This window comes from Nuphar pumila, chromosome 3 (genome assembly GCF_984573655.1).
Source record: "Nuphar pumila chromosome 3, dmNupPumi1.hap1.1, whole genome shotgun sequence".
Classification (NCBI taxonomy): Eukaryota; Viridiplantae; Streptophyta; class Magnoliopsida; order Nymphaeales; family Nymphaeaceae; genus Nuphar; species Nuphar pumila.
Genome location: NC_143251.1, coordinates 120,752,356 through 120,824,444, shown reverse-complemented (window position 1 = coordinate 120,824,444; position 72,089 = coordinate 120,752,356). Strand labels below are relative to the sequence as shown.

The following is a 72,089-nucleotide window of genomic DNA, read 5'->3' as shown; positions in this document are numbered from 1 at the left end:
CACATTGGTATATTCAAAATTAATTTCGGATCCGAATCCAGGATTTTAAATCCATATTTCCTCAAAAACCGGATCCAAACCCATTTCTGAAGAAATTTTCTCAAAATGGCTTTAAAATTTTCAGAAAAATTCTCTTTTGTAAATATTTTTGCAAAAACACCAAAAATTAGTTTTGACCTTTGGTTTCTCGTAAAACTCTAGGATTTCTTTTAAAAAATACAAAAAAATGGAAAATTTCAAAAAAAAAAAAATGAATAAGTTTAAGCTTTTTAAAATCGATTTTGCTAAAAAAAAAAACAGTTTTAAACCATGTTTATGAATTTTTTTTTTTTAGGGAGCCTCTTTTTGGAATAAACCAAAATTTTTTTTACAAAACAAACCCTAATCGCCCCCCTCTCTTTCACTCTTGCCTCTCTCCCCTTCTCGGTTTCCATCTCCAAACCCTCCATCGCACGAACCCTTCCTTCCTCCGCTCATCTCCAACGACCTTCTTCTCGAATCCTCTTCCCTTCCCTTAAAAGAGCACGCAAGGCTCTCTCTCCGGGGCCCGTTTTTTCACCTCCTCATCGTGTTCTTCTCAATTCCCTCTTCTCCATCTGTCTTATGCTTCCTCTCTTTGGCGTTTCCCCTCTCTACTGAAGAGATCCCCTTTCAATCCTCTAGCAAAATCATGCGAAAACAAAGTAAGCTGAAGAAAGTCGGCCTCCCTTGCAAGAATCTCAAGCGATTAATCTACAGTTGAGCTTACCTCCCAGGTAATCGTGAAATATCCCCTGGCTTTCCCCTGGACAGCTGAAGGAAGCCGACGAATCCCACAGCAAAGCCACGGTAAGGATTTCTGGCCGCTTCCCTCTTTCTTTCTGTTTTACGAATTTCTGAGTTTTTTTTTTTTTTTTGCATTACGGGTGGGATCGACCTGCATATAGCAGAATCGACCCCTCATTGCTATAGCAAATGGAATCCCCTATTCCGACATCTTACCTTTTTTTATTCGTGATTTGCCTCGATTTTTATAGCTTTTCTTTTTATGTATGTTTACTGCTCAATTTTCTGTATTTTCATTCCCATTGTTGATTCATGGTTATGCATAGCCCTATAGTTAGGTCGATGGCGTATATCTCTCCATCTTCATGATTTACGTGACCCTCTGTTTTATCTTTATTTTTTTCTTTTTCTTTTTTTTTCTTTTCTGCCTTCATTTTTATTTTATCGCATTTATCTCCTTCATCGTACTCGTCGGTATGCCTATCGTATTTTATTCATTTTTTTTATCACATGTGATTATCTCACGGTATGCATTTCTTAATGTTTCATAACAACACATATCTACATGCCCTTGCATCAGCGGTGGCTTTATGTGGCACCCATCAACTTTTTTTTTTGCATCTTTGATTCAGCACAACAGCATCCAACATAGTTATTTGTCATTTATCACAGTCATGGCTCACTGCATTTGTAAGGTTTTTATCTTAAATGCATTACACATTTTGCTTATTATCCTACACTTTAAGCTTTTCAGTTCAACGTGTTTATCCCTTTGATTCTCATGTTAACCAAGGGGGTTACACATTTTATCAGAACATCAGATGGCACCAGGTATGGCATGCTAATCCTAGTTTCCTGTTTTATGTGTGGAATCCAATTTATACATGTCTCCTACAGTGTTGTAAATGTTGTTACATGCTTTATGTTCCAGCTGATATTTGGTTTTTTTTTAATATCACCTGTATTTTATGCTCCTGCATGTGCTATTTGATTGGTTCTTTCTAAAAAAAATTTGGCTAGTGACAAGAATATTGAGTTAATGCTCATCCGTTCATTATGTGATGTTGTAGTTGGCAATAGAGGTGTAGTTAGTTTTCTTTTAGAATAAAGGTTAAATGTTGCTCACCTTCCAAATCTAAGTGAAGAAGAAAGGAAAGTTATTTTTCATTTTATTGTTGGTGGAGGTCTCACTGGGGTGGAGTTTGCTGCAAAATTGTATGACTTTGTCTGTGAGGATTTGGTGAAGTTATACCCTGTTATCCAAAACTTGGTTAAAATAACAGTTGTCCAGTCTGGAGATCGTAGTTTGAACATGTTTGACAAAAGAGTCAGCACATTTGCGGAGCAAAAGTGCCAGAGAGATGGTATTGATGTGAAAATAGGGTATCGAGTTGTTGAAGTAACTGACAAGTCCATCAATATGAAGAGTAAGGGCAAGAAAGAGTTATCATCAATTCCATATGAGAAGATAATCTGGTCTACAGGTATTGGAGCCTGTCCTGTCATAATGAGATTTCATGGATCAAATTGGTCAGCATGATAGATGGGTTTTTGCTATAAATCCATGGCTGAAAGTCGAGGGATGTGACTATGTATGTGCAATTGGGGACTGTGCTACAGCACGTCAATATAAAATCATGGAAGATATTTCAAATATCTTCAAGGTTGCAGATACAGATGACTCTGGCACTTTGAGTGTTGAGAAATTTCAAGAAGAGCCATGTGAAAGATATCTTCAATTAGAGAGCTATATGAAGAGAAAGCATATCCGAAATATTTATAGATCTATTACTGGGTGACAAAGAAAGCAGTGAGGACCAATCCCAAGCATTGAGGATTCTCTTCGCCAGTTTCTGCAACCTCTTGTTGGTGTTCTGTATTTTTCTTTCCTGTTTTACATTTAGTTGTAATTTTCATGGCTATGACTTCCGCTGAGTCACCACATATCATTTCAGTTTTGCAATATAACATCTATGTTTGGTATTCCGCTGTATAATATTCATGTTCTACTGTTAGCATAGAACATTTGACAGGTTCTTGTCTATGGTATGTGATTTGATCTGATTGTTTACCTAAGCATCATCCACTTTATGTACAAATCTGATGTGTTATAGATATGAGATTTCAAAATTTTTTAATCTGGACCTGTTTAAACCTCCTGTAGCATCATAACAGCTATTCCATATTGCTTTATTGCATTTTTTTTCTATTTTTTTTATTTCTTTTTTTTGCTTATTGAACCTCAGCAAGTCCAATGTCTAACTTGACAATCGGTTGTTCATCTAAGCCTCATTAGGCCCAGGCCGACTCAATGGAAATTTTAGTTGCCTCCATCTGTCAAAAATTTTTCTTTCATTGGAAGGCTACTTGTCACTGCGAAGAGGAGAAACCATCTGGAGTTTGGAGGATTAGCTGATCAAGTCTTTTATATGAACCAAACCTCTCAATATCTCCTTTTAGATATCATAAACCATTTCAAGTGGAGGTATAACTGTTCCTTTCTCCTGATGTGAGGAAAATTGCAAGTATATCAAATGGTAGTAAATTGGAAAGTTTTCTTTTTCTCATCTTACAGTATATGTCATTAGTATCAATTCCCCTACATTCATTGTATTAATGCAGCCATCATACATTGTCACGATGCCGTTGATGGTCGATTTGTTGCTGCTGAAGGAGGCTCGCCAGGAGAATATGTTGTGATAAATTGATTCGGCAATTCGAGTTATCCACCCGCTGAATTTGATTTATCAATTTATTTGATGGTTCGTTTATTAACATTTGCATCAGGTTAGGCACTCCTGTGTTGGTCATTCAAATATCCATCTGTCTCTCACTATATTCCATACATGCCCACCTCATCGACCACCTTAAACTTTCTCCACTTCACTGCTCGACTTATACAGCAGTTGGGCCGTGGTACCTGCACTTCCACGTACTACTGTTACCTTTGCCAACATGATTTGCAGCCTCCCTGCTACACAGAATTTCTGTGCATCTACATTAGCCCTATTCTTAACCCATCATCAGCATTCTTCCACCAGCTGCTGTCACCAGCTGAAATGAACACCTTCACTGCTGCACCTAGAAATTCACATTTTTCCGACATCATGTACCTCACTTTTTTTGTTATTTATCACAAACTGCCTTCATTACTGAAAGGGGTTGCTTGCAGCAACCTGGACATAATCTGTCCCTCAGCACATCTCTCCATTGAATATATCTCTATATGTATATATATGTATATATGCCTATACATTGATATATATATTTATGTGAATATACCTATATATATGTATGTATATATATGCATGTAAGTATATAGATATCTTTTCCATCCTTTTATCATTTCCATCATTTAATTTTCATATATATATGATTTTCCCTTTTACTAACCTGGTTATTTTACAGGAAATATGGAAAAGATATCATCACTTAGGGTTGTACATTTGATTTTATCCATTGTAATAGTTAGATTGGAATAAAAATTTACATTTCCTGCCTTAGGTAGAATGAATGAGCATTGTAAAATCATGATTTGCTTGTTTTCATGCATTTTTTCTTCACTTCTCAAATTCCCACAATGGTGAAACACGAATGGCACGTGCACCATCTCATAAAAGGTAAGTTAATTCTAAGTTGATGATTTACACCAACGGCCATAGTCGGGGTGTAAACAAGACTTAGTATTCTTATCTTTTATGAAATAATACTAGATCCACACTGGATCCTCTTTCAAAAATCATCATATTCTTCAAATATTTCACCTTTTATCAGAGCTTAACTTAGAATTAATTCAATATATATACCAATGGCCATAGTCAGGGTATGTTGAGAGTTAATTCCATTTTAAACTCTATAAAAGCACAAAATATGTTTCATTCTTCACCTGAGTTTTAATATAGATTATTATATGATACATTCAATGACCATAGTCAAGGATGTATTATATCTTCAATCTTATTTCAATTCATGTAAAGAATGAAATACAATTTTCAAAATCTAATTTCAAAATTTAAATTCATTCATCATTTAGGGTAGAACTGCATCATATTTTCAAAACTTCCTTTTTAAAATTCAAAGTGTTTCTTCTTCTTCATCAGATCTTATCCAATTCTATAAAGATTCAAGAATTCAATTTCAAAGACCAATTTGACTTTGAAATTTCAAAATCATTTCATATTCAAAACTTCAGCTCAAATCAAAATCCAAATTCAAAGTTCAATTTAAATTATCTCCTGATTTCAAAAACCAAGTTCATCCCCTTATCTTCAATCAAGGTTTGGATTCGAATCTCAAGTTTAAATTTGGGTTTCTAAAACCCAGATCCGTCTTTAAAGGTCCTATTTGGACTTTTCATAAACCAAATCCAAAATCCATCCAAATCCTTATTACACTTTTGGATCTCCGATTATAGGTCCAAATTTCTTTTAGGATCCAGATCCTCATTCTACCATTGGATCTCAGATTCAGATCCAAATTCCAATTCTTAGGATCCAGAAACCTATTCTACCATTGGATCTCAGATTCAGGTCCCAATTCCAATTCTTAGGATCCAGAATCCAACCCTGCTTTGGATCTCAGACTTCAGATCCAAAATCCATTCTTTAGGATCTAGAACCCAATTCACCTCGGACCTCGGATTTCAGATCCAAGTCCAGTTTATGATCCAGAATCCAATTCTACTTTGGATCTCAAACTTCAGATCCAATTCCATCTTAGGATCCAAAGTCCAATCTTATCTCGGATCTCAGATTTCAGATCCAAATACCTTCTTGGATTCCACATCTTGAATCTAATTCCATTCAAAATTCCAAGTCCAAATTCCACTTTGAATTCCAATTCTCAAAGCCAGTCCCATTTTTCATTCAAACCAAAGTTCCTATTTCAGATCCTAAATCCAAAAAAATCAACTCAAAACTCTATTCAGAATCCAGAATTCGGATTCGGATTTCATCTTGAAATTCCAACTGTTCCAAGTCCCATTCCTCAATTCCTTTAGATCCCCCACATTTCCTTCTAACTTCAAAAAAACTTCAAAGTTAGAATTCAATTTCATTCCAAATATTCATCCAAGTTCAAACTTCCAAATTCAAAGTCCATTTATGACTTTGAAATTTTCTTTCTTTCAGTTTTAAGATCATTCCTCTCAAAGATCCAAATTCATTTTCCTAGGCTCTGATTATTCTAAAAACTTAGAACTTCAAATCTTAAGTTCTAAGTTAGAAAACATTTCTTCACTTTATCTGATTCACTTGGAAATTCTTCAAAATATTTTCAAAAAGAGCATACATCTTTGCATTTGCACAAGCATGATTCATTGTACATTTTAGACTTAGGATAAATACTTAGAAAAAAATCATTGCAAAGCAAAAGGCATTAATTCGACCCTTGGTTCGATTACCCCTGGTAAAGGTGCCAGGAACGGTCGAATCTCGTACCGACGAGCGGATCCCTTCTCCCAGTTTTCCCGCAAATATTTCAAAAACGGAGGCGAGTTATTTCAAAATATTTTCAAAATTAAGGTCAAGTGAGACCCGCAAAAGAGCTCCTCTTCTCTTCTTTCTTTTCTCTTCTCTCTTTCTTTCCGTCTTTTATCCTTCTCCCTTCAAAAAGGAGGAAAATAAGAGGTTAGAAAGGAAAAGAGAGGGAAGAGAGAGAATATTACAAGAGGAAAATTTTTGCGATGATCACAGTTTTGGCGACCGTGATGGGACGCGTCTACCGTCCGGTTGAATTATGCCTTTTCTTTTGCTTTGACATTATCTAAGTCTTTATCCTTCATATGTCAGCTTCATTTCCATGCAAACCTTAGGAGCCTAGATCTTGTCCTAAGCTGACATCATTGCATATAGGATTTAAGTATGGTTTGATAGGACCATATTGAGGAGATTATTCCATGCTCACATTAGACTTAGGTCTTGAATACAACTCTCCTCAATTTTAGGGATTGAATGCAAAACGATGTATGCAAGTGTATGCTTCTCTTCATTTTAATCTATCTCTTTAGGACTTGCATTAGAACCTTCTGATTTCTTGCATGTTGAGCATATTTTGAAAACCTCCTTACCTATATTGTCCCGGTCTTCACATTGCTGGGCTGTCTCACTGAACCATAGTTCGGGAGAGAGCCTCACAACTGGACCACTTATTTGGGTTCGCGCCCCCCTACCACGTACCTAAGGGCCATAGTCCGAGGTATATCGGTAGGTGCTCAAGGATGTTGGGAAGCCATTATCTTAGAACCGGAGAAATATTTCTATACCACGTACTTCAAGCTTCGGCTTGGGTATATCGGCATATCTTGATTGGAATCAGATGATTTGAACCTTAGAGTTAGGAGTAAGGTCCTACAAGCCATTTCAAATTTATTACATTTTAGGGTCAGCCTCTAGGGAGTGCTGTTTGTGCATCCTTGTTTGTATATCTACGATTGTATGATATTTTACATTTCCCTATATTTTCTAAAACCCTGGGTATATATTATTCAAAATTTTCTCCTTAAAACCCAGGTGTATTTTCCTTTTCTTCTTTTTGATTTCTTCTAATTCTTCTTGATCCTGTCTGCAATTCTTCAAAATCTTTCTCTTTTATATTCTATTCCTCAATAAAACATCTTTTTGTCAGGATATGTCCTTTTCAAAAATTATCTTTATTCACATTTTTTTACTTGTCTATCCTTTTTCAAAACAGTGCGGTTGTTGCAAATTTTGGTGACAACCCGATCCCTCGTAATGGGATGTTTTCATTATGATTTCCTCCTTTATTAAAATTTCTTCCTAGATCTTTTCTAAAGAAGACCCATTTATGCTCTACAGAGAGCATCGGCATTATCAGTTGAGTCAGGCAAAGCTCAGAGACTACACTGCTCTAACATCCCAGTTACAAGCAGAGAGAGTAAGGAATGGATTCTCGAAAGTCTGTCAGAGAGGGAGTTCAGGACAGCAAAAGTGAGATCGATCCTGCGATATATCAATTATTCAAAAAGATAATGCTGGAGATATTATCCGAGCAAGCTGAAGCCAGTTGTGGAAAAGCTCCCACAGAAGGAAAGGCACCTGTCACTTTCCCCATGAATAAGCTCAGCAATATCAGTATAGGAAATTCCAAAGCCAGCAGGGGCAGCAATCAAGGCAACCAGGACAGCAACTTGAGAAAGTGTAAAGGCCAGATTGGGAAATATTGTGAAAAACATGATAGACTTCCTCAATACAATCCTCAGCAAAAGGACAAGAAGCAGGAAGAACCAAAGCGTAAGGATTGGAGCAAGGATCGAGATTTCACTCCTTTAGATCAACCGCTCGACACAATCCTCGAATACATGATGGCAAACGAATTACTCAGGCTCCCAAAAGCCGCCAGCCCTTCTACAGTCATGGGAAAATATATAGACCAGTTCTGCAGATACCATCAAGTAACAGGGCATGACACTGAGCATTGCTTCATCTTCAAGAATATCGTTCAGGATTGCCTCGATAAGAATCTCTTTGTCAAAAACGAAGAAGAAAGGCATCCAGATCTCCTAAAACATGCTCAGTCCAGCTATCAGGCAGGGGTCAGCACTCAGTGGAAGTCAAGCAAGCCTAAGAAAGCAAAGCATGAGGGTTGGGGTTATGATCGTCAGCTTACCCCTCTAGGTCAGCCAATCGAAGAAGTTCTCCAATACCTGCTCGAGAAAGAAATGATCAAACTCCCAAAGCAGGATGATCCCTCTGTCACCAAGGGGAAATGGAAAGATCGCTTCTGCAAGTTTCATCGAGCAAGGGGGCATGACACGGAGCGCTGCTTCGTCCTCAAAAACATTGTGCAGGACTACATTGATAAAGAGCTTCTGGTACCAGAGGAAGGAGGAGAGCAGACTGCAGTTCCGCCCGAACCATTTCCATACTACTCAGAGAATTGAGAATGCCAAGAGTTTTTCGCTTTCATCCCTTTCTGTCAGTCGCTTTGTAGGGGCAAGTCAGCCCAGTCTTTGTGACTTCTTTCTAGTTAAAATACTTGTAAATATTCAGTTCTGTCATCAACTTTTGCTTATCAATGAAATGTCGATTTTCTTTATATCTTTGATATTCAATACTTTCTTCCTTTTGCTATATTGGGGCATTAAAATTTCTTTTTTTTTTTTCGGGACAATCCTGACATCATTCATGAGAGAAATGATATTACCTATGAGGGTCTTTTCAAACCCCATGAAAATCTTAGTTCAAATATTTTATTATCACCTTTTTCAAAGATCAACCCTTGTGTTGATCCTATTTTTCTACAAATTTATTTTGAATCATGGCATTTCAAAGATCAACCCTTGTGTTGATCATATTGATTTCGAAGTTATTGCATTTCAAAGATCGACCTTTGTGTTGATCATATTTTCTAAAGATTTGGTTTTCAAAACATTACATTTCCAAAAGATCAATCCCTTGTGTTGATCTCACTTCCTAAAAATCTGATTTCATTTCATTCAAAGATCAATCCCTTGTGTTGATCTCATTTTCCAAAAATTTGATTTTATTTCATTCAAAGATCAATCCCTTGTGTTGATCTCATTTTCCAAAATTTGATTTCATTACATTTAAAAAAAATCAACCCTTGTGCTGATCTCATTTTCCAAAAATTTGATTTTTATTGCATTCAAAAGATCAATCCTGGTGTTGATTATGTTTTCCAAAAATTGATCTCAAATCATTACATTCAAAGATCAACCCCCATGTTGATCATATTTTCTAAAAAATTGATTTCAAATCATTACATTCAAAGATCAACCCCCGTGTTGATCATATTTTCTAAAAAAAAATTGATTTCAAATCATTACATTCAAAGATCAACCCCCGTGTTGATCATATTTTCTAAAAAAAAAATTTGATTTTGAATCATTGCATTCCAAATATCGACCCTCGGGTTGATCATATTTTTCTACAAATTGATTTTCAAATCATTGCTTCAAACAATTTAACCCTCATGATGATCTCTCATGAATGATCCCCTTTCAAAAATTAGCTCTCGTGGTTAATCCTTTCTTCCAAAATGATTTTCTCATCATCTTCTCTCATTTTAAAAGATCCCACATGCAGGCAGGATCAAATTCTTTGCTCAAACCTTTTGTTTATCCATTTTTTTATCAGTTTTATCAATTTTTATTCATTTTTTATCCATTTTTCTCCTTAATTCTTATTTTCAAAAATACCCTTTCAGGTTAAGGGATAAACCTGATGCCTCTTTTCCCATGAGGTATTTCTTTTTTCTTCTTTCTTTATCCCCCCTTTAGGTTAAGGGATAAACCGAAAAACCTCATCCTACGAGGTCTTTCTTTCCTCAGGATAAGGGATAGTCCTGAATGTCTTTCTCTTTTAAAGTTTCATTAATCTCCGCTAAATCTTTTTCTTTATTCAATTTTATCAATTTTAATTCTTCCAATTCTTTATCAAAGCCTTTTTATCAGCTTTTGCTTAAATTTTATTTTCTTCCCATTCAGGATAAGGGATAATCCTGAAACCCCTCATAGGAGCGACAATGCTACCCGTGAGAATTCTTTTACAAAGATGATTCCCATAAAATCTCCTTGATTCTTCTCCTTTGTCAAATCTCCCATCAATTTCTATCTCTTCTCATTTGTTTTTTTTGTTATTTTCTCTCCAATCAAGATAAAGGGGCAATCAGATCATTCAGTCCCCTAAATGGTCATTCTCAATCCCAGGTCCGGTCCTCGCACTCGCAAATTTCCAAAACTCAATCTCTTGTCAAAAACCCGAGTTTTCACTCGGGCTTCTCCCTTTATTCTTTCGTTCGAAGTTCCGAGTTCCGACTCGGACCTCCTTTTGAATCCAATCCTCGCATTGGAAATCTTTCATCCCTTTGGAAATCCGCATTCCAGCTCGGGTTTTCCTTCTATTATTTTCAATCGAAGTTCTGAGTTCCGACCAGGACATCCTTTTGAATCCAATCATTGTATTGGAAATCCATCATTTCTTTGAAAATCCGAGTTCCAGCTCGGGTTTTTTTTTTTCTATTATTTTCGGTCGAAGTTCCGAGTTCCGACTCGGACTTCCTTTTGAATCCAATCCTCGTATTGGAAATCCTTCATCCCTTTGGAAATCCGAGTTCCAGCTCGGGTTTTCCTTCTATTATTTTCAATCGAAGTTCTGAGTTCCGACCAAGACTTCCTTTTGAATCCAATCATTGTATTGGAAATCCATCATTTCTTTGAAAATTCGAGTTCCAGCTCGGGTTTTTCTTCTATTATTTTCGGTTGAAGTTCCGAGTTCCGACTCGGACTTCCTTTTGAATCCAATCCTCGCATTGGAAATCCACCATTTCTTTTTCCCCTTCAGGATAAGGGATAAACCTGATGCCTCCTGCTAACGAGGTATTTCTTTCCTTCTTTCCCAATTCAGGATACGTGGATAAATCTTGAAAACAGACCACATGCAGTTAGGATGTGATGGTCCATTGAATCCAGAATTTCTCATATTTTACTCATCTTTACAACCCAGTCCTCGCACTAGGGTATTTCCCAAAATCTTCAATCATATGTTGAGCTCATTTGGAAAATCCGGTTCTCGCGCCGGTAACCTTCTAAATTCAGTGCTCTGATCAAATTCTTTCCTTTTACAAAAATTTAAGATCTGACTTAAATCTGATGTATTTCCAAAAGATCCAGCATCTCACTGGTCATGTATTTCCAAAAGATCCAACTTTCGTTGGTCATGTATTTCCAAAAGATCCAGCTTTTGCTGGTCATGTATTTCAAACGTTCCAGCTTTCTGCTGGTCATGTATTTCAAACGCTCCAGCTTCTGCTGGTCATGTATTTCAAAGGTTCCAGCTTTTGCTGGTCATGTATTTCCAAAATCAAGAAATTGCGACTCAAGGTCTCATCAAAATCTATATTGAGTGATTATTTCACAAAGAATTCATGAAAACTTTGCCAATTTGCTAAAAGCATTTGTTGATTCTAAATATTCTTGCTACACGAAAAGAATTTTCTCAGATTACCTCCTGTATTTCCTTTCAAAAGGTGAAACTTTTTGCGAAAAGAGGTAAAATTCAAATCTTTTCCTGTTGATCAACCAAAAGGATGTAAGAAATATCCTCGATATGATCAATAAAAGAAATCTTCAATGATGTTGAAAAGCCAGAAGCGAATTGATATTGATCTTGGCTATGGCGCGTGTTTTAAAATGACTTTCTGGCAATCAGGCAGTGGAAATATCTTGAGCTATAAAAAGAATTCACTCAACCCATCTCTTCTCATTTTCGTTTAAAAGTTGCAATCAAATATCCGCAAAAGGGATCTCTCAATTGTCGTCAAGATGAAGGCGAATTAAGCGAGTAGATCCCCGGGGCCAAAAAAGATTTGAAACATCTCCAAGATGACGGAGTTTGTGACGGATCCTTCCAGGGAAAGTTCGGATCACTGTCGAGATGAAGGCAGATGTGATGAGCCTACCGACAAACCCTAAAAGATATTTGATTTCTGCTAAAGACCTTTTTGAGCCAATGTCATCAATAGAATCCCTGAGATAAAAGAAGGATCGGAACATCTCCAAGATGAAGGAGTTTGTGACGTACCCTTCCCTGAAAAAAGAGAGAAAAGTCAGGACATCCAAATGAAGGATGATGTGAAAGACCGAGAAAGCCCAATGACTCAAAAAGAGTGCAAAAAGATCATCGTAGAGAAAACACCCAGATATCAAACTGCCAAAGTTGCCAGAAGTCATCTTTTCTCATGCAAAATTCTTTTATCAATATCTCTTCATTTCTTGCTTTTATGAAGTTAAGAATATTTCTTTTATTCTCATATCAGGGAAATGGATAGCTTCCTTGAAGAAAATCATCAGCGCTAAATTTTGAATTTGACTCTTAGAACCGAGAAGCTAACCTCATTAGAGGAAATACTCTAAGTAAAAGAGGGAATATCTTTGCACATACATGCACATTTAGAAGCATCTGAATCTACTATGATTTTATCTTATTGGCAAAACTTTCTAGCTATTCCAAGAATTAAATAAACATTCAATATTCACTTTGATGCAACCTAGCGTTGTTTGTATTTCCCAAAAAGAGTTGCCTCAGAAGAAGTATCTCCTCCTGTCCCATCACGGTTTTCTCATTAACGAATTTCGTATGGATGACCCACTCAGGATAAGGGTCAAAAACCTAAAATTTCTTGCGAAAGATTCTTTGATTTCAAAAGCTATTTCAGTCTCAGCAATGAGATACCCAATTTCTTCCCCTTTTCAAAGCTTTAGGGACTCTATATTTCCTCCTTTCGCAAAAACCCCTCTCGGATTTGTTCGTCCAAATTCCGAAGGTCCCATTATGGTTTTCTCCATTTTTGAGAAACCTGTATGGTAGATTTCCCCCACTCAGGATAAGGGTTAAACCTGAACCATTTTGCGAAAGATTCTTTGATTTCAAAAGCTATTTCAGTCTCAGCAATGAGACGCCCAATTTCTTCCCCTTTTCAAAGCTTTAGGGACTCTATATTTCCTTCTTTCGCGAAAACCCCTCTCGGATTTGTTCGTCCAAATTCCGAAGGTCCCATTATGGTTTTCTCCATTTTTGAGAAACCTGTATGGTAGATTTCCCCCACTCAGGATAAGGGTTAAACCTGAACCATTTTTGCGAAAGATTCTTTGATTTCAAAAGCTATTTCAGTCTCAGCAATGAGACGCCCAATTTCTTCCCCTTTTCAAAGCTTTAGGGACTCTATATTTCCTCCTTTCGCGAAAACCCCTCTCGGATTTGTTCGTCCAAATTCCGAAGGTCCCATTATGGTTTTCTCCATTTTTGAGAAACCTGTATGGTAGATTCCCCCCACTCAGGATAAGGGTTAAACCTGAACCATTTGCGAAAGATCATTTAATTTCAAAAGCTATTTCAGTCTCAGCAATGAGACGCACCATTTCTTCCCATTTTTCAAAGCTTCAGGGACCCTATATTTCCTCCTTTCACAAAAACCCCTCTCGGATTTGTTCGTCCAAATTCTGAAGGTCCCATCGTGCTTTCTCCATTTTTGAGAAACCCGTATGGTAGATTTCCTATCCAGATTAAGAGTTAACCCGGAACCTCGCTTCGCGAGGTATCTTCCTTGCAGGTTTGGGTTAAACCTGAGTCACATTCCAATGAGATTCCTCGTTTTTGACAAGATGTTTTCTTCCAGTTCCATCATGGTTCTTCCCGTCAAGGAACCCATGCTCTGTATATCCATCCAAGATAGGACTTCACTCAAGCTTCAATTCACGAGGCATTTCTCAAAATGTCCCATCAAGGTCCTCATGTATTCCTTTCCTCATTTCCAAATTCATTTTTGATATATCTTCGTCCCATCCAGGTTAAGGGCTAAACCTGAATCATTCCAAAAAGAGTATCTTGTCTCACCCATGAGACCTGATCAAAATTTTCATTTCCCACCATTTCGGAATTTTCATCCAAAGTCTCATCACGATTTCCTCATTCTCTACTCAATCATATCATCTTCGAGGATTTCGTCTCCCCAAAACCATTCAGGATATGGTTTCAAAGCCTGAAAAAAAAAACCATATTTTCAAAATAATTCTTCCACATCCAGTTCAGACCTGCTGACTGGGGCATTTTCAAAATTTGGAGTGTTGTCTTTGCCACTAAGCTCGGCTCTCAACCGGCTTAGTAGCAAAGAGGGGCATCTGTGAACACCCCAAATTTTTCAAAATTTTGTAAAAAAATGACCCTTTTGCCCCGACTCTATTTTCTGAGAAAATCAAAGCAGTTTCAAAGCTCATTCTTTAGTCTTTCTGAATTAAATTCCACATTGGTATATTCAAAATTAATTTCGGATCCGAATCCAGGATTTTAAATCCATATTTCCTCAAAAACCGGATCCAAACCCATTTCTGAAGAAATTTTCTCAAAATGGCTTTAAAATTTTCAGAAAAATTCTCTTTTGTAAATATTTTTGCAAAAACACCAAAAATTAGTTTTGACCTTTGGTTTCTCGTAAAACTCTAGGATTTCTTTTAAAAAATACAAAAAAATGGAAAATTTCAAAAAAAAAAAATGAATAAGTTTAAGCTTTTTAAAATCGATTTTGCTAAAAAAAAAACAGTTTTAAACCATGTTTATGAATTTTTTTTTTTAGGGAGCCTCTTTTTGGAATAAACCAAATTTTTTTTTACAAAACAAACCCTAATCGCCCCCCTCTCTTTCACTCTTGCCTCTCTCCCCTTCTCGGTTTCCATCTCCAAACCCTCCATCGCACGAACCCTTCCTTCCTCCGCTCATCTCCAACGACCTTCTTCTCGAATCCTCTTCCCTTCCCTTAAAAGAGCACGCAAGGCTCTCTCTCCGGGGCCCGTTTTTTCACCTCCTCATCGTGTTCTTCTCAATTCCCTCTTCTCCATCTGTCTTATGCTTCCTCTCTTTAGCGTTTCCCCTCTCTACTGAAGAGATCCCCTTTCAATCCTCTAGCAAAATCATGCGAAAACAAAGTAAGCTGAAGAAAGTCGGCCTCCCTTGCAAGAATCTCAAGCGATTAATCTACAGTTGAGCTTACCTCCCAGGTAATCGTGAAATATCCCCTGGCTTTCCCCTGAACAGCTGAAGGAAGCCGACGAATCCCACAGCAAAGCCACGGTAAGGATTTCTGGCCGCTTCCCTCTTTCTTTCTGTTTTACGAATTTCTGAGTTTTTTTTTTTTTTTGCATTACGGGTGGGATCGACCTGCATATAGCAGAATCGACCCCTCATTGCTATAGCAAATGGAATCCCCTATTCCGACATCTTACCTTTTTTTATTCGTGATTTGCCTCGATTTTTATAGCTTTTCTTTTTATGTATGTTTACTGCTCAATTTTCTGTATTTTCATTCCCATTGTTGATTCATGGTTATGCATAGCCCTATAGTTAGGTCGATGGCGTATATCTCTCCATCTTCATGATTTACGTGACCCTCTGTTTTATCTTTATTTTTTTCTTTTTCTTTTTTTTTCTTTTCTGCCTTCATTTTTATTTTATCGCATTTATCTCCTTCATCGTACTCGTCGGTATGCCTATCGTATTTTATTCATTTTTTTTATCACATGTGATTATCTCACGGTATGCATTTCTTAATGTTTCATAACAACACATATCTACATGCCCTTGCATCAGCGGTGGCTTTATGTGGCACCCATCAACTTTTTTTTTTGCATCTTTGATTCAGCACAACAGCATCCAACATAGTTATTTGTCATTTATCACAGTCATGGCTCACTGCATTTGTAAGGTTTTTATCTTAAATGCATTACACATTTTGCTTATTATCCTACACTTTAAGCTTTTCAGTTCAACGTGTTTATCCCTTTGATTCTCATGTTAACCAAGGGGGTTACACATTTTATCAGAACATCAGATGGCACCAGGTATGGCATGCTAATCCTAGTTTCCTGTTTTATGTGTGGAATCCAATTTATACATGTCTCCTACAGTGTTGTAAATGTTGTTACATGCTTTATGTTCCAGCTGATATTTGGTTTTTTTTTAATATCACCTGTATTTTATGCTCCTGCATGTGCTATTTGATTGGTTCTTTCTAAAAAAAATTTGGCTAGTGACAAGAATATTGAGTTAATGCTCATCCGTTCATTATGTGATGTTGTAGTTGGCAATAGAGGTGTAGTTAGTTTTCTTTTAGAATAAAGGTTAAATGTTGCTCACCTTCCAAATCTAAGTGAAGAAGAAAGGAAAGTTATTTTTCATTTTATTGTTGGTGGAGGTCTCACTGGGGTGGAGTTTGCTGCAAAATTGTATGACTTTGTCTGTGAGGATTTGGTGAAGTTATACCCTGTTATCCAAAACTTGGTTAAAATAACAGTTGTCCAGTCTGGAGATCGTAGTTTGAACATGTTTGACAAAAGAGTCAGCACATTTGCGGAGCAAAAGTGCCAGAGAGATGGTATTGATGTGAAAATAGGGTATCGAGTTGTTGAAGTAACTGACAAGTCCATCAATATGAAGAGTAAGGGCAAGAAAGAGTTATCATCAATTCCATATGAGAAGATAATCTGGTCTACAGGTATTGGAGCCTGTCCTGTCATAATGAGATTTCATGGATCAAATTGGTCAGCATGATAGATGGGTTTTTGCTATAAATCCATGGCTGAAAGTCGAGGGATGTGACTATGTATGTGCAATTGGGGACTGTGCTACAGCACGTCAATATAAAATCATGGAAGATATTTCAAATATCTTCAAGGTTGCAGATACAGATGACTCTGGCACTTTGAGTGTTGAGAAATTTCAAGAAGAGCCATGTGAAAGATATCTTCAATTAGAGAGCTATATGAAGAGAAAGCATATCCGAAATATTTATAGATCTATTACTGGGTGACAAAGAAAGCAGTGAGGACCAATCCCAAGCATTGAGGATTCTCTTCGCCAGTTTCTGCAACCTCTTGTTGGTGTTCTGTATTTTTCTTTCCTGTTTTACATTTAGTTGTAATTTTCATGGCTATGACTTCCGCTGAGTCACCACATATCATTTCAGTTTTGCAATATAACATCTATGTTTGGTATTCCGCTGTATAATATTCATGTTCTACTGTTAGCATAGAACATTTGACAGGTTCTTGTCTATGGTATGTGATTTGATCTGATTGTTTACCTAAGCATCATCCACTTTATGTACAAATCTGATGTGTTATAGATATGAGATTTCAAAATTTTTTAATCTGGACCTGTTTAAACCTCCTGTAGCATCATAACAGCTATTCCATATTGCTTTATTGCATTTTTTTTCTATTTTTTTTATTTCTTTTTTTTGCTTATTGAACCTCAGCAAGTCCAATGTCTAACTTGACAATCGATTGTTCATCTAAGCCTCATTAGGCCCAGGCCGACTCAATGGAAATTTTAGTTGCCTCCATCTGTCAAAAATTTTTCTTTCATTGGAAGGCTACTTGTCACTGCGAAGAGGAGAAACCATCTGGAGTTTGGAGGATTAGCTGATCAAGTCTTTTATATGAACCAAACCTCTCAATATCTCCTTTTAGATATCATAAACCATTTCAAGTGGAGGTATAACTGTTCCTTTCTCCTGATGTGAGGAAAATTGCAAGTATATCAAATGGTAGTAAATTGGAAAGTTTTCTTTTTCTCATCTTACAGTATATGTCATTAGTATCAATTCCCCTACATTCATTGTATTAATGCAGCCATCATACATTGTCACGATGCCGTTGATGGTCGATTTGTTGCTGCTGAAGGAGGCTCGCCAGGAGAATATGTTGTGATAAATTGATTCGGCAATTCGAGTTATCCACCCGCTGAATTTGATTTATCAATTTATTTGATGGTTCGTTTATTAACATTTGCATCAGGTTAGGCACTCCTGTGTTGGTCATTCAAATATCCATCTGTCTCTCACTATATTCCATACATGCCCACCTCATCGACCACCTTAAACTTTCTCCACTTCACTGCTCGACTTATACAGCAGTTGGGCCGTGGTACCTGCACTTCCACGTACTACTGTTACCTTTGCCAACATGATTTGCAGCCTCCCTGCTACACAGAATTTCTGTGCATCTACATTAGCCCTATTCTTAACCCATCATCAGCATTCTTCCACCAGCTGCTGTCACCAGCTGAAATGAACACCTTCACTGCTGCACCTAGAAATTCACATTTTTCCGACATCATGTACCTCACTTTTTTTGTTATTTATCACAAACTGCCTTCATTACTGAAAGGGGTTGCTTGCAGCAACCTGGACATAATCTGTCCCTCAGCACATCTCTCCATTGAATATATCTCTATATGTATATATATGTATATATGCCTATACATTGATATATATATTTATGTGAATATACCTATATATATGTATGTATATATATGCATGTAAGTATATAAATATCTTTTCCATCCTTTTATCATTTCCATCATTTAATTTTCATATATATATGATTTTCCCTTTTACTAACCTGGTTATTTTACAGGAAATATGGAAAAGATATCATCACTTAGGGTTGTACATTTGATTTTATCCATTGTAATAGTTAGATTGGAATAAAAATTTACATTTCCTGCCTTAGGTAGAATGAATGAGCATTGTAAAATCATGATTTGCTTGTTTTCATGCATTTTTTCTTCACTTCTCAAATTCCCACAATGGTGAAACACGAATGGCACGTGCACCATCTCATAAAAGGTAAGTTAATTCTAAGTTGATGATTTACACCAACGGCCATAGTCGGGGTGTAAACAAGACTTAGTATTCTTATCTTTTATGAAATAATACTAGATCCACACTGGATCCTCTTTCAAAAATCATCATATTCTTCAAATATTTCACCTTTTATCAGAGCTTAACTTAGAATTAATTCAATATATATACCAATGGCCATAGTCAGGGTATGTTGAGAGTTAATTCCATTTTAAACTCTATAAAAGCACAAAATATGTTTCATTCTTCACCTGAGTTTTAATATAGATTATTATATGATACATTCAATGACCATAGTCAAGGATGTATTATATCTTCAATCTTATTTCAATTCATGTAAAGAATGAAATACAATTTTCAAAATCTAATTTCAAAATTTAAATTCATTCATCATTTAGGGTAGAACTGCATCATATTTTCAAAACTTCCTTTTTAAAATTCAAAGTGTTTCTTCTTCTTCATCAGATCTTATCCAATTCTATAAAGATTCAAGAATTCAATTTCAAAGACCAATTTGACTTTGAAATTTCAAAATCATTTCATATTCAAAACTTCAGCTCAAATCAAAATCCAAATTCAAAGTTCAATTTAAATTATCTCCTGATTTCAAAAACCAAGTTCATCCCCTTATCTTCAATCAAGGTTTGGATTCGAATCTCAAGTTTAAATTTGGGTTTCTAAAACCCAGATCCGTCTTTAAAGGTCCTATTTGGACTTTTCATAAACCAAATCCAAAATCCATCCAAATCCTTATTACACTTTTGGATCTCCGATTATAGGTCCAAATTTCTTTTAGGATCCAGATCCTCATTCTACCATTGGATCTCAGATTCAGATCCAAATTCCAATTCTTAGGATCCAGAAACCTATTCTACCATTGGATCTCAGATTCAGGTCCCAATTCCAATTCTTAGGATCCAGAATCCAACCCTGCTTTGGATCTCAGACTTCAGATCCAAAATCCATTCTTTAGGATCTAGAACCCAATTCACCTCGGACCTCGGATTTCAGATCCAAGTCCAGTTTATGATCCAGAATCCAATTCTACTTTGGATCTCAAACTTCAGATCCAATTCCATCTTAGGATCCAAAGTCCAATCTTATCTCGGATCTCAGATTTCAGATCCAAATACCTTCTTGGATTCCACATCTTGAATCTAATTCCATTCAAAATTCCAAGTCCAAATTCCACTTTGAATTCCAATTCTCAAAGCCAGTCCCATTTTTCATTCAAACCAAAGTTCCTATTTCAGATCCTAAATCCAAAAAAATCAACTCAAAACTCTATTCAGAATCCAGAATTCGGATTCGGATTTCATCTTGAAATTCCAACTGTTCCAAGTCCCATTCCTCAATTCCTTTAGATCCCCCACATTTCCTTCTAACTTCAAAAAAACTTCAAAGTTAGAATTCAATTTCATTCCAAATATTCATCCAAGTTCAAACTTCCAAATTCAAAGTCCATTTATGACTTTGAAATTTTCTTTCTTTCAGTTTTAAGATCATTCCTCTCAAAGATCCAAATTCATTTTCCTAGGCTCTGATTATTCTAAAAACTTAGAACTTCAAATCTTAAGTTCTAAGTTAGAAAACATTTCTTCACTTTATCTGATTCACTTGGAAATTCTTCAAAATATTTTCAAAAAGAGCATACATCTTTGCATTTGCACAAGCATGATTCATTGTACATTTTAGACTTAGGATAAATACTTAGAAAAAAATCATTGCAAAGCAAAAGGCATTAATTCGACCCTTGGTTCGATTACCCCTGGTAAAGGTGCCAGGAACGGTCGAATCTCGTACCGACGAGCGGATCCCTTCTCCCAGTTTTCCCGCAAATATTTCAAAAACGGAGGCGAGTTATTTCAAAATATTTTCAAAATTAAGGTCAAGTGAGACCCGCAAAAGAGCTCCTCTTCTCTTCTTTCTTTTCTCTTCTCTCTTTCTTTCCGTCTTTTATCCTTCTCCCTTCAAAAAGGAGGAAAATAAGAGGTTAGAAAGGAAAAGAGAGGGAAGAGAGAGAATATTACAAGAGGAAAATTTTTGCGATGATCACAGTTTTGGCGACCGTGATGGGACGCGTCTACCGTCCGGTTGAATTATGCCTTTTCTTTTGCTTTGACATTATCTAAGTCTTTATCCTTCATATGTCAGCTTCATTTCCATGCAAACCTTAGGAGCCTAGATCTTGTCCTAAGCTGACATCATTGCATATAGGATTTAAGTATGGTTTGATAGGACCATATTGAGGAGATTATTCCATGCTCACATTAGACTTAGGTCTTGAATACAACTCTCCTCAATTTTAGGGATTGAATGCAAAACGATGTATGCAAGTGTATGCTTCTCTTCATTTTAATCTATCTCTTTAGGACTTGCATTAGAACCTTCTGATTTCTTGCATGTTGAGCATATTTTGAAAACCTCCTTACCTATATTGTCCCGGTCTTCACATTGCTGGGCTGTCTCACTGAACCATAGTTCGGGAGAGAGCCTCACAACTGGACCACTTATTTGGGTTCGCGCCCCCCTACCACGTACCTAAGGGCCATAGTCCGAGGTATATCGGTAGGTGCTCAAGGATGTTGGGAAGCCATTATCTTAGAACCGGAGAAATATTTCTATACCACGTACTTCAAGCTTCGGCTTGGGTATATCGGCATATCTTGATTGGAATCAGATGATTTGAACCTTAGAGTTAGGAGTAAGGTCCTACAAGCCATTTCAAAATTATTACATTTTAGGGTCAGCCTCTAGGGAGTGCTGTTTGTGCATCCTTGTTTGTATATCTACGATTGTATGATATTTTACATTTCCCTATATTTTCTAAAACCCTGGGTATATATTATTCAAAATTTTCTCCTTAAAACCCAGGTGTATTTTCCTTTTCTTCTTTTTGATTTCTTCTAATTCTTCTTGATCCTGTCTGCAATTCTTCAAAATCTTTCTCTTTTATATTCTATTCCTCAATAAAACATCTTTTTGTCAGGATATGTCCTTTTCAAAAATTATCTTTATTCACATTTTTTTACTTGTCTATCCTTTTTCAAAACAATGCGGTTGTTGTAAATTTTGGTGACAACCCGATCCCTCGTAATGGGATGTTTTCATTATGATTTCCTCCTTTATTAAAATTTCTTCCTAGATCTTTTCTAAAGAAGACCCATTTATGCTCTACAGAGAGCATCGGCATTATCAGTTGAGTCAGGCAAAGCTCAGAGACTACACTGCTCTAACATCCCAGTTACAAGCAGAGAGAGTAAGGAATGGATTCTCGAAAGTCTGTCAGAGAGGGAGTTCAGGACAGCAAAAGTGAGATCGATCCTGCGATATATCAATTATTCAAAAAGATAATGCTGGAGATATTATCCGAGCAAGCTGAAGCCAGTTGTGGAAAAGCTCCCACAGAAGGAAAGGCACCTGTCACTTTCCCCATGAATAAGCTCAGCAATATCAGTATAGGAAATTCCAAAGTCAGCAGGGGCAGCAATCAAGGCAACCAGGACAGCAACTTGAGAAAGTGTAAAGGCCAGATTGGGAAATATTGTGAAAAACATGATAGACTTCCTCAATACAATCCTCAGCAAAAGGACAAGAAGCAGGAAGAACCAAAGCGTAAGGATTGGAGCAAGGATCGAGATTTCACTCCTTTAGATCAACCGCTCGACACAATCCTCGAATACATGATGGCAAACGAATTACTCAGGCTCCCAAAAGCCGCCAGCCCTTCCACAGTCATGGGAAAATATATAGACCAGTTCTGCAGATACCATCAAGTAACAGGGCATGACACTGAGCATTGCTTCATCTTCAAGAATATCGTTCAGGATTGCCTCGATAAGAATCTCTTTGTCAAAAACGAAGAAGAAAGGCATCCAGATCTCCTAAAACATGCTCAGTCCAGCTATCAGGCAGGGGTCAGCACTCAGTGGAAGTCAAGCAAGCCTAAGAAAGCAAAGCATGAGGGTTGGGGTTATGATCGTCAGCTTACCCCTCTAGGTCAGCCAATCGAAGAAGTTCTCCAATACCTGCTCGAGAAAGAAATGATCAAACTCCCAAAGCAGGATGATCCCTCTGTCACCAAGGGGAAATGGAAAGATCGCTTCTGCAAGTTTCATCGAGCAAGGGGGCATGACACGGAGCGCTGCTTCGTCCTCAAAAACATTGTGCAGGACTACATTGATAAAGAGCTTCTGGTACCAGAGGAAGGAGGAGAGCAGACTGCAGTTCCGCCCGAACCATTTCCATACTACTCAGAGAATTGAGAATGCCAAGAGTTTTTCGCTTTCATCCCTTTCTGTCAGTCGCTTTGTAGGGGCAAGTCAGCCCAGTCTTTGTGACTTCTTTCTAGTTAAAATACTTGTAAATATTCAGTTCTGTCATCAACTTTTGCTTATCAATGAAATGTCGATTTTCTTTATATCTTTGATATTCAATACTTTCTTCCTTTTGCTATATTGGGGCATTAAAATTTCTTTTTTTTTTTTCGGGACAATCCTGACATCATTCATGAGAGAAATGATATTACCTATGAGGGTCTTTTCAAACCCCATGAAAATCTTAGTTCAAATATTTTATTATCACCTTTTTCAAAGATCAACCCTTGTGTTGATCCTATTTTTCTACAAATTTATTTTGAATCATGGCATTTCAAAGATCAACCCTTGTGTTGATCATATTGATTTCGAAGTTATTGCATTTCAAAGATCGACCTTTGTGTTGATCATATTTTCTAAAGATTTGGTTTTCAAAACATTACATTTCCAAAAGATCAATCCCTTGTGTTGATCTCACTTCCTAAAAATCTGATTTCATTTCATTCAAAGATCAATCCCTTGTGTTGATCTCATTTTCCAAAAATTTGATTTTATTTCATTCAAAGATCAATCCCTTGTGTTGATCTCATTTTCCAAAATTTGATTTCATTACATTTAAAAAAAATCAACCCTTGTGCTGATCTCATTTTCCAAAAATTTGATTTTTATTGCATTCAAAAGATCAATCCTGGTGTTGATTATGTTTTCCAAAAATTGATCTCAAATCATTACATTCAAAGATCAACCCCCATGTTGATCATATTTTCTAAAAAATTGATTTCAAATCATTACATTCAAAGATCAACCCCCGTGTTGATCATATTTTCTAAAAAAAAATTGATTTCAAATCATTACATTCAAAGATCAACCCCCGTGTTGATCATATTTTCTAAAAAAAAAATTTGATTTTGAATCATTGCATTCCAAATATCGACCCTCGGGTTGATCATATTTTTCTACAAATTGATTTTCAAATCATTGCTTCAAACAATTTAACCCTCATGATGATCTCTCATGAATGATCCCCTTTCAAAAATTAGCTCTCGTGGTTAATCCTTTCTTCCAAAATGATTTTCTCATCATCTTCTCTCATTTTAAAAGATCCCACATGCAGGCAGGATCAAATTCTTTGCTCAAACCTTTTGTTTATCCATTTTTTTATCAGTTTTATCAATTTTTATTCATTTTTTATCCATTTTTCTCCTTAATTCTTATTTTCAAAAATACCCTTTCAGGTTAAGGGATAAACCTGATGCCTCTTTTCCCATGAGGTATTTCTTTTTTCTTCTTTCTTTATCCCCCCTTTAGGTTAAGGGATAAACCGAAAAACCTCATCCTACGAGGTCTTTCTTTCCTCAGGATAAGGGATAGTCCTGAATGTCTTTCTCTTTTAAAGTTTCATTAATCTCCGCTAAATCTTTTTCTTTATTCAATTTTATCAATTTTAATTCTTCCAATTCTTTATCAAAGCCTTTTTATCAGCTTTTGCTTAAATTTTATTTTCTTCCCATTCAGGATAAGGGATAATCCTGAAACCCCTCATAGGAGCGACAATGCTACCCGTGAGAATTCTTTTACAAAGATGATTCCCATAAAATCTCCTTGATTCTTCTCCTTTGTCAAATCTCTCATCAATTTCTATCTCTTCTCATTTGTTTTTTTTGTTATTTTCTCTCCAATCAAGATAAAGGGGCAATCAGATCATTCAGTCCCCTAAATGGTCATTCTCAATCCCAGGTCCGGTCCTCGCACTCGCAAATTTCCAAAACTCAATCTCTTGTCAAAAACCCGAGTTTTCACTCGGGCTTCTCCCTTTATTCTTTCGTTCGAAGTTCCGAGTTCCGACTCGGACCTCCTTTTGAATCCAATCCTCGCATTGGAAATCTTTCATCCCTTTGGAAATCCGCATTCCAGCTCGGGTTTTCCTTCTATTATTTTCAATCGAAGTTCTGAGTTCCGACCAGGACATCCTTTTGAATCCAATCATTGTATTGGAAATCCATCATTTCTTTGAAAATCCGAGTTCCAGCTCGGGTTTTTTTTTTTTCTATTATTTTCGGTCGAAGTTCCGAGTTCCGACTCGGACTTCCTTTTGAATCCAATCCTCGTATTGGAAATCCTTCATCCCTTTGGAAATCCGAGTTCCAGCTCGGGTTTTCCTTCTATTATTTTCAATCGAAGTTCTGAGTTCCGACCAAGACTTCCTTTTGAATCCAATCATTGTATTGGAAATCCATCATTTCTTTGAAAATTCGAGTTCCAGCTCGGGTTTTTCTTCTATTATTTTCGGTTGAAGTTCCGAGTTCCGACTCGGACTTCCTTTTGAATCCAATCCTCGCATTGGAAATCCACCATTTCTTTTTCCCCTTCAGGATAAGGGATAAACCTGATGCCTCCTGCTAACGAGGTATTTCTTTCCTTCTTTCCCAATTCAGGATACGTGGATAAATCTTGAAAACAGACCACATGCAGTTAGGATGTGATGGTCCATTGAATCCAGAATTTCTCATATTTTACTCATCTTTACAACCCAGTCCTCGCACTAGGGTATTTCCCAAAATCTTCAATCATATGTTGAGCTCATTTGGAAAATCCGGTTCTCGCGCCGGTAACCTTCTAAATTCAGTGCTCTGATCAAATTCTTTCCTTTTACAAAAATTTAAGATCTGACTTAAATCTGATGTATTTCCAAAAGATCCAGCATCTCACTGGTCATGTATTTCCAAAAGATCCAACTTTCGTTGGTCATGTATTTCCAAAAGATCCAGCTTTTGCTGGTCATGTATTTCAAACGTTCCAGCTTTCTGCTGGTCATGTATTTCAAACGCTCCAGCTTCTGCTGGTCATGTATTTCAAAGGTTCCAGCTTTTGCTGGTCATGTATTTCCAAAATCAAGAAATTGCGACTCAAGGTCTCATCAAAATCTATATTGAGTGATTATTTCACAAAGAATTCATGAAAACTTTGCCAATTTGCTAAAAGCATTTGTTGATTCTAAATATTCTTGCTACACGAAAAGAATTTTCTCAGATTACCTCCTGTATTTCCTTTCAAAAGGTGAAACTTTTTGCGAAAAGAGGTAAAATTCAAATCTTTTCCTGTTGATCAACCAAAAGGATGTAAGAAATATCCTCGATATGATCAATAAAAGAAATCTTCAATGATGTTGAAAAGCCAGAAGCGAATTGATATTGATCTTGGCTATGGCGCGTGTTTTAAAATGACTTTCTGGCAATCAGGCAGTGGAAATATCTTGAGCTATAAAAAGAATTCACTCAACCCATCTCTTCTCATTTTCGTTTAAAAGTTGCAATCAAATATCCGCAAAAGGGATCTCTCAATTGTCGTCAAGATGAAGGCGAATTAAGCGAGTAGATCCCCGGGGCCAAAAAAGATTTGAAACATCTCCAAGATGACGGAGTTTGTGACGGATCCTTCCAGGGAAAGTTCGGATCACTGTCGAGATGAAGGCAGATGTGATGAGCCTACCGACAAACCCTAAAAGATATTTGATTTCTGCTAAAGACCTTTTTGAGCCAATGTCATCAATAGAATCCCTGAGATAAAAGAAGGATCGGAACATCTCCAAGATGAAGGAGTTTGTGACGTACCCTTCCCTGAAAAAAGAGAGAAAAGTCAGGACATCCAAATGAAGGATGATGTGAAAGACCGAGAAAGCCCAATGACTCAAAAAGAGTGCAAAAAGATCATCGTAGAGAAAACACCCAGATATCAAACTGCCAAAGTTGCCAGAAGTCATCTTTTCTCATGCAAAATTCTTTTATCAATATCTCTTCATTTCTTGCTTTTATGAAGTTAAGAATATTTCTTTTATTCTCATATCAGGGAAATGGATAGCTTCCTTGAAGAAAATCATCAGCGCTAAATTTTGAATTTGACTCTTAGAACCGAGAAGCTAACCTCATTAGAGGAAATACTCTAGGTAAAAGAGGGAATATCTTTGCACATACATGCACATTTAGAAGCATCTGAATCTACTATGATTTTATCTTATTGGCAAAACTTTCTAGCTATTCCAAGAATTAAATAAACATTCAATATTCACTTTGATGCAACCTAGCGTTGTTTGTATTTCCCAAAAAAAGTTGCCTCAGAAGAAGTATCTCCTCCTGTCCCATCACGGTTTTCTCATTAACGAATTTCGTATGGATGACCCACTCAGGATAAGGGTCAAAAACCTAAAATTTCTTGCGAAAGATTCTTTGATTTCAAAAGCTATTTCAGTCTCAGCAATGAGATACCCAATTTCTTTCCCTTTTCAAAGCTTTAGGGACTCTATATTTCCTCCTTTCGCAAAAACCCCTCTCGGATTTGTTCGTCCAAATTCCGAAGGTCCCATTATGGTTTTCTCCATTTTTGAGAAACCTGTATGGTAGATTTCCCCCACTCAGGATAAGGGTTAAACCTGAACCATTTTGCGAAAGATTCTTTGATTTCAAAAGCTATTTCAGTCTCAGCAATGAGACGCCCAATTTCTTCCCCTTTTCAAAGCTTTAGGGACTCTATATTTCCTTCTTTCGCGAAAGCCCATATCCAGGATGCGATCCAGGGTAAATCCAATCGTGCAGGACTATCAGGGTTCAATTGGATCTCTGCCAACCCAGACCCATTTTGATTATCGTGCTACAATATCTGAGATATTTTGCATCTTTCTCAGAGATTGTATTTTTATTATTCGATTCCATTTTGGCATGTGAGGAATCACATTAAATATGTTTTTATTTATAATTTTTTTATTTTTTATTTTTTTTAGGAGCCGAATGCTACGAATCCGGATAGTTCTGGTGCTCTATAAGATCTTTTTGTGGTACTAGAGGGTGTATGGAGAATGCAGGTAGTTTTTTATTTTTCATATTTGCATTTTCTAATATGTTTTAAAACATATAAACAATAGAAGGAAGACATTATGAATATGAAAATGTATACAAAATTGTTAATATCATGTTATTATCACAATAATATATTATTAAAATAATGATATTTGAAAATAAGCTATATTTTAAAAATATCAATATTTTAAAGAAATTTGTTTTGAAAATATTGTGATAAAATCATGATATTTTTTATAATATGACCAATAATGATTTATTATGGGTACAATAAGTGATGCATGAACCATGAAGAGAGAAGCCAATGTTTAAGAAACACTTTACTAATGAAGACAAAATAGCTTAGGAAGAGCATAAGTGGAAGATGAGATATATAAATCTTTCAAGCATTTTACCATTTTACAAAATATGCCAAGTATGGCATGTTTTATATCGAAAACATAATTTTTGAAAATATAGTGAGTTTTTCAATCATGAAAAGTGCACTTTCAACATGAAAAAAAATATTTAAAATCGGGATAAGCTTTTTATTCACAATAATTAAACTTCGCATAAAGTTTCAGAAGTGTGAAAGAAGCGTTTTTGAAAGGCAAGCTGGGTTAAGCACATAGTGACAAATATCGCAATATTTTCATAAATCTCACGATAATATCGTGAAAAATTGCTTGAAAGTTTAAAATGGTAATTTCTCTCAAGATTTTCAAAATCTCACGAGATTTATGAAAAAAACATAAATACCACGATTTAAACATGATATTTACATTTTAAACGACTATTTGTCACAAAAAAAACATGTATTTTTTATTTTTAAATAATTTGTTTTAATATTTTATTATAAAAAATAAAAGTTATATATTATTTATTTTTATTTTTTTATTACTAAGATTTTGTCAAAAAAATGCAAGATTTATGAATTTTTTTCATTTTCTCATGAGTTTTAAAAAATAAGAAATTACCGATAAAAAAATGTTTGTCACTATGGTTAAGCATACCCCCACCAATTATTATTCAAAGTACCACTGGGGTTTGAACCTGCAATGTCCCACCACAAGGAAAACTTGCATTGACAGTTCCTACCAACCATGCTAACTGATTGGCTTATGAAACCATTAAGTGGCCTGATTGGTGATTGTTTCAAGTCATAAAAAAGACAATTATGTTGCCCACTTGAAACCCACAGGTGGCGTTCCTTGCCGTAAGGTCGAAGCTCTGTGCAGAGGCATAGCTAGGATTCATGTGGGGGTGGGGCGGGGGGCAAACAGGGGTGATAGTCTGGGCCGTCCCCCAATTTTTTTTTTGAGATAAAATAAAAAATGGCTATAATTATTAATAAAAATCTATTTCATATGGACAAATCAAACTATTTGCTGAGGGGTGGGGGGTGGGCTAGGACTGGGCTACAAAAATGGATAAAAATCTATTTCATATGGAATCAGGGTTGGGCTAGGACTGGGCTTTTAAATTTTTTTTTTTAACTGGGCCGGGAGGCAGAACCTGGGCTGCCCCCCCTCCCCCTATGGCTGTGTGTACTTACAAAAATGGATAAAAATCTATTTCATATGGAATCAGGGCTGGGCTAGGACTGGGCTTTTAATTTTTTTTTTTTAACTGGGCCGGGAGGCCGAACCTGGGCTGCCCCCCCCTATGGCTGTGTGTACTTTCCAATGGGCAGGACCTTGAGGATTTTACCAACCCGAGGCCAGCTTAGGTGCGATCAGTGATGGTTTTTTTTCCTTGAATTATAAAAAAAAATGACAATTATGTTGTAAAAGAAACTTCAAATGCATCAAATATGAACGAGACAATACAGATGACAGTAGACCGGGTAGGGGTGGAGGACAAGGTCTCCACCCTCACCCCATCTTAAAATCCTACACTTCATCCCTGTTTCATGTCCTCCATCCTAGGTTCAAACCGGGTAAGGCGGGGCAGGGCTCCTTTTCCCCTAGGTCCACTGCCATCCCTAAAAAGGATTGATGATGGGGACCCGGCAAAACATAAATGGGGCGGGGCAGGAAAAAGCATAAGTCCATACCCGCACAGGTTTTGATTTTAACCTTCGTCCCCATCTCCATCACGTTTTATGTCCTCCATCCCTGTCCCTAAAGGACAATGTAGATAGCTAAGGTATTCTTTTAGGTAAAGTAAACTTTTTGGTTCACCGTATCTACTTCTTTGAAAATTACACGTAACCAATTGGGTGCATCCAGCATGGCCAATGTACTTTCCACGTAATAAGTTAAAATGTAAGGTCGTATTAATGGGATAATAAATGCAAAATCACGTTTCTTATCGTGCTTTACTAAGCTAACCACCCAAATTAGAAAAAATGGACCTTCTTGTTGGTTCTATTGCTGCATACTCTACTAAAAAAATATCGCAATAATATATCTTTTTCTCGAAAAACTTTATGGTTTTATCGTGTTATTTTTTTCCTATTTTTATACTTATTTTGATGTGTTTTTTTTTTAATATATTATTTTTCAATATTTTCCAGATAGAAACCACAAGAACTATAATTTGTTTTTTCTTTCTTTCAACAGATATTAACGACCGTTTAATTGCCGTTTTATTACTTTTGTCATTTATTTACGAACCAGCAGTGGAAAGGACTAAATCACATGGCATGATATGTCTGCAAGCAGAAAATTAATTGAGGGGTAAAATAGTCTTTGAGGACCCCGAAAAGACGAGAGGCCCCGCTTGTAACTATATAAATACCCCTAACCCCATCCCCCACTCTCAACTTCCTCGGCGTTTATTATCTCTTCGAGTTTTTTTTTTCTTCTCCCGCTCTCTTCGCTTCCCTCCCATCTCTCTCTTCGCGGATTGAGAAGGAGGAAGCGAAATCTCTTTCTGTCTGTGCCTCTCCCTCTCCGCTATCTCACTCGGCGTCTTTATGCTCTTCGAATCGGCCGTTTTTTTCATCGATATTTCGGTTCGTTTCTGGGGTTCCTTCCCCTTGCGTCGGATTCTCCCGCCATTTCTTCTTCCTTGGTTTTATTGCTTTGCTTGCTTCTTTCATTCATAGTTCTTGTTGCGGGAGGGAGGATTCCGTCGCTGGAGAGGATGAAGTACGTTTTGGTTTCCGGCGGAGTCGTGAGCGGGCTCGGCAAGGGAGTGATGGCGAGCAGCATTGGCTTGGTTCTGAAGGCGTGCGGTCTCCGTGTGACCTCCATTAAGATAGGTCTCTCCTTCCTCTTTCTCCTTTTCTTCCTCTTCCTCCTCTTCTTCTTATGCAATTTTTTTGAAGGGGGGAATGTAAACGGAACTGCGGGAAACAGTTGTTCTGTTTCGATGTAAGATTCTTTTTCCAGGGTTTTGGGTTTGAGTTTTCGGGTTGCTTGCGGTAGAAGGAAGAAAACGGTTAGGATAAGTGGACATTTTCGAGCTTTATTCGTTTTTTTTTTTGGAAGAAATCTTTTGAAAGGAGTTTTGGAAGATGTCGCGTTCTGGTACTGACGAATTTCGAAGTTTTCGACCCAATTTTTAATTTATTTTTATGAAATTTCAAGGCTTTTATCGTCATTTTTGATGAGGTTGGAGTGTTGTGCTCTTGCATGATGATGATGATGTTCTGTTTTGATTTCTCTGAAGGATTTCAGTTATCAGAGTGATTTGCGTCTTAAATCTCTTATTACCTTCATTCATTATTCTCCTTCATCTTTATTTCATGCCACGTTGAAAAGCGTTGGGTTTAATCGGGACGAATAGGGGAAAAATTGCGCCTTCTTGCTCGTCTTCTTCTAGGTTTTTGGAACCTTTTGTTGGTTGGACATCTTTCAGTATCTTGAATTTACTATATTTGAAAGATTTGGGCTTTAACCTGTCCATAAAAATGTCGTGGTAAAGAAACAATAGCTCGATTCTCTAGCCTTTTTTTTCTTTTTGGTTTTCTATGTTTTGATTTGGTTGTTGAAACGTTTCAAGCGCGAGATTGCTTCGTTGTAAAAGTAGTCCAAAGGATTTTATGTTTGTGATTTGCTGATGCGGTGCAGTTTCATAAGGAACCGTTCTTCACAGTCTTTAAGCTTTATTAAAGGAAGCATTTTTCTTTCTATTCTTTAAGTGGCTAAGTCTATTCTGCATATCTTCGTCCGATTAGTGTTTGAAGATTTGAAGTATGATGCTATTAAAAGTTTTTCTTCTTCTTTTTAAAGCATTTTACATGGCTACCACTCGTCTGTTTGTCATTATCGTATTATTCCAAATTAAGAATCGTAGAGTGCTGAGTTTCATGAATGACGGCTTTTTATTGTTAAAGTTTTTTTTTTCATATTTTATTTCTCTTTGCTGGTGGAATATTTAATTAATTATTTATTGGTCAAATGGTATGGTTCGTTTTCGCCGCGGGCGTTTTCTTGTAGGCGATATATGAACTTTATTTAAAAATTGGAAGGTTCACTGCTTTCTTCTCCGTATAAAATTTTTTATGGGATTTCTCTTGTATCTTTATGTAATTATGTAAAAAATAATTTGTTTGAGCTTTACATTTCATATTTTATTTCAACGGAAAATTACTCTGCGTTGTCTTTTTTGAAGTTTTGAGAACAGTTTAACACTGTGATGACGTGTTCCCTTTTTATAAATTCCTGTTGCTCTTCTGGGGCAAGTCAATTCTAGTTTCCTTGCCAGAGAACCACAGTGGAGTGATGTGTTTTCTCTTACTCTTAATATAAGAATGTTTGGAATCCGAGCATAGGTGATAATAATTGTTGCTTAGCATGCAAAATCTTTATACTTTTTTGTTAAGGTAGCCTTTTATAACTTTTCTATCCGTTTGGTGAAATAGTTGAAGTTTTTGAGGGTTTTCTTGGCTTCTTTAGGCGAAACAAGGACAGTCAACCCATCTCTACTTTCTGTTCCGAAGATGGACGTCTGGACTAAATCTGAACCAATTGTTTTACATGTCAATGGTGGTGGTCCCAAAATGGACCTTTTTAACCCTGCCACACGGTTATGTTAAGGTTGGTTGAGTTGTGATGTCAGATCTAGTTGGTCTAAACTTAAAGGACCAACTTGTTTCTTCACATGATCTGGGATTGCGGGTGACAATGAGTAATCGAACAGGGAATGTGACCATGTGCAATATTTTTTACGGTGTACCTGTTGTGTCTTAGGTGAAAGGTTGGGGACTTTACAGGTAGACGTATCACTTTTGTCATTTGTTATTTCCCCTGCTGGTGGTATGCCTTTTTGTTTGTTTGAAAAATCAAGCAAGCTGGCGTACGAGACTGGAATCTTTACTTTGAATGAAACCCATTTCTTTAGTTTTCCTCTCATTATTTAAAAACAGAAGGTAAAGTTGGTCTTTTTTTAGTGTCTTGAACTAGAAGTTTAGAACAAAGTGCGTTTGTTCATAAGGAACATCTGTTATGCTTGCGTTTTAAAAATCCATGCTCTTTATTACCACCTGACCTTTTACTGTTGATCATTAAATTTTTAAGTGCTTTCTTCACTTTATGGTTTATGATCAATAAGCTTTTTTTTGTTAACCGTCAAACAATTTAAGTGCATATGACTTTGCTTGTTCCTAGTTTGGTCGTTCCATGAGTCAAATTATTTATGCTGTTCTAAGATCAAGGGTTACTTGTTCCTGTGTCCACCCTCGCTCCTTTCTTGCTCTCTGTGCTGAAAGGCTGCACCCATTTTCTTTTTTTGCCATGATTTTCTGTGTCGGTATATTGTGCTCACATTGTAGTTGTCTTATTTGTCTTCAAACACTTCTCATTTCCAATTTTCTCTAGAGAATCAAATTATACAATTTTTATTATTTCTAAAGCTGCCAGAAGAAAAAGAAGACATTCTTCTATTTCTCTATTGAAGAACTTATATAACTTTGCCATGGTTTTGATATTCTGATCTTTCACAAGTTTCTCTTTGCATTCTGTAATTGTTTCAAAAAGAAAAAAGTTATGGTGTTGTCGTTACTGAGTTTTAAAGTCTTAAGTTATTGGAACATCAGAAAAGTCGGAAAGCATGTCTGCTTGTTATTCTAAATGAAATGCATCGTTCAATGACTGGGTTTTGCTCCATTAGAGCTGTGTTACATTGTGCGGCAACAAGGTCTGCAACTCTGTATAGTATCAATTGTTAGAAGCTTGAACTTACTAGCACATGGATGATTCTTGGAATTCTGCAGTTAAAAAAAATGTTCAGTATTTCTCTTTGAATATTCATAAAACAAGAAACTATTTTAAATTCATTTCTCTAATATGACAGGCTTCTTAAGTGTACTTTTTATTTTTCTTATTGCTTTATTGTTAGTTGAAAACAAAATTCATATTTTTATTCTTGAAGGAATGCTTGTCTAATATTTCACGAATTGATGTTATTTTTACAGATCCATACTTAAATACTGATGCTGGAACAATGTCTCCTTTTGAGCATGGAGAGGTGTTTGTTCTTGATGATGGTGGCGAGGTATGTGCAGAGAAATTTATTACTTTGAGATTTAGTTTGTCTCATAAAAACATGATCATGTCTTTTAGATTATGTAACAGCACTCCTCAAATTTATTTTCGAGACAAACATGCACACACACCTGCGCGCGCACACACACACACACACAGCACACACGCTCATATATTGCAAATTATTACTATTGGAACTATAGCAGTACAGACAAGGCTTGTGAACGTGAGAAATTATTTCTTTTTTTATAGCCAGAAATGAGAACCAAGGAAACAAGAAGGACGTCACATCCTTTTTGTTGACAATCATGTATTAGGATTTCAGGATTAAAGTCAAGAGAATGGATGTTTATCTGCTTTATCAGTTATCTTTTTGTTATATTTGAAATGCATGGAATTATAGTTTTTTAAGCCATATAATTATGCTGATGTATGCTAGATTTTCTTTTTGAAATTCTATGTTATTAGCATATTTAGAAAGTATCACTATTTTAGGAATATTATGAACTTGATTTAATTATAGAAAATTGCCTGTGCATTGAATGGGCTCCATCTGCATCATATGATGTTTAGAAAGAAGTATTTTTTTGTTCCCTCTTTTCTGCAGGAGGAATGGAAATTATTTGTGGCTGTCATCCAATAAAAACAATGGTTGCATCCTGTAGTTGGTTAGAACCTGTGTGCATGTGCGTGAGCAAGTGTGGATGTTGCTGATATTTTGAAAATACCATGATATTATCATGTTAAAATTAAAAACCTATTTAAACGGTAAAAGATTGCGATATTTACAAAACATTAATAATTAAAAAATAGCAATGATATTCTAACTATATATCAGTGATTTTTATGTTCTCTTTTTTTATTTTAAACATGATTTTTCTTAATTCTTAGTTTCATCTTAAAAGCATTTTAACCTTTACCTCACATTAATATCTTCAAAATGTCAAAAATTTAAAAAGAACAATGATATTATAGTAATACTGTAACTTTATTCCAGTAATTTTTTATGTTTTTCTTTTTTATTTTAATCATGATTTTTCTTAATTCTTATTTTATATCTTTAAATCATTTTAATCTTTAGCTCACATTTTGCAAAATAAAGTTTGCTAAAAATCGATCTTTTTCTTTTGTATTACTTTCATATTTTTATGTTTTGTAAATGCCAAGATTTTCTGCAAATTTCTAGTAAGTTTCTATGATATCCCAGAAAATTGCCTTGCGTAGTATAATTGAGGCTGATATATATATATATATATATATATATATATATATATATATATATATATATATATATGAGAGAGAGAGAGAGAGAGCCATGATTTTCATGGATTTTTTGTTCTTCTCTTAAATCCAACCGTACGGATGTGATCTACATGCTTGGTTTTATAAGGACCAACTCTTGAATTATCTGATTATGATGCATAAACTAGTTTCTTAAGGTTTTAAAATCAATGACTCATAATCTTCAAGCATCTAAAAGTCATATTTTTCATCAAAAGTACACAATCTAACAGTTGATTCCTATAAAATTCACCATGCCGAATACATCTACATGGTTGAATTTGCAAAAAAAGTGTTGGAAATGCCCAGTTCACACGGTAGTTCTCATATTCTAGTGAGTATACGTGTGTGTAAAATTGGCCATGAATTAGCCCACCATAATACTCTTCTAGGTATTTGTTAATGGAAAACATGCAAACCTTGATGTTTCGTGATTTACTAGTAAGGATTGTAGTTACCTATGCTAGTATTTTGAATAGTTGCCTCCTTGATATTCATGTGTTATGACTTTCTATTTTGTAGGTTGACCTTGACCTAGGAAACTATGAAAGGTTTTTAGATGTGAAATTGACTCGTGACAACAATATAACTACTGGGAAGATTTACCAGGTATTACTTGGTTAGTCTTGTTCTTCCAATAATTTATTAAACACATGCACTGCCATGGAAAGTTTCTATGATATAAATCACACTAGCAACTAGTCATATTCCTTTTCATTTGTGACTTCTAATTAATTTGTTTGCTTGTTTGCAGTCTGTCATCGACAAGGAAAGAAGGGGTGATTATCTTGGAAAAACTGTTCAGGTCTTGATTAATATTGCTCATGTTGTTATTTCAGTCAAACATGCTTTCCACACCATTTTCTTAGGATATTCTGATAGAAGATCCTGCATTAGGCTGTTGCCCATCTGTTGCATCCTGAGCATCAATGTTTACCTTGTTCAGGTTGTTCCTCACATTACAGATGCTATTCAGGAGTGGATAGAGCGTGTTGCCATGATTCCTGTGGATGGAGAGGAGGGCCATGCTGATGTCTGTGTCATAGAATTGGGGGGAACAGTTGGTATTTGAGGATTTCTTTTAGTTATTTTTAGTTCTCATTAGAACTTATAGCATGATATTGTCAACAAGTGCTATATGCAATCATTAAACTTCCTTCACAATCCTATTGTTGACCATGCTTATCTTCATAGTCTATTTGGACTTTGCGTTATATAAGATTTTAGTTTTTTTCCTTTCCCTTAAGTTCGTCAAATGTGCCATGGAAGCATTGGCAATAAGATAATGCACTTTAGGATGAGATAAAAAAAACACTAAGGGGAAAAAAGTGAACTGAAGCTTGGTTGTCATCTATGTCACAGGGATTCAGCCAACCAGCTGCCGCACCCGCGTCGACGCGACGCGATGCAGGTGTGCATGCGGCACCCGGTGCGGTCAACCCGACCCTGGGTGCGGTCAATGCACCCAGGGTCATTTATGTCCAACTTTTGGACTTGAAAAAAAAGAGGCCCACTGAAATGGGCATGACAGCCAGAAAACTTAGGAACTGGTTTGTCAACTAGGCAAGTTTCGAGCGAGTTTCGAGACACAACTCTTCAGCTTTCTTTATGGCAACCACATGCCGTAGCCAACTACCAAGGAGCCTCTTCTCCGAATCGTTTCTCTGGGTCAAGCGTAGGCTAAACTGCGAAGGTGCCTGGTTCAACAAGAATCGATTGACAGTGGTGAAGAGATCGATTCCTTCTAGATGCAAGTGTGACTCGCCAAGCTTCTTCTGTCTCTTGAGTCCCTTCGTGGTCTAAGGGAAATGATCCTCATCAAATTCTGCAGAGGGGATTGCAGTCGGGAGATACCTCCATCTCTTGGACAGGATGCTGGTCCTCACCGCAATTTTGATGGGGAGTGAATAAGGCAATGCATTGATACTGCACCTGGTGGCTTTCTTTATCATTCTCACCTTTTATAGAAGATCTGACACCTCTCGTAGTTGATGAGAGCTTAACTTTTCATGAAAATCTGGATGGTCTCAGAGAACAACCATACTGTACCCTGAAAATTGAAGAGAAAACAATCATTCTGTTAAAATAGAGGGTTCAGGAAGGCGAAAGGGTAATGATGCCCATGTTGGCCCGTACAAATTGCAGTCCACTGTACCTGCCTGCAAATATTAAATCAGATTTTGATTTTCTTCCGAGATATGCGCTGGGCTGGAGGTTTAGAAAAATTAATACAAAATATCTAAAGTGAATGAGCTGCCAGATTTTAGGGCAGAATGTAATGATCATGGACAATACAACCTTTCCTCATGGATGACCAGCTTGGTTACCATTCAAAAGTAGCTCAGTTATGTAACTAGGAGAGAATAACTAAAAGAGTCGGATGGAAAACCAAGCATGTATGTCCTGGCCAGGGGGAAATGGGGTCTCGCCCCGTTTGGACCGGTGTTCGTACCTTATTTGGTTCTTTTACATGTAATCAGATATCCATCAAATCCTGATATTTGTCTGATTCAATAGCAAAAAATTAAAACCATATATGCATCTAGCAGTGCTCGATTAAACTATTAAACTCTGCTCAGACCAGTAGAGCTTAATGAAGCTTTGAAACTCGATTAAGCTTGGTTTATGCAGTCTTATAATGATGAATTTTAGCATATATATAATTTTTGTTTTTTAAAATGTACTCACGATAATTAGTTATTTAAAATGTACTCATGATTTTCTTTGTTGGTTCATATCGCCGACCCCAATTGTTTTGGGATGAAGGCGTAGTTGTTGTTTTGTTGTAGTGTTACTGTTGTTAACTGTTAACTTCAAAATTGTATATATATATATATATATATTTTCGCCCTCCCGCGCCCCCACACCCAAGTTTTTTTAAAATGCCGCACCCGCACCCATGTGGCATAGGTTGTCATTATCTGTATCACCTCTAGTGGGTGGCTAACAAGATAACAGAAAGTGTTCTCTGTGTAGGGGATATTGAATCGATGCCATTTGTGGAGGCTCTGCGTCAGTTATCGTATCGTGTTGGTGAGAAACACATTATTATTTTTAATTGCTGCAAAATTTATGGGTATAAAACTAACAGTCTCTTAATCATTTTATTGTCTTTGTATTGATTATTTTACAGGCCCTGGTAATTTCTGTCTGGTCCACGTCAGCCTTGTACCTGTTGTTAATGTTGTTGGTGAACAGGTAATTTGGATATAATAGCACTTCTGATCTGTATGTGGAGGTTCAGTCAGCTCTTTAGTGTATAAACAAGTTTGGAGAATCTGTGGAGTTGCACAGAGTATATCAACATTAATTCTCTGCGACTTCACTGGTGGACCCCTGTTATGTCGGTTGTTGTGGGTCTGTGATTTCACTATTGCGAACTGCCCAAGCCTTAAGTGTGCATTTCAGAAGTTTTTGATTTAATACTACCTGGTATATTCTGACACCAAATTGATTTTTCTTTTTTCTTTTATGTTCATAGAAAACAAAGCCAACTCAGCATAGTGTTCGAGAACTAAGGGGGCTTGGATTGATTCCAAATATTCTTGCTTGCCGCAGTGCCAAGGTCTCTCTCTCTCTCTCTGAGTGCCATATAATTGACAACATTTAACAGGTGCAATTAGAGTATTACATCCGTGAAGCAGTGCAGTGCAAGCCTATCCATTGTGAACGTACATGCCTGTCATTTAGTGCAATTAAAATGATATGTAATTATAAAATGCAACTTGGTTATTGTAAAAAATCTGATAAAATGATGATTTGAGGTGATGCCTAGGGGTGGGCATTGGGCTGGGCTGGCCTTTTTAGAGCTCGGTCCATTGGGTTTTAAGTGCAGCCCGACCCGGAGAAGACTTGGTTCTTAACAGAGTTGGGTTTGAAGAGCAGCCCATGACCTGGGCCCATTGGTCCAATGTTTATGGGTCGGTCCAGCCCAGCCCAAACACATTTGTAGGTTATTTTTGAATGAAGTTTATAAATTAAGCAATGAATTAAATGAAATATTAATGCACTCATCTAATTATCTTTCTATTTCCCATATAATCAATGCAACTAATTAGGTAAATAGTATTAGTTACCAAGTTACTATGCAACCAGCTACTAAAACATTAATTAGGTAGCTCAGACTAGGGCTCCACAACGAGCTTGAGCTAGCTCGAGCTCGGCTCGGGCTCGGGCTCAACTCGTTTAAACCCGACTCGGACTCGTTCGAGTAATTAAATGAGCTGAGCTTGATCAGGAGTTCGAGTTTGATTAAGCTCGATTAGCCTGATTAAGCTCGGCTAATAGAGATATATGGGGACTAATTTTAGGATATGCATTATTTTTGTTGGCTAATAATCGTAAAGTGTGCTTTTAGCTAAGTGGGTAACATGTTTGCCTTGAACTTGTGTGGTCATGAGTTCAAATCCTGCCCTCTACAGATTTAAGTTCTTTTTTTTTTTAAATAAGTTTAGTGCGGCTTGAGCCGTGAGCCTAGTTTGTACACATCCTTTCAAGCTCGGCTAGATTTGAGCTGAGCTGGGCTCGAGCCTGGCTCGTGTGCACCCCTAGCTTGGACCCGTCAGGTTGGCCCGATAGCCTTTGAGTCGACCCGGGCTCGCCCCATGTATATAATGGGCCGGGTTTTAGCCCAGTAGCTAACAGGTCAAGGCCTAAAACCTTGACCCAAACCTGCCCCATAGTGGGCCGGGTTGGCTTGGCCCACTGGGCCTCCTGGCCCATTGCCCACCCATGCCACTTGGCTATTGGAAAAAAATGATATAAGTGATGCTTCTAAATTCTGACATGGGATGTTCCATGAGGTTGTCAAGTTTGGTCATCAATTGGTTGATGATGGAACCATCCACCTGTGCCTAGGGGTGGGCATCGGGCCAGGGATCCCGTGACCTGGCTCGGCCCATGTATATATATTATATATAACATAATATATATTATAATACATTATATAAATAATATACATTATTACCCATGGTGGGCTCGGCCCGTGTATATATATATATATTATACATTATATATATTTATATATAACATAATACATATATATATAATACATTATATATAACTTAACATTATATATAATATGCATTATATTTCATATATAATATAATATATAATAGACCCGACCCGATCAGGCCCATGGGTCTAACGGGCAAGCCGTGGGCCAGGCCGGGCCGGCCCGATGCCCACCACTACCTGTACCATTCATATGTTTTTTCTGATGCTGGCTCATTCAGGTGGGTTGGATTCTCATTCAGCAGGTGAAACACCCTATTCAGCTCTGCCCTTTGGTTCTGGAATCACAGCTAAAGCACTAAGTGAATTTGCCACCTCCAGAGCATGCCTCCATTTATATAATACATTATATAAATAATATACATTATTACCCATGGTGGGCTCGGCCCGTGTATATATATATATATATATATATATATATATATATTATACATTATATATATTTATATATAACATAATACATATATATAATACATTATATATAATATAATATATAATAGACCCGACCCGATCAGGCCCATGGGTCTAACGGCCAAGCCGTGGGCCAGGCCGGGCCGGCCCGATGCCCACCTCTACCTGTACCATTCATATGTTTTTTCTGATGCTGGCTCATTCAGGTGGGTTGGATTCTCATTCAGCAGGTGAAACACCCTATTCAGCTCTGCCCTTTGGTTCTGGAATCACAGCTAAAGCACTAAGTGGATTTGCCACCTCCAGAGCATGCCTCCATTTCAAACACATATCTGAACCTCACATGCATTCAATATGTGGACATTAGAGATGCATGAAGGGACATGTTATAGTATGGAACTTTCTGTGAATGTAGTGGAGGATTTCAAGTGCACTCATCATTTTTTTATGATGGGAGGATTTATCTACTGGGTGCATTTTAAACATACTGAAATGATTAGACTAATTTGAAAACTTGGAGATTCCACCGTGTGGAACTTTTCTAGTAGAAAATTTGCTTAACTATTAAGTCTAGTACATGTAGCATTTTGTGATCACAAGCATCGTATTTGTTTGTGTGTGTGCATTCTGCTGAATGTTAATTGATGGTTTTGTACAGCCACTGGAAGAAAATGTGAAAGAAAAACTCTCTCAATTTTGCCATGTTTCGGTACAGTGCTCAGAGCCCTGATATTGCCTTTTACCTTTACAGCTAGGTTGTTATACAAGGCATGATTTAGTTTTTTGTTGTTTTTAATTGTTTGTCTCAACAGGCTGAAAGCATTCTTACTATTTATGACGTTTCAAACATCTGGCACATACCTCTGTTGCTAAGAGTACGTGAGATGATTTAAACTCTTATACTGGAACAAGTGAAATATGACACTTATTTTATTCTCCATCTTCCATTTTCTTTTTTATGGAGTTTTCCGCTTAGTGAGGCATATATGCTTAATGGTCCTATTCCAACTTTTTCATCTTACACAAGGCTTTCTGGATAAATTTCGTCTTCAGGATCAGAAGGCTCATTATGCGATTCTGAAAGGGCTGAACCTTTTTGGGTTTGTCTTCTGGAACCATTTGCTTTTTCCAATTAGTATCTGTCTTTCTGTATTATTACATTCTGTCATGGACCTTTCATACATTTAATGTCTAGTTATCGATTCACAATTTGTTGGATTTATCTTGTTTGTACACAGCGTTGCTAAGAAGCCTGCTTTGGAGCTATGGACTGCAAGAGCTGAACTGTGTGACAAGTTGTCCCATCCGGTAGGTTAACTTTCCAAGTTAATTGTTTTGGGGGCACTTATTTCTTGGCTGGTGAATTTAAGGTCACCTAGCATTGAACCTGTTTTGCAGGTTAGAATTGCCATGGTTGGAAAGTACACAGGTCTGCCAGATTCTTATCTATCCGTATTGAAGGTAAGTGGCATCCTATGCATAGTCACGATATTGTGTTTTGCAACATTTTTCAAAACATTGATATTTTTCAATAAAAAGTTAATATTTTTTAATGAATTTTGTCGTTTTTTAAAATATAAACAATCCTTGATATTTTCTCGAGATGAACCACTTATTTTTATGTTCTCCATAGAGATCAATATTGGTCATTATGATCCCCTTTATATTAAATGTATATCTAATGTCAATCACCTTATATTATTATCCTCAGCAAATGCAGTTTGAGCTGGACCAAACTGTCTTCTGGCTGTAGTTGACATTGGGTTTCATTTGAACTTTTTCCTATTTCCTAATTAGACACGAGGAACTCTCCTGAGCTCCTTTTTCTTCTCTTGAGAACTTCTTGGTAATAAGTATACACCAGTAATGACTGGAAATTGTAGTTTCTGCAGTTGTTGATGTTAGAATATATATATATATATATATACACACACACACATACACACACACACACATGATTGTAACATGTATTACCCTCCAGGGGTATTTTGGTCTTTTGACTAATATAAATTTTCTATAATAGGTGTTGCCCAGTAGGTTTTTTTTTACTTTAGTTTGTAATATGTTATATTGTCAAGGTCAGATATGTCTTTGACAATATAATAGCAATATAGCTGTTGTATATATATATACACGTTATGTATTACCCTCCAGGGGTATTTTGGTCTTTTGACTAATATAATTTTTCTATAATAGGTGTTGCCCAGTAGGGTTTTTTTTACTTTAGTTTGTAATATGTTATATTGTCAAGGACAGATATGTCCTTGACAATATAATAGCAATATAGCTGTTGGAGCTCCCAACGGCCAGATTTCTAGCCATTGGGGAGCCCCAACAGCTATATTGTTGGGAGCCTCTCACTCCTCTTTAGTCTATAAATATGGGACTTAGTCCCCTTGTAAATGAATGCATTTTTTGTGCATTTGACACCCAATAAAGACTTTGTTTTTTTTGTTGTGTGTTCATTTTTTCTAATCCCACAAATGGCTGGTGTGCTTGTGCTTTTTGCCCCTTTGTGTCGGTGTGTATGTGCCTCTTGTTTGAGGTGTGTGAAAAGTTCCTGATTTCATTACAGTTGAAATGTCATTTTGGTAGTTACCCTATTCTTTCTTTATACAGGCTCTTCTTCATGCATCTGTAGCATGCTCAAGGAAACTGATAGTTGAGTGGATTGCCGCGACAGACCTTGAAGATACAAGTGCTAGAGAGGTTTCTTGATTTTAATTTTTGTGTTCTGCTCTGTAATTTCTGTCTTTTAGATGAGCAGGTATGCTAGTTCTTGTTTGCAGGCCCCTGATTCTTATGAAGCTGCATGGAATGTGCTAAAGGTGAGGCTTTTACGTTCAGTTCAGTTTAGGAATTCAACCCAAGATTGCTCACTTTCCTTTTTGATCCATGAATTAGCAAGACCATTCATTGTTTCCTTCCTAACTCAGGATGTAGATGGTATTCTTGTACCTGGAGGATTTGGTGATCGGGGTGTGCAAGGAAAAATCCTTGCAGCAAAGTATGCTCGTGAAAACAGTGTCCCATACCTAGGTATTTGTTTGGGAATGCAAATTGCGGTCATTGAATTTTCGCGCTCGGTATGCACAGCCTGTCAGACTCAGAGTGATTTCTTGATACATTAACTTATTCATCTAGTAAAATACTCATTTCGATTTCCTGTTTAGTCAATTAGTTACATTTTGATTGATCCCTGACTCAAATCTATTTTTATCTCAGATTCTTGGCTTGCAAGATGCCAACAGCACAGAATTTGATCCAAACACAAAAAATCCTTGTGTGATCTTTATGCCAGAGGTAGGGGTTTGCAGGTTGATCCATCCAAGGATTATTGTCATTATAATTATTTCTATTATCTACCACTATTTATGTGCATTAAGTTATCTTTTTTCCATGCAATAGGGTTCAAAAACTCATATGGGAGGCACCATGCGTCTAGGAACAAGGAGGACATATTTTCAGGTTGCTGACTGCGTCACTGCAAAGTTGTGAGGACTAATACATCTCTCAAACCATTTTAGCTGTATGTTTGTTTTCAATCCTTAGGAAAATGGTGAAGCAAATTGGTTTGGGATAATTAGATATGTTCTCAAGTGAAATAGATACGAGGGAAACAATGATTACTTTACTGGAAATACAACCTTTTAATATTCTAAATATTTTCTCATATATTCCTCTTTTGTTTAATGTTCCCTTTTTTCTCCTTGGTGTTGTCGCACTCTCAGGTATAACAATGCCAGATATGTGGATGAACGACATCGACATAGATATGAGGTTTGTTTCTTATTGCATTAAGCTTTCTCTTATTGCAAGACAAACTTGGGAGTTGAGAATTTCTGGCATGAATATATTGATAACTAGCATCAAGTTTGACGTGTCCCATGGGAATGCTTAGGTCAATCCTGAAATGGTTGACAAACTGGAACGTGCGGGTCTATCTTTTGTTGGCAAAGATGAGAGTGGCCAACGCATGGAAGTATGAGCCTCTAATACCATCTTTATTTACTGTTTCTGTCAACTTTGGATATTTCATGTTGCATTAGTTTAGATTACAATGTGAATTGATTTTGGCCAGATTGTTGAACTCCCAAGCCATCCTTACTTTGTTGGTGTACAATTTCATCCTGAATTCAAGTCAAGGCCTGGAAAGCCTTCTGCTGTTTTCTTAGGTAATCTCTGTTTGCATGGAAATGGAAGAATCCAGGGTGGGTTTTTTTGCATTATTTTCAAGTTTAGGGTTCATGATAAAATTTGATATAAAAAATAGAAACCAAGAAGCGTTAGGATTTCTCTCAGATATCTATTGCCTTTCTCCTTCTTGGAGTTCTAAGCAATCAATCCGTCTAGATGTGCTCAAGTCTAGTATCAGTTCCCATCAAAATTCTATTTGAAGCAGCGATAACAGTGAGATGTGTCGTGTTTTCTCTCAAAGGGGTCAATTACTTCTATTTTGCTTGTTTCCTTCTTTCTTGAATTTTGGGCTATCAATCAATTGCAATAAGAGATGGTCCCACGTTATTAATAATTTCTGTTTTTGCATTATAAAAAATGATAATGGATCTTGTTACCTGACATTCTTAGATAGGGAATTTCTTGGAAAAGAAATATTTTTATTGTGAAAATACTGGTAAAACTGGGAAAACAAAAATTGTAAAAAGGAAGAATATTATTTTATCAAGAATGCTTCAGGATTTTAAACTGTATGCTACAGTAAAATTCTTATGCTAATGTGCACAAATAGTGTCTTGAATTACCTTTATGTTTAGCATTGCAGTAACTTAGTATTTCTGCTAATGAAATAGGGCTTATACGATCTGCTACTGGTCAGCCGGTTGCCGGCATACAACATGCAAGCCAGATCAACAAAATGGCCACTAAAAACAACTCAAGCAATGGAACACCAGCAACACTGAAGGTGTTCATGAATGGTAGCACAAATGGTTCACTGAAGACCAACTTCTACTCAAACGGCAACGGCATATGCATCTGAAAGGAAACTAGGAAACTAGGAAACTTGATGATGTTTTGTAGTGGTTGCTCTAGTTTTTTACTGTGATTTTTCCAAGGGCTTTGTTTTTTTTTTCCTTTCCCTGTACAGTCAGAAGGTTAGAGTTTTGAACTTCTTGCTGCCGGATTCCAGGTTTTTTAGAAGAGGATCGGCGCATCGCATGTAGTCCTGGTAATCTTTTTTGGTTTTGTTGGGTAAGAATAATTATATGGTGCTCAGTTCATATGTGCTGTAAAAAAATGTGAAGGGGAAACATTAGTTTGCTTGAGACGCTAGTTGATTATCAATTTCGGAAGAGTTCTTCATGGGAAGATTACTGCAATTTTCAGCCAAGGATCATGTACGTTTAGTCTTTTTTTTGGATTGGAATAGATTCATGGATGGAGATTAGCGAGCCCTGAAATCTAATCGTTTGGAAGAGGCTGAGCGACCTCATCGGCTCAAAAGTTGGCTGATGACTTGGTATCAGCTGGAGGATGCGTTCCTGGTCATGTGAGCGTCTGTTTTTGTATTTGTACTGGAATATCATTTAAGAACCTCGAGCTTGAAATGCTTCGTTTGCTACTTTGTTTCATTGTCCGAAACTCTATGTTCACATTGTGAATGGCTTGTTGATTGCTTTTGCTACGTGACAGCATCATCATCATGTTTCTCATGGAAAATTTGCCAAACACGTTTCCTTGAAAGTATTTACCTATAAGATTGTATATTTAACTATCTACATTAAGGCTGCATTGGCATGGAAACACCATTTCCATGTGTGCTGTTGAGGATGGGGTTTCCCAAAACATCCTCTTGTCAATGGTGTTGGCATAGTTGCCAGAGACGGGTACAGGATATGGGATATGGATACTTGTACGCAAGGCCCTCAAAAGTTTTGGTTACTTTTCCTTGAAACATGTATTTAAAGTTTTTGATGAGTTTTCTAATAGACATTGATACGGGTTCTTTATGATGTTACAAATTTCTAATGAAATTGATACGAGCTTGTATAAAATAGATCTCGTCATTTGTGTTGCAAGAATAATTACATCATATATGATGAGATAAAAGATGTGCTAAAAATAAAAGCAAAAGCGGTAGCTTTAGAAATCAACATATTACATAATTTCATCATGTCTAATTATAATAATTGGTCAATGTATCAAGCTTCATGTAAGATTTAAATGTTTTAAGATAGTGGCCAAACAATCTCAAGCCAATATGGTCAATAATGTAAAGGCCTTCATTTGCAAGATTTTGTGAAAAGAAGATGCAACTATGCACATGATATCTTGTGTGTAATGAGGTTTAGATTAAAGAAAAAGAAATAGCCTATCATGACAGTTATAATGGAAGTAAGAGAAAACTGATGGTTTCAATGAAAGTAAGATGTCTGCATAGAATAGTTTATGAGGAGCTGTGGAGGTCATATTATCCATCTTATTTGAGAGAGATGCAAAGACTGCCACCACCACATATGAAACCAAGTTTAGTATCGGTTTCACTTATACAAGAGATCGGTTTCTCATATTCTTAAAGGTGAGTTTCATATGTATTTAGAAACGAGTTTCTTAATGTTTTTGGAATTAGTTTCGTACCGGCACCAAGTGTTGGTATGACTGAAAAGGAATACTTAGGGCAAAATAGAGTTTCTATGCAACTAAGGGTGTTGGGGCTGCTAACTCCATTCTCAATGCATTGTTTTGGTAGCACTAATGCGCCCGAACAGTAGAGAGCATGAAAGCACTGGGGGAAACCAAACACACCTCTTATACAAGGCAAATAGACCCTAAATGCTATTTTGTTGAGTTGCAGAGTCTGTTTAGATTCCGTATTGGGGAGATCCAAAACCTTAGACACCTTGGCCAAGTTGGATGGAACCGTATTGACATCATGGAGTTGATAAAGCCCATGTTTCTACAGGTTAGGTGTGTGTGAGCGCGCGCACACACTCTGGGGGCATATGATTCAAACCATGACTCAGACTCGGAAATACTGTTTGTGTTCAGGGTTTAACAGATTTAAGTTTGCATTCAGCCTCGTTTCACTCTGCAACTTACTGAACTTATGCATTTGAAGAACTTTCCTAAGTGGGTCAGATCGAGTGGCGACTCATTTGGATCTAATTTTAAAATGGGTCCAGGTTTTGAACTTGACATTGATTTTATTCGAGTCCGGTCCATCTGTTGATCTAATAGATCATCAGGTTTGGATATGTAGGTTGGGCATGTGTCCAATTTATGAAGGTCGATGAGATAAACCATGATGGATCTGGTTGGCTTTAAATTGGTTCTGGAATATATTAGGTCCAGCTCTTAGCTTTAGATAAGTAAACTACTTAGCAACACCTTTTTAGGCTAAACATTGCATTTTTTGAAGATTAGCAACTATTCAACTTCAAGACTGTCATGGAGGTGATGAGCCCCAGCAGTATCATGCCGGACCCAGTGTGCATGCCATTGCCAGCTCCCCCATTCGAGCATTACAGTGGTGATCAAAATCTAGTTGATTGTGTGATTCCCCCTGACTGGACCCCACTTTGTTATTCTGATGACGAATCTATGCCCAAGCCTATGTTTCCACCCAGTTTTAGCCAGTAATAGAGTGGAAATCCAAAATACTGAGGTGACTAGCTAGTATATGGGTCAATCTTTAGCTAGTTGCCTGATTAGAGTCAATCTTATCTCTAAGGACTAACGAGAGGCCAAAGAGACTCAAGAGTCTTCATAAATTCAACAATTGAATGAAACAAAATGAATACATGGAGAATATTTATAGACTCTACATGTGATCAAAGATTAAAATGCCCCTCAAACAATATCCCAAAGCCTCATAGACCCCCAAGTGGATCGTGGACCCAAAATACAAAGTGTGAGAGGTCCAAAACAACAAAAGAGACCCACCACAAAAAAAATAAATTTATGGTCCAATGTCGTCTCATATGGGTCAAGGATCAAATACAAGATATAAGAATACCCAAATACAAAAATTATGTTATCAGATGAGTGTTTGAGCTTAAACTACTTATCAAAACCTTTTTAAGCTAATTTTTTTTTTTTTTGAAGACTAGCAACTATTCAACTTCAATAGTGTAATGGAGGTGATGGACGCCAGCAACATCATGCCAGACCCAGTCTGCATGCCATTGCCTCCCCAATCCGAGCATGATGGTGGTGTTCAAAATCTTGTTGGTTGTGCGATTTCCCTTGGCTGTACTGCAATTTCTTATCCTGATGATGAATTTATGCCCGAGCCTATGTTTCCACCCAGCTTTAGATAGAAACTGATGACTTTCAAATAAGAAGAGATTCATGTCATGATGCACGCATGACTGTGATGGTTAAAGGGCTTGACTTTACGCACCTTAATCACCCTAGGACCTTTTGGTGTGTCTGGTTAGACACCTAACAATGACCTCCAATTATAAGTTGGTACCAGCGAGGTCGAGAAAGCATCAAGAAAGCCTGGGAGAAAGGAAGTAGAAAATGTTGAAACTCAATTCTTAACCTGGTTAGGTGCACTTGATGTTTCTGTTATTGGCAGTCATGATTTTTTGGATTGGGTTTTTTGAGATTGAGGCTTCAGCCACCAGAGGACATTCATTCTTTTACCTTATATTGCAAAGAAGTTTGCTTGCCTTGCGATCGGTGTTATCATCATGGTTATTAAGTCATCACAAACTAGAAGCAATATTCACAAGTAATAAAACTTAAGCATTCATATCCAAATCTAATTTGGATATGCATCAAATCCACATCCAACAGGAGTTATCCTATTACCATTTGGATATACCAAACATAATAAGTCCATTCTAAGGCTTTAAACTTATAAAAAATGATAATTAGCAATCATGTCAACATATAAGTTCAGATTTATTACTGGATCTACTAAAAAAACATATATCCAAATCTATTAGATTTGTATGAGTCCATATCCAAAACCGACTTGAGATGTTATCATTAAGTCCAACATGATCCATATAAAAAATGAATCTCCATGCAAGCTTAAATAACTTATGCAAAATCATGCATCGCAAGAGATTTGGCCATTATCCAAATTCATATCCAAATTCAAACAGATCCATACCACATATTCAGTATTATACTTATCTGAATCTATCTATGTCAAACTAGAACCCATAGAGAATATATTATTATTTGGTCTAAGTATTTGGCTTGATACTATCCAGATCCATCATAAACTTTGGATCAAATCTAGATCTATATCACATATCCATGCATTATACTTTTTCAGATTTATCACAAAACCTGAATCAAATCTAGATCCATATCTTATATTCAGGCATTATACTTATTCGGATCCATCATAAAATATGAATCAAATATAGGTTCATTCTATATCCTATCATTATACTTATCCAGATCCATCACAAAACCTGAAACAAATCTAGATCCATATATTATATTTAGATCCATCACAAAATATGAATTAAATCTAGATCCATATCCCATATCTAGGCATTATACTTATCCGGATTCATCACTGGATTTGTCCAACAAAAAACTATCCAAAAATTATTTATGCATCAAACCATGCATAGTTCTACGTAATCAAGTTAAATAAACTTGAATGATATTCATGTACAAATTTTATTTGAATCATAGCTGAGTTCATATCATACCATGAGTTTTAAGTAAAAAACAATTCCAAACTAGATCTCATTACTTGAGTTATTTGCTTAACATCTAAAATAAGCTTAAAAACTTATAAAATGACCCATTTAAGTATACTAATAGTTCAAGCATGCTCAATGATGTCTCCTGGATCCAAAAACATTTATCTGGATATAAATTCATTCAGCTAGATCTATTCATATCCATATAGGTTCAACCAAATCTAATATTGTTTTACTGGATCAAACTAGGTATGTCACCTTACTTGATCCAAGCATCTGATCCAATATTGATCCAAATATTAGATCTAATGGATCATAGTCTAGTTAAACAAGATCAATACTAAGTCATTCCAGATCCAAATATTAATATGACCCAAAACATGAACAAATATAAAGCATATCAAAAAATAATATGCAAACACACAATATTTCAAGATCCAAAAATAGATGCATGCTAAAAATCTAACTTCTCCCATATCATGGTAGATATTCAAAGCAGATTATAACTGGGTCCAATTTTTTTTACCAGATTCAATCAAGTTTATAAGAAACAACCGATACCAACTTGATCCAATCCAAATCCAATCCTGTCTAGATAAAGCTCTAGGAGGTATTCCGCAAGCCAAAAGTACTTTTCTGCAAAATCAGAAAAGTCAAAATGTAGTTCTGGCAAAAACAACAAACCAAAACACTAAAACATAATTTTCAGAACTTTTTGAGTTAAACAAAAAAATGTAGGTGGTTTTATATAATTTCAAAAAAGTTTGAGAACCAGTTTTGAGAAAATCCTTAAATTGTAACCCTGTCTTTGATATTTTTCAGAAAACAGGCGTGTTTTTGGAAATACTAGAAATATAGTCTCTGTTTTGAAAAACAAAGGCCTCAAACAAGAATATCAAAAAATTTTGTGGACAAACTAGGTAAAAAATATTAAACAAATGAAAAAAATGGAATAAAAGAAATGGGAGTAACTGAAGGGTTCTCGACCCTTAAAAAACCCTAACACCCCCTTTTCTTCTTTGTTTTTTATTTCTTTTTCCCGTTTCCTCCGAGGTAGCCGCAATTTTCGGCAACCATCCGATGATGCAAAACACACCCATCTGGTGGAGGGGCCTCCACCACCTCCATCCGCTCTGCTGCATCATCGCCTCTCACGATGAGCGTCATCGCCTCTTCCTCTGAGATCCACAACCGTCTGACAGAGGTGTCTCCACAGCCTCCAACTCTGGCAGCATCCATCTGTCACCATCATCGCAAAGGGAGGGGGGGGGGGGGGTTCTCCTATGCCCCTGATGGCGCCAACACCCCAACCTTGAACACTATCGATCAGAGCATCGATCTGTTCACCTAGAAGCTGGTAGTGTCATTCGACAGCTTCACGCTATGAGACTTCTCTAGTTCTCTTGCTCCATCGAAGATGACGAGTCCTTAGCTCCTATTTGATCTTCCATCGTCGATATCATGATTTTCGGGATCAAATTTTTGATGAATCTCTCTTCAACAAAAGAATGCCGAAGAAGATGACAATGATTTTAAAGGGATTCTTAGGAGGGAGAGAGGTCCACGATTTTGCTTTGGTGCTAGGCCGCTCAGTTTGCCCATCTCTCTCTCTCTCTCTCTCTCTATGTCACCTAAGAGTGCTTATATAAAGTGATCTTATATGGTTGGGCTACATGACATCTTATAAAGTATGATTATAATAATATGTATATACCTTATGTGCCTTCATATGTTAATTTTTTATTTTAAGGTGGGTTGAATTAAAAAGAAGACTATAAGGTTGTTATAATTAGGTTATGGTCTCCAAAACCATATATAGTGGATGTTCTCTTTTGTCGCTCCATCAAGAAAGAAAATTGTCCCCCTCTCATTAGGTTTAAAGAAGAAGGAAAGGCCACCTATAGAGTTTTTTAAAGATCTAACTCATCAAGATCGACCTGTGTAATAATGGATTTGGGTACACTTTCATATTATATATATATATTTTTATTTTTGATTTTTTTAATGATTTAGCATGAACAAATTTAGAGATCAAGAAATATGATTTTCCTAATCACGAATCCAATAATTGGTATCAGAGCCTCTTGTTCTTGTTAAATCATTAAAATATTTGATTTTGCCATTATATTTTTTTGGTCACCGAAATTCCATCGAATTCGGTTTTCTCCTTTGAATGCAGGCATTAGGGTACATTAATAATAATAATAAAATGATTTTCTGCTGCAGTCGACGGTGTTGTTTAGGGTTTTGCTAGGACCAGTGACCAACCACGGGGGTGGCGCGCCTCTTTGGTGGTCGTAGGCCACCGGTTGACATCGAGCAGTTTGCCGGATGTCGTCCAGACTTTGGTGCAAGCACCGTTGGGTGACTGCATAGGAAACGAGGAGGGGAGGACCAGACGGTCCTCCTCAACCTCTCATCAGTTTCGGTGGGGGGTAGATACCCCCCTTTTTTTTGTTCAGCGTCAGGGCACAGGTAGAGGAGGGCCGAACAATCCTCCTCATATCATTTGGTTGTGCTCGAACGGAGGTAGGGCCGATCTGGCCCTCCCCCTATGCTTTTGGTCGACTGGGGGGGTTGCCAGATGGAGGAGGGGTCAATCGACCCTTCTCCTTTGGATTCAATCGATCAATGGGGTCTTGCCGGACAGAGGAGGGGCCGATCGACCCTTCCCTTTTGGATTCAGACGACCAGGGGGGCTACCAACTGGCCCTCAGCTGGTCACCCTATCCGACGACAGTGGTTTGGGTCCTTCGGTTCGCCCTAGCGATCGCCGGGTGACCAGAGTCCGACAACCGGCCTGGTTCGATCCCCATCTGGTTTGCAGGGACCGACTTAAGTCGGGTGTGGTCTGACCCGCGCCGGGTCAGGTCTAACCTGACCCACAGGTCAGGTCTGGTTTGACCCGACCCGATGAGCTAGACCCCTTTGCATGTGCTATGGACTCATAAAAAAATTTAAGATTTTTTTTTGGGTCGAGGCCATTAAGTATACATTTCGCGTCCCTTTAGAGGGTTGACTTTGGATATATTTTTGACCCTATTTAGATTATGACTTTATTTATTTTTGTTCATATGCATGTAACAACATATTATATTTGAACTATGATATTCTTTTCAGAATACGGGTCTAATATTCTAAAATGAGTTGATTGAAATAACATATTACCAAAGTAACCTCTCTTGTGAAGATTGACTTGTTTAGAATATTAAGATGTTTGTATATTTGAGATTCATGCGAATAGTGATCGGCTCAAAGAAAGATTACTATTTGGCCGAGCTTAAATATACTTTCAATAATAAATATGGGATGATTATCAAGTTTTTCATGTAAGCAATAAGTCGGTCTAAAGAAAAGCTTGTTGTTTGACATGATTTATTGTCCATGTTTGATTACTATAATAAGAGTACCATTTATAAGTTGACATTTCTATTCAAAGGCTAAATGTCAATGTTGTGTTGGGTATCTTGTGATGGGGTTCACCACAGTTTAAATATATCAATTAATGTCAATGCATGTGAATATGTATATTAATTGTGAGCTTATTATGGTTTATTTTGTTCTTAATTCAATAAATTCTTCTGCTTCTACAATATCTACAAATATCAATTCAATCCCTATTTTGAATGGTTCGAACTTCAAAAATTAGAAAGAGAATGTTATGATTGTTCTCGGGTGTATGGATTTGTATCTTACACTTTGAGAGGATCAAACCAGTGCTCTCATAGATAAAAGTTTTACACAGGATAAAAAGAACTATAAGAAGTGAGAACAATCCAATCACATGAGTCTTATGATCATAAAACGTGCAATTATGAAAACCTTCAAGGGCGTTATGTCTGAAGAGGTTAATATCAAGAAGTTTCTTGAGAAAATTGAAAAACGTTTTGCTAAAAATAAAAAGGTTGAGACAAACACTCTCCTTTCGAGTCTTATTTTAATGAGATATAAAGGTAAAAGGAATATAAGGAAGTATATTAAGAAAATGTCTCATCTTGCTTCAAAACTAAAGACATTAAGGTTAGAGTTGTCTGAGGACTTACTTGTGCATTCAATTCTGATATCTTTTTCTGCACAATACAGTCAATTTAAGATCAGTTATAACTGTCAAAAGAATAATTAGACTCTAAATGAGCTCATTTCATATTGTGTGCAAGAAGAAGAAATGACGAGACAAGAAAAGACAGAAAGTACTCACTTGATAATTACCTTTAAAGACAAATTTAAGAAAAGAAAAAAGGATAAGAAAGCTGCAGTGGACCCTCTATCGCAGAAGAAATATCAGGATCCAAAATTCAGTTGTTTCTTTTGCAAGAGTGAGGGTCATATGAAGAATGATTATACCAATGCTTGGCATGAAAAGAAAGAGTTGCCTATATTGTCGAACTCTAATTGATGTTGAAAGATTTATCTATGTGAGCGATGATAAATCAGTTCAAGTTGAGGCAATTGAGACTTTTAGGTTATTATTAAAGATTGATTGTTATTTAGATTTGAAAGAAACATACATTGTACCATTATTTAGACAAAATTTGGTTTCTATTTCGGCATTAGACAAATTTAGTTATTCTTGTTTATTTGAAAATAGTTAGTTTAAGTTATTTTTTAATTCAAATCTTATTAGAACTTGTTCTTTATCTATTGTCGATAACCTATATTTACTTAATATTATTGTATCATATCATAAAACCTTGCATTCAAGTTCATGTGGTATAAAATAAAAATTAGCCAATGAGAATTCTGCAGTATTATGGCATAAATGCTTAAGTCACACTTCTAAACAAAGAATTGAAAGGCTTGTGAAATATGAAATTCTTGATTCCCCTGATTTTACTGACTTTCAGGTTTGCGTTGAATGCATAAAAGAGAAACAAACAAATATAAGAAAGATGGGTGCCGATAGAAGAACATACATCTTGGAACTTATTCATACGAATATTTATGAGTCATTCCCTACAACTTCTTAGAATGGTCAACAATAATTTATTACGCTCATAGGCAACTATTCACATTATGGATACCTTGATTCATGAAAAGTCTCAGTCATTGGATGTGTTCAAATCATAAGCTGAAGTTGAAACTCAACTTGATAAAAGGATTAAAGCCATCAGATCTAACTGTAGTGGTGAATACTATGATAGATATGATGGATCCGGTGAATAACATCTAAGGCCATTTGCTAAATTCTTAGAGAAATGTGGTATGTCGCATAGTACACTATGCCAAGCACTTTTAGCATGAATGATATTGCTGAAAAATGAAACAAAACTTTAAAGGATATGGTAAAGAGTATGATTTGTCATTCTACTTTACCAAAATCCCTCTGAGGAGATGCTCTAAAGACTGCAACTTATGTATTGAATAGAGTACCAACTAAAACAGTAACTAAAACTCTATATGAAATGTGGACAGGCAAGAAACCTAGTAGGTAACATTTTCATATTTGGGGATGTCCAACTGAGGTAACGCCATATAGACCACATGAAAAGAAACTGAACTTAAGAATAGTTAGTTGCTATTTTATTGGATATTTTTAAATATCTAGTGGTTATAAATTTTATGACCCTGTGAATAAGTTCTTTTTTTATACAGGAAATGCTTGTTTATTTGAGGATGTTGAGTTTGGAGGAGGTGATAAGGTAAAAGACATTACTTTTGAAAAAGAATTTATTTATCTTTCTACAGTTATTGTTGACAATGATCAGATTTCAATTTTTGACATTGTTCAAACAAATCTGGAACAAGGCAATGTTCAAGATCTCCCTATCCAAAATCAAGTTTTTACTTCTAGAGTACAAACTCGACAACCTCAAGAAATACTTTAAGTAACTTAAGAACAAGTGTCATTAAGGAAATCCACTAGAGAGAGGAGAATGCCAATTTTAGATGATTATATTGTTTTTCTCCAAAAACATAAGGGTGATATTGGCTTGAAGGAAGATGATCCAATAAACTTTTATCAAGCTATACAGAGTTTTAACTCTCAAAAGTGGATAAATGACATGCATGAAGAGTTTAAATCCATGAAATACAATGACGTATGGGATCTTATCTCATTACCTAAAGGTGTGAAATCTATTGGTTGCAAATGGATATTTAAAACCAAGAGAGATTCGAAGGGTGATGTAAAAAGATATAAGGCATATCTAGTTGTAAAGGAGTTTACTCAAAGGGAAGACATTGACTATACAAAGACTTTATCTTCAGTTTCTACAAAAGACACTTTCAAAATAATGATGACACATGTGACTCATTTTGATTTAGAGTTGTATTAGATAGATATAAAGGCTGCATTTCTTAATGGTGACATTGATGAGACAATATATATTGTGCAACTAGAATATTTTGTCTCAGGCGATGCAAAGAAAATGATTTACAAATTAAAGAAATTCATCTATGGACTTAAGCAGGCTTCCCGTCAATGGTATTATAAATTTTATCAAGTTGTCATCTTATTTGGTTTTTAGATGAATATGGTTGATGAATGTATATACCATAAATTCAGTGGGGGTAAATTTATTTTCTTGGTTTTATATGTCGATGACATACTACTTGCCAAAAATGATATAGGCTTATTGCATGAAACAAAAAAATTTCTGACAAAGAAATTTAAAATGAAAGATCTTGGTAACACCTTTTTTGTGTTAGGAATTCAGATACATCAAATTTGTTCTCAAGGTATTCTTGGATTATCATAAAAGAGGTATATCGAAAGAATTCTTGACAGATTTGGCATGAAGGATTGTAAATCAGGTGACACCCCTGTTGCTAAGGGAGATAAGTTTAATCTCTCTTAGTGCCTCAAATACCAGTTTCAAGTTAAGGATATGAAAAATATTCCCTATGCATCTGCTGTAGGGAGTCTTATGTATACTCAAGTGTGTACACATCCGGATATAGCATACATTATTAGGATGTTAGGCAGATATCTGAGTAACCCAGGAATAGATTGTTGGAAAGTAGCCAAACGGGTTATGCAGTACTTACAAAGAACAAAAGATTATATGCTCACATACAAGAAGTTGAATCAGTTAAAGATCATTGGTATGTTTATCTGTTGGATAGAGGAGCTATCTCTTGGAGGAGTTTTAAGCAGACACTCATTGCATCTTCCACTATAACGACAAAGTTCATAGTCTGTTATAAGGCATCCAATCACGAAATATGATTATGCAATTTTGTCACTGGGCTGCAAATTTTGGATAATATTGAAAGACTGTTAAAATTGTTTTATGACAATAATTCGATAATACTATATTTCAATAACAACTGGAGCTCGTCAAAGTCAAAACATATAGCTATTAAGTTTTTTGTTGTTAAAGAAAGAGTGCAGAATGTTCATATATCTATTAAACATTTTGGCACAAACTCCATGATTGTGGATTCGCTTACCAAAGGTTTACCACCCAAGGTCTTTCATGAGCATACTGCTCGAATGTGGGTTATATCATTTGATAATATGTTGGTTTAGTAGAAGTTTGTATTCGGATGTTCTGAGATAAAATAAAGTTTCATTTTATTACTTAAGTATACAATTCAGGTTCGAATTTTATTTTGTACTCATTTATTATGATCTCACTAAAGAATAAGGCAGAACCAGTTGGAAATAGGCATGTTTGGATCACATTACATGTAAGGATCTAATTACGATGAATGTGATAAAGATCACTTTGGTTTTATGTTGACATAATCAATGAACTAGATTGTTAAAGATGTCATCTAGTAAGACAATATTTTTGAGCTCATAAGGTTATTATATAATGCTTGATTGTATGGTAACATATATGGCTCAAGTAGGAGATTGTTAGATATTTCATGTGGGCCTAATATATAATTAATCACTCATTATAAACTGTCTAAGGTGAAGGCCTATATAAAGTGATCTTATATGGTTGGGCCACATGACATCTTGTAAAGTATGGTTATAATAATGTGTAGATACCTTATGTGTCCTTATATGTTAATTTCTAATTTTATGATAGGCTGAATTGAAAAAAAGGCTATAGGGTGATTACAATTAGGTTATGGTCCCCAAAATCATATATAGTGGTTGTTCTCTTTTGCCTTCCTATCAAGAAAGAAAATTGTCCCTCTCTAATTAGGTTTAGAGAAGAAGGAAAAACCACCTATAAAGGTTTTGAAAGATCTAACCCATCAATATCTATCGGTGCAACAATGGATTCGGGTATGCTTTCACATTATATTTTATTTATTTATTTCTGATCTTTTCAATGATTTAGCATGAACAAATTTAAGGATCAAGAAATATAATTTTCCTAATAAGAAATCCAATAATCTCAATCTTTATATTTTTTTGAATCAGCCCACATTATGGGCAGTGAAATCACATCTACTTCATAGGAGATATCATGCTTACAACATTATGATTAAAGGAGAGCCAAAACTTTCTAGATATTACTTCATAACTACTATAATATATATGATTTATCAAATTTTTTTTAATGATTTGGACCTGACCAGCCTTTGGCTCCGGAAAACTTGATTAAGCAATTCTAATGAAGAAAATTTCATTAATGCTGACATCAAAACCACTTAATCCATGGCTATATAATTGGAGACTGTAATGTGGTCCCTTTCCTCAACTGCATTACTAAAATATCATATGGTAACCTTAATTTTTTTTCTAGGTTCATTGATATTGAATTAATTGAATGAATTTCTAATACTTGTTCAACCTTTGGAAGGCCATGTTATATCACCAGATCTTGATTTTTCACACACACACACACATATAAAACTAATGTATGTCCATGAAAGAATTTCCCATAATCACCAAGAACGGTTGCTCCTCGAGTGGACAAATAAGGTTTACTTGATCTTATTATAAAAGAGTCAACATGAACCATTATAACTTCACCAGATTTTATGCAGTTCCGTGTTTGGATAAACCTATATTTTCACATATAAAATGTCCCAGACTAATTATTGTGGTTGTGGATGTCCCCTTCATTTTTTTGAAAGAAAAATAATTTCATTCAATTTCAGTAGGACTAAAGATGCATACATGAATGTATGTGAGTGACGAGATATCACCCACCACCAGGCAGTGGATGTCCCCTTCATAGTTTAATTTTGTCAGATCTCCATTGTAATTCTTTTGAAGATTCTCTTCCCTTAGAGTTTGAACCTTGGATCAAAAGGGTTGATTAACAAGTAGAAACTGTAAGCATCTGAGCATTACTCGCTATGCATGCGTCAACACAATATGGTGCAACAATTTGTAAGACATGGAGAGAGGATATCAAGTTAATTATGGGAGGAAATCATAAAACCATGGAGAGGAACTAAAATGAAAATATATGTGTGATTCAAAATTAATATGGGTGCAAAACAATGGGAAATTAAACTCTTGCTTCGTAAGAAACCATACCAAATAGCAAGTGGATCAGAACCCAATGAGGCATGGTTCTGTGTTCGGGGCCCATCGGCCCTTTTAAGAGGGGGGCAGTCTCCCCACCCCACCCACCCCACCCATCTCTTTAATAGGTGGGGGGCTTCTTTATAAGGGGCAGCCACTACGTGGCTCTCGCTAGTTGGGCCCCCGAACACTGGATCTGCTTCCAAACGGGCATTTGAAAATGAGTTCCATGCTCAACTACATAAAAGATTATATATATCACGGTTTTGACAAATATTGGCCAACTCTAGACTAGGTATGATACTAGTCTTTTTTTTAAGAGGAAAGGCAATTGACTAGGTATGATACTAGTCATGCATATTGAGTTCCACATTAACTTTTAAAACAGTGCAGCAAGTGATCAAGGTTTGCATTCTTAAAAAAAATCCTACCAAGTACCCCTTGCCTCAAAATTGATATCATGTCAAGGCACTAATTGGCGTATAGATATATGAGTATGCATGTATGAGAGAGAGAGAGAGAGAGAGAGAGAGAGAGAGAGAGAGAGAGAGAAAGAGTCAAAATTCATCGATTTTCTTAATCAATGGCATAGAAAACATATGAAGAAGCAAGCGCAACACAAAATATTAGATGAACATTCAGACAAAATGCTTAGTTCAGGCTCATAGAATGTAACCCTTAGTCACATGGTAACAAAATAAGTACCTCAGAAACATAAAGCCATTGCCATAGGATTCACAGGTCTATTAGTTCAACACCATGAGAGCAGAAAGGAGAAAAATAAAAAATCTCCAAACTGCTCCTACTCGGCATCTCCTACTTTGGATGACGTCTATAAATAATTGCAAGCACTAACATGTCCTTGATAAACTCTAGGTGACTACTTACCATGAGATAGCAATCCATGCAATCATAGACCAATGCTACCATGCATCAAATCAAATGAAATCTTCAATCATAACACTACCAAAAAGAAAATAACTCCTTGAAAACAACTTTTGTGCTCTAATACATATATACAATTAGGAACTTAAAAAGTAAGGCACTCAAGAAGTTGATAAAAACAGAAGCTGCCCAAAAAGATTTAAAATCTAGAACTAGTAATTTTCCTACTTTGAGAATTTTAGCATGTCTGGTTCACACCCAAGATACTGAAATGGGAACCTTTGGACTGAGGAGATAGCATCCACAACCTGGGCTGAGGGAGTGCACTTGCTTTGGAAGAACTGGCCTGGGTTCAGGTTGGATTGGAGAAGTCTATCCAAGAAAGACCAGTCACCATTGATTTTCTCTGGCTGCATTATTCCATTAGTGGTTAGCCTCATTAGGTTTTGGGAGCGCTCAATGTCCATGGAGTTGAGAGAGAGGGGCGGTAGGAATTGTGCAACTCCAGACTCTGGGCTAAGGAGCTGTGGCAGATGCATGGAACCATCAAAGGCGAAGTCATATTGAACGGGGAGGTTCGGTTTGTGCTCCAATAGAGAAAACCCACTTGGTTTTTGAACAGTTGAAGCATCCTCTTGAAATGCCTCTTGATCCGGGAAACCTCTTTGATGGTTCTTTTTCTTGAAAACCTTACAAACAACCCATCCATCTTCCTGCATGCAAGACGAATCTCGAATGTGAGAGAGAGAGAGATGATGATGATATGGATGGTGAAGTTGTATTCTTGTAAATGAGAGGTTACCCATTATACCTATTAAACAACAAAGCCAGAGAGAGAGAGAGAGAGAGAGAGAGAGAGAGAGAGAGAGAGAGAGAGAGAGAGAGAGAGAGGTGTGCAGGTCACCTGAGCATCAGTGTTCTCATCATCGAGGCGATACTCATGCATGATCCAATCGGTTTTCTGCCCATGGGGTGCCCTGCCGGTGTAGAAGACAAGGGTCTTCCTCATGCCCATCCTCTTGCAGTTACTCATATGGATGGCCTTATCCCTCCCCGTCGCCTTCCAAAACCCAGCGTTGGTTGCCCTATTCGTCCTTGTTCCTGTTGGATACTTCTTGTCCTTGCGATTGAAGAAGTACCATTCGTTCTGAGAACCTGTCCCGATCCTGCATTTATCTGCTCCAAAGATTAAAAGATAGCTTCAGCAACAATTGAACTATCAAAGAAACTTAGAAAAATAAATAGCAGTGGTGGTAGCGGCTTCAATATTGATATTTCAATTGTATTTACAAGTGCTTTTTTAGCTTTGAAACATAGAAACGGTAAAGTGGGTAAGTTGGCAATTTTGTAAGAGAGATGATCACTTTTTCAATTATAAGACTAGACATGAATCCTTATCCACGTCCCAAATAAGTGAAACTTCCAAACTGCATGGTAATAACATAATGTGCAGACATCTCCATGGTATGCATGCGTAGGACCTCATGTTCACTTTCATAACAGGCATTGCACATCTAATATCCATAGTACCATCATTAATCATATGAAGCACGATGCACATGCATCCGTGAGAGGGTCGCATGACACATGAATCTGCACTACGTATGATCATCTCCAGAGGATCATGGGATCACTTAGTGGAGAAACAACAAGCATGGTGTCCAAACTTCCTGCTTCATATGAGAGAGAGAGAGGGAGAGATCTAATTTTGTGCTTTTGTTTTTACCTTTGAGATCCCAAGGTTCAAGTTTATTAAGATCAATATCTCTGATGACATCCAAGTCAATGACTTCATAGGCCACCTTCTTCTTGAGGTAATAGTAGAGGAGCTCTTCATCGGTTGGGTGAAATCTAAAACCCGGAGGGATAGATAGCGGCACATTTCCAGGCATCATCCTTAACACCCAGACGCAAAACCCTGCACAAAGAAGAGAAAGCCAGACTAGTAGTGCTAGTATAAATAATAACAAAAAAGGCATCAACAGCAGCAAGAATGATGAGGTAACAAAAGAGAAGAAAGGGGTTAAGCTCTTCTTCTTAAGGTTCCATTCAAAACACTTGGACTAGAAGAGATTAGAGGAAATGGAACCCAATAGAGATGAGACGAGAAACTCTTATACCCATAAAAGAATAGTGATTCTAACAGACGCATATTCATTGTAGGCTTGTGTTTAGAGTTTTCAGAATATATTTAGGTATGAGAAAAATTAGGGTTTTGGGTTGCACTGACCTTTCTTCTTAACAAAATGAAGTAAAAAAAGAATCTGGGAAAATTTTCATCAAGTACTAGACAACAACTGAAAGAACCTGTGATTGCAAAGTTCAACACCAAAATTGAAGTTTTGCTTCAAACGTCTCTCTCTCACCATGAAGAAAGGAACATCAAGTCAGACGCTAAGATCTATCCTGCTAATCCCAAAACCCTAAAAGACAAAATAGAAAGATCCATCCTACTATTCGCCCAAAAAAAGAAGATAAAAGAAAAAGCCACTTCTGCTAAATCCCAAAACCTGAAAGACAAAAGGATAACTCTTACCAAGCAAGCCCCAAAACCCTAAAATTACAAGAAGCATGAATAATCTGGCAAGGCCTGCAATTAGAACCCCCTTCTTGCAGGCCTCGCAAACTCAAGACTTACGACACACACCAATAATAACAAACACCCCCACAAAACACAAATCGCTAATAGTAAGTCTATATGACCAAAGAAACCATGAAATCAGGAGCCAAGGGAAAATAAATAAAAGAAAACAAAGAAGAAGAATAAGAAGGCGGAGGAGGAAACCTAATGATCAGGATATTGTTTGCGGCACCGCCACAAGAGCAACAATGAAAAAATGAGCAATATCTGAATCCTTTGCTTCATATCATGCAACCCGTAAAACGGGGATCTTTAGATGAATAAAAATTACAACATGAGAGAGAGAGAGAGAGAGTAAAATACAGTGGTGGAAAATTATCATGCAATCCGTATAAGAATTAAAAAGTATGAAATGAAAATGGGAATATTCCTTCAAAAAAAAAATGAAATGGGGATACAATATGAATGCATGAACATAATTTAAAATAATGAGAGAGAGACTAAAATAAGGTTGGAAAATTTTGTCTGTAGTGCAGGGGACCAGCCTGAAAATCGCCTCATAAGAGTAGTGAAAGAGGCAAGCTGTCATGAGAATCATTACTATTTCCTTGCTCAGTCAGAGGAGGAATGAAGGATTTTTTCCTATTCATTCCATTCCATCACCGCCTTCCCTCCCTCCCCCACTCCCTACCCTTCTTTATTTCTCATTTCGATTTAACTAATTTTTATTACTTAAAATAAGGTGCATTTCTCATTCCTCTACAAAGTAGGCAGCTAAAATGCCCTCGTTTGCATGAGACTTACCAACAAGCCACTGGGTGAAATGTGACTGGCAAATTTGTGCCTTGTATTACTTAATAGTAAACAAAGCCTTGCCAATTGTGGGAATATATATATATATATATATATATATATATATATATATATATATATATATATTGCTATCTGCTTTCCGATACTGTCTAATTAGAAATAATAGGTGCCATATTTCAGCATGGTTTGTTTGTTCACTAAATATTGCATCTTTGATCCTGTTATTTTGATGTAAAAAACACCTTTTTAAGTTGTAAAATTTTAGTGCAATGGGAGTCATTGGTTTTTTGAACACTTGAAAAATATGCTTACATCGCACAATTGCATGATCTAAAACATGTTTTTCACTAAACAAACCATATAGATCACTTCTATAAGGTGAAATTCACAACAAAAAAAATGTCAAAAAAAAGTGAAAATATTTTAGTGGATTATATACATAGTGTTGACAATAACAAATAATTGCCCCAATTATAAATGGTAACAAACATTCTCTATATATTTGAGTATACACACACAAAGCTCCAACCTCGGATGAGAAGTGAACATGGTCATCAGGGAGAGTAAATCAAAGGGGGTCAAGTGTGGACATACTTGAATGGCAGTCATGTTGAATTTCAAAGGCTTGGGGGCTGATCCATTCTGTCTTGTTTGCTGTGCACGGTAGCACAAGTTGGTGCAACAAAACCCTCAAACTGCGTGTGTCTTGCACGTGGGAAGCCCAAACACTTCACGTCACCCTAGGGCCTCTCCCTTCTCCTCACGTAGTCTTAAGTCCTGTGTGTGTGTGTGTGCATGGGTTCTGTGCATTGCCTCTTTAATGGAGTGACTGAAGGGATTCTCACGCAGTTTATCTCCCAGGTCAACACGCACTGCCCCATTGACTAGTAAGCATAACTAAGTAGCCCGAGTTACCAAAATGCCCCTAGTCGAATCAATGGCTTGCTAAGAAGCTCATCTTTTTTGTTTCTTGTGGGGCCCAACCTTGCATTCTTGCAGGTTGTGTGGAAAAGGTCAGGTCCCATGACAATCTTTGGCCCTTGGGGCTGGTCATGTCTCAAGCCTGAGTCTGAAACAGGTTCTTTGCCTTGCCTGATCTTGGGCACCTCTCCTGTCAATTTAGGGTTCTATGGTGATGCTATATTGACTTAAGTGGCTGTCTGAGACTTTGTAGGCTTTAGTGTTTTGCAACCAGTAACTTTCATTGAGCTGAGTCAGGTTAATTAAGTCACATATGAGTCAAATGAATCAGTGCATTGTCTTTGGACTGCAACTGTATGCGGCTAATTATGCAAATTTTGCATGTAAAAGCACATGTATATATGTGCTCCTATGTCTGCTAGGACAATTTAATTAACAAGGAAACCAATTAGGAGAAGTTTTATGTTAGGACAAGCAACTTAATCCAGAATTGCAAAGCTTGAGCATCATTTGTAGGGATGTAAACATTCATATCTGGCTCGGATGTGACCAATAACAGATCCTACTAATCGAATGTTGGCTAAAAGGATTTTTTACATGTAATCAGATTAAAAAATCTGTCAAATCCGGGGATCCATTGAATCCAGTAATCAAAAGACAAAAACTATATTTTTCATCCGATTATAATCAGATATGATTGTGGATTACCAAATTTAACTAACTGGGCTTGGATTCAGTCAGATATTGGATAAAGATCCGACTCGTTGACATCCCTGATTATTTAGGTAGATTCAAAGGCCAGATGGAACAATACAAAGCCCTTTTTAGTGAGCAGAAAGCTTGGAAAACTAGGCCCTTTATTGGGTAAAGCCCAGTTTTCTTCCATACAGACACCCTTAAATCTGGGATAATTTTCTCTTCCATTCCAATCTTAGGAGCCCCAGATCACTTTATTATGTTGAACATAGGCTAACGGTTAGTGATCCAACTGAGGCATCACCAATCACAGGGGCAGTTTTGGTAAGTTAGAAAATCAAGCAACACGGTTCACTTATGCACAGGGGACAAAATCAGTGAAATGTCAAGGCCCCTCCCCCCTTCCTCGCCTACATTTCTGTGCTTGAGTTCCTAGGGAGCTGTGATGGAGGAATTGCATTAGGGATTTCACCCCCACATTTTCCATTGTTTCCAATACATTGTTCCTTCTACCAAAAACTATTTTAAAAACCAAGAAATTCAATCCCCGTGTGTTGTTATTATTATTATTATTATTTAGTATTATTATTATTATTATTTAGCAGTAGTGGTAGTAGGATGTGAAAGGCTTACAATATCCGAAAGAAGACGATATTGACCTTTCACCCTTGGCGAGAAATTATGTGCCCCCTAAGCATGACAGTCGTCCTGCATTAATGAACTAGAAACCTTAAGTTGAAAAATTAATTTACGTACCCGTTAATTGTTATTTACAAAAGTCTTGTTTTTTTTTAGAAAAAGATAATTGAATGTATTAAGAACGAAGGGTCACCACTGTTGCCATACACAGGAAGAATTTATAAGACCCATCTGCAGAAAAACAAACAAGCTAGAGTACAATAGACGATGGATCAGCTGCTAACAAATTGCACCCTGTCCGCCTTGCAAAGTAGTCGTTCCCCAGCCCAATGCATAGCGGAAGATGCTCGGGGAGGGTGGTGTGGGTTCTCCCTTGAAGACGGCCGTTAGCTACATCGCGTGTTCGGGGGGTCTCAATGAGCGCCACATATGTAAGCACATGGGGCTCGTATACCCATGTTTGTCAGCATCAGCGTCGGAGTCCAGTGCGGTTGCAAAGACTTAAGTACCCTTTCTTGTTATTCTCACCATAAAGCGACGGTTCGAGAAAATAACAAAAATGTCTTCTATTGAAAAAAAGGAAAATGATGGTTCGAAAAAAGGATAAAAACATCATCCATCCAGAAAGTCGAGGATGATGTTAACTCTTCAAAGTCCAAACATCGAAACAAACCTGAAACACTCTCTCTTTCTTTTCCATTTGAACTTTCCATCATCATCTTCTTCTTCTTTCTTCTCTGTGAAACACTTTATTAAGGGAGGCAAAGAGCCAGCGATCCGATGGTGATCGTCGTCCTCTTTCTGCTAGCAGTGGCCGGAATGTTGCTCTTGTCCAGTGGGCAACCAACTGTGGCGGCCCCTCCGTTGCCTTCGAGGGACACCTACAACAAAATCTTTCTCCAGTACACCTACAACGGAATCTTTCAAAGTACAATCCATCTACCCCTACATCGGCAATACTTTCGATCAGGGCTATGCCTTACAGGCTACCCTGATGCTACTCAACACGGGCGTTCACACCCTCAAGTCTTGGCTGGCATTCGTCGGGTTCTGGCACCGCGAGGTTCTCATCTCAACCTCCGACGCCGTGCTCTCCGACAGGACCCACCTCCCCACCAAATCAATGGCAAATCGCTATGCGATTTTCGTAAATCTTTAAATCCAGTAGCGATTTGTGGAAATCGCGTAGCAAAAAAAAATAAAAAATCGCTAAATCGAGTAGCGATTTATGAAAATTGTGTAGCAAAAATAAAAATAAAAAATCGCTAAATCGAGTAGCGATTTACGAAAATCGCGTAAAAAAAAAATAAAAAATCGCGGAAAAGGGTGTTACGAAAACCTCAAGCAAGAAACAACCAAAGAAAATATATGAGCGCCATGATCAAACAAAATACTTTATTGCTCTTTTTCGACAGTTACAAGAGGGAAAGAAAAGAAAGAATTTATACAAGGCCCAAAAAAAAAAAATTTGTTCTGGGGGGCGCTGCCCCCCCCCCCCTCGACCCCCGCTCGTTGATCGCACATGTGGGACCCGCACCGGGGAGAGCTTACGAACCCCCTTCTGTAAGGGCAAAAACTCTGAATCAGGCTCCACAACTCATCAAGTTGAATCATGCTATAATATAGGATCGTCTGCTGGATGTGCACAGAGGCAGTGTGCAGGTCAGTCGGTGCTTGATGGAGCAGTGTAGGATCGTCTGCTGGATGTGCATAGAGGCAGAAAGAGAAGGGAGAGAGTGAGAGAGGGTTGATGTTCATGTCCTTCTTCAGGGGGGATTCCTTTCTCTGGTAATTCTGCAGTGCAAGGACTGAGTCTTAAATAACCATCTTCGGGGTATTTAAGTCTTTGCAACCGCTCCTTTCCTAGAATCATCGTTTTATGGCACCAATAGAGGAAAGGGTACTTAAGTCTTTGCAACCGCACACTAACTGATGTTGACAAACATGGGGATACGAGCCACACATGTAGCTAACGACCATCTTCGGGGGGGGGGGGGGCATATAACCTGCTTCGGTCATTTGAGCTGCAAACACTCCAGCAGCTGTCAACGAATAACCAGAAGCGAGGAGAGGAGGGAGTTGTGCTTGTCTCAAAGAATTCTGTTCTTCTTCTCTAACCAAACACATTTCCACAGAGTCAAGATCCAGCAGCACCACAGGAATAGCCACTTCGAACTCCAACTCATAATTGTCATTTACAAAAGTCAATTGCTATATAGTGCTTGGATGCAGATTTACGTCTATGATAAATGAGGTTATTGTGGGAAAGTTTTGGTATAGCATGGGCTCTTCTTTTTTGAAAATTTGAGAACTGTCTAAATTTAAGAACATTTCCAAACAAGACATATGTTCTTCACTAAATAGATTATAGAGAAAAGATTGTGGAGTTTAACCTATAAAATACGCAAGAAAGTATTAGAACTGATACTCTACTAGACAGTATGGTACTATTGGCAGTATCAAATATATTTATGCCTTGAACAATGTAGGGCTTTGTCTTCATTACTTTGTTTTCCTTATTGACATATATGAAATTAATTAAAGGCCAGATCGATTCTAGAAAAGTCGAAAGGCGTTTTGATTTGAAAATTGAAGCATGCGACTTATGATCAAGGAGAGAGAGAGAGGGAGATGTGATTTGCTTTAGAATGAAGCATACAACAGAATTAATCTATGGTTACTGGAACATTCACAAGAAACCGATTCTGAGTTTCATTAATCACTCGCATTGTTGTTGTAAGGTTTGTCAACTGCTATAATGGTGACTAGAGTGTCAACGGGTCGGGTTTGGTTTGGACCCAGGTGGAACCAGACCTGGCTCAGATTTTCAGGTATGGTATCAGGTCCGGACCCAGGTTTAATCGGACCCACCATAAGAGAAACCATACCCGGACCCGATAAGAACTACATGAAACAGACCCATGCCATACTTGGTAAAACAGTATTTTTTTATCATTTTTATGTTGAAAAATTGTGGGTCTTAATCGGAACTCGAGTCGGGCCCGGGTCTGGTATAAAATTTCACAAACTATACCCCGGTCTATGTATTAATTGGATCTTCGGGTCGGAACCTGGGTCTTAATCAGGTCTTTTTATTTATCACCATACCCAGACCCTATAGAGCTTGGTACGGGTCGGGTCTAGGTAAACCCACCCCTAATGGTGATAAAGTTGATTGTGTTGCCAAGGATGATGAAAGGGGAGGCAAAGGTAATCCTCAAGAACATCTCATTGGGCTTGGTGTTTGTTGCTTGATTTTGAAGAATTCCTCACTATTGAAGCCCATGATTATCATATAAAATATTATAGAAAGCCTGCCGTGTAAGATCAATTACCAGGAGGGTCAGGCCTGGGGAGAAGGTGTTGACCCTTCATCCCAGGTTTAACTCTGCTGGGTGTGTGAGTTCCTTTAACTGGTGGGCTCTGTAAGGGCTTGGGTGTCAGTGACCCCACCTGAGGTTTACCTTGCAGGGGGTGCGGGCCTATTAAGTGACCTAGTTCCCGGCAAGGGTTCCTCAATGAAACAGGAAGGTGTTTGTTACAGCCCCACCTAATGAAGGTACTTTATGTTTAAAGGAATATATACAGGGTAAGGAAAAGTGCTTCTCCATGGAGGGAGGTGTGAACTCATTTTGACAGGAAAGATGCTTTTTTGCATTTACTAAGTAGGCTCACCACATAATTTTCATGGAGATGTTTATTTCACTTTTCTACGGAAATAGACATCTTTCATAGGAAATTAAGGGCACGAAACAAATGCTTATTCAGCTGTAGGTTGTGTAGGTTTTGTGTGCGCCATTCAGTCTATGTTATGAATAATGAGAAATGTGATCAAGTTTATGAACCCCAGTATCTCTATTCTAACATGAAATCAACATTGCTCATGAATTAAAATGTTTCTATCAGCAGTAACAGGGAAACGTTCCCATAAACGATTACAGCTCTTGTGATGCAATTTGGTTCAGCTCATCTCCTATGTCATCTCCCTTATTCATACCTTTTTGAGATCTTATTGGTGCAAGTTGTTTTAATCAAATCTGACTTCATAGATGGATTCAACACGGTTGATTTAATAGGAAACAACCCTTGAATTGTACATTTTTTAAATAAAAACATATGTTTTTTTTAAATCTCAAAAGTTTGTGTTTTCTCCAACATTGATTTTTGAATCACCAAAAATTCCTTCAAACAAGTCGGACAATGTAGACCACTTCTATAGAGTCCGATTTGATTGAAACAACTTACATCAATAAAATCCCAAAGAAGGGTATGCAGATAAGAATGACTTAGGGGATGTGGGACTATGACTTTTGCCTTTTTATCTTTTAATTACACGAGATATCCAAAAGGGTTCATGTTTCCTTTTCTGTGTAGCATATCTGTTTCAAAATTATTTTGTAATGGATCTTCTAATAGTAACACTTTGGTTTAGGATCTTCACCGTCAATTTAATAAGAATCAACATTTGGATCATATTTTTGCTTGAAAAAATATGATTTTTTTTTAAATCACAAAATGTTGTACTTTGTTAACAGTTGATTTTTTGACTCACCAAAAAATCCTGCACACAAGTCAAGGATTTCAGCCATGTAAATGTCCATCTTCACTAAATGAATGATGCAGATCACATCTGTGGTATCCAATTTGATCAAAACAACTTGCATCAATGAAATCTCAAAGAAGGGTATGAAGATATGGATGAGCAAACCGGATTCGAAAACGAAGCTGGTCAATGGGGGTACCTCTCCGCCATTGAATGAGACGCGCAAACCATAACCGTGGTTTCTCCTTGTTATCGAAAACGATTTCCTAACTCAAACTGCACATCAAACTCCCACTTAGCTTCCATAAGTGTGAAATTATGAAAGCCAGTCACATTTTTAAATTGTTAGCATTATCTAGTGCTTCATTTTTTTTAAAGATAAGATGGGGTTAGGCAGACTCCTACCAGTTATACAACGATACCATTGGGATTTGAACTTGCAACATCCCAACACAAGTTGACGTGCACTAGCTGCTCCGAGCAGACAAGCGGAGCCCCATTGGTATCTGGTGCTTCATTTAGCATCAATGAAGTGGTGAGGATCTGTCTACCTACCAGCTCTACTGGGGGGGAAGAAAGAAAAACACATGATCATTAATTAACATAACTTCAGCTACAATTTACTCGTATACCGAAAAGTAAAAAAGAATTAACCATATGGAGCAATAATTGGTTGGATTTTGTAAGTTGTTTTCCAACATATGTTTGTACATTCCCTTGGTGATGAAGCAAAGCATTTGCCCAATGGTTCTTTTATGCTCTACAAATAAACTAATT

General features: G+C 36.9%; 2 protein-coding genes across 3 annotated transcripts; one reads left to right on the top strand and one right to left on the bottom strand.

The window, feature by feature from the left end:
- The first annotated feature begins 30,855 nt into the window (after positions 1–30,855).
- LOC149843506 (uncharacterized) lies at positions 30,856–46,864 on the top strand. 2 transcript variants are annotated; one of them, XM_089999869.1, is made up of 22 exons: positions 30,856–31,292; positions 34,449–34,528; positions 36,322–36,408; positions 36,554–36,604; positions 36,746–36,863; positions 38,776–38,832; positions 38,933–38,997; positions 39,281–39,364; positions 41,882–41,932; positions 42,036–42,098; positions 42,277–42,323; positions 42,462–42,531; positions 42,622–42,684; positions 43,843–43,932; positions 44,013–44,051; positions 44,160–44,309; positions 44,449–44,526; positions 44,632–44,717; positions 44,955–45,003; positions 45,125–45,205; positions 45,305–45,398; positions 46,032–46,864. In XM_089999869.1, the coding sequence occupies exons 1-22, from the start codon at positions 31,175–31,177 to the stop codon at positions 46,217–46,219; spliced, it is 1,809 nt and encodes a 602-aa protein (XP_089855995.1). In that variant the 5' UTR covers positions 30,856–31,174; the 3' UTR covers positions 46,220–46,864. The 2 variants fall into 2 exon arrangements, with proteins under 2 accessions (XP_089855995.1, XP_089855996.1); XM_089999870.1 differs by lacking the exons at positions 44,955–45,003; positions 45,125–45,205; positions 45,305–45,398; positions 46,032–46,864 and having other exon boundaries at positions 44,632–44,721.
- Positions 46,865–61,343: 14,479 nt separating this feature from the next.
- LOC149843505 (protein SOMBRERO-like) lies at positions 61,344–63,014 on the bottom strand. Its single transcript, XM_090001855.1, has 3 exons — positions 62,846–63,014; positions 62,024–62,295; positions 61,344–61,832 (listed from the first exon to the last, which is right to left on the bottom strand). The coding sequence occupies exons 1-3, from the start codon at positions 63,012–63,014 to the stop codon at positions 61,344–61,346; spliced, it is 930 nt and encodes a 309-aa protein (XP_089857981.1).
- Between the last annotated feature and the right edge of the window lie 9,075 nt (positions 63,015–72,089).

Excerpts from the sequence above, each read along its gene's own strand:
- LOC149843505 (XM_090001855.1), bottom strand. The coding sequence starts at position 63,014 with ATGATGCCTGGAAATGTGCCGCTATCTATCCCTCCGGGTTTTAGATTT. Across the intron at positions 62,296-62,845 it reads TGAACCTTGGGATCTCAAAG|ATAAATGCAGGATCGGGACA; the intron begins GTAAAAACAAAA and ends TCTTTGGAGCAG. Across the intron at positions 61,833-62,023 it reads ATGAGAACACTGATGCTCAG|GAAGATGGATGGGTTGTTTG; the intron begins GTGACCTGCACA and ends TCTTGCATGCAG.
- LOC149843506 (XM_089999869.1), top strand. The coding sequence starts at position 31,175 with ATGAAGTACGTTTTGGTTTCCGGCGGAGTCGTGAGCGGGCTCGGCAAG. Across the intron at positions 34,529-36,321 it reads TTCTTGATGATGGTGGCGAG|GTTGACCTTGACCTAGGAAA; the intron begins GTATGTGCAGAG and ends TCTATTTTGTAG. Across the intron at positions 42,324-42,461 it reads AAAGGGCTGAACCTTTTTGG|CGTTGCTAAGAAGCCTGCTT; the intron begins GTTTGTCTTCTG and ends GTTTGTACACAG.